Here is a 72,089-nt window from a genome sequence, read left to right as displayed (position 1 = left end):
ATGCTCATAACTTTTCCTTGAAACTTTTCTAAGTAGTCAAATAATCTCTCTTTTTTGTTTAGTTTGTCTCTATCATTAAAGGGACTTTTCCTCATATTGGTTATTTACTCCACATCGTTATCTTTTGGCAAATGTGTGTCCTGTGTTACTCTTTAATAGCTCTCTTAGCTCAAAACCTAATGATACATACATATGTATGTATATATGTTTTGATACAGAATTTGGTGTGACATGACACAAATTATTTATTTTTAATAAAATTATGCTATCACAATTCTATAATATTTCCCAGGATATTTAAAATCTAATATCTTAAATTTCTGTTTCCAGCATCTTATGTACCTGAAATCTGCCCCAAAAGGTTATTTTTCCTTTTATTTTAATATTTACTAATAAAGCTTTAGTAAACAGTAGAGAGTTCTGTCCCCAGCATATCTATATATGGATTTCTCTACATAACCAAAAAAAAAAATAACAAAAAACTGTGGTAAGCAGAGAAGTTCATACAGCACCATATTCTTATTTCCTTATCCAAGGAACCATGTGTCTTTATTCAAAATCTTTGACTATATACATTGCTGACTGTCTCATATTGCTTATTTCCCTCTGGTCTCTGGACAGATAATGGCCATATTTAAGATTCAAAACCATAGTGAGAAATGCTTAATTATGTGATGAGAGAAGAAGTTAAGTCCTTGCTCACTTTCTATTCTGTCACTAGTGACCATTTTCAGTAAACATTCCAATTTTTGTCACTAAACAGAGGATCCTGCTTGTAATTGCAAAACCTATAGCCAAAATACACACACACAAAGACATTGTTAGAAAGATTATATGACAGTCTTTTTTATTCAGATTATTTTCATTACTTATTCTTGATTCTTACTCTTTGTCTTTAGTTCCATCGAATAGTAATGTCACTTATAGAAATTCATACCTTATTTAAAAGTTATCACTGAAATATTGACTTTCCATGCATCATGTTACTGTAAGACACTTTGTTATGACTTTATTCATTTTGCCATGTAAGATTTGAGATGTAGAAAATGATTCATTTCTCATGTGTGATCTACGTAGTATCCATCTTTAATATGGCAGTGTGGGTTTTTAAAAAGGTAACTGTCCTGAGAAGTTAACACTGCAGAACTGAACCCAACAGTTTATCAACGATATGTGCTTTGGAGCAATCCCTATCTTCAGAACAGTGTCTCTCCAAATCCTTATATGCATTTTCCCTTGCCTGCTGATGTTACTGAAATCCCACTGCACGATACAGAGACTTTCTGAAGGCAAACTGAAGGACAGGAGACATCTGCCCACGATCATGGTTGCCAGTAATGCACATATAGCCCTCATTTTGCAGTGTGATAACCTTACGCTAACGAAAAGAGCCCTTGAATAATCAGAAAGCTGTAGATTATCGAGAGTTGGAATTTACCTAGCCTAGATATTTTTCACATAAAAAGACCATTAATAATAGCTGTATAGCCACAGTTCACTTCATAATTGGATACTTACAGATTTGGCCAAATCAGAAAATGTAAAAAACTGAAAATATTTTATTGATACGATTTCCTTCTTTCAAATCTGTGATAAAATTATGTAATAGATTTTATTATATAATATATATATTATATATAATATATATATAATTATATAATAGATAAAATTATGTAACAGTGGGGTACATTCCCATCTAACTACTCATGTGTAATTTCAAAGCCAAAATCATAGCTATCAGTGAGTAGCATGAACGAGTCAGGATGTACAGTTGGAGTGAAACAACCAACTTTAACCCTTACAACAACCCTATGAGGCAGATACGATTCCTCCTATAACAAGGAAATTAAGGCTTAAAATTTTTAAGCAAGTTCCCCAGCTAGGTAATGTTGGCTGGAATTCATTCTAAGTCTGTTGTCTTCACAGCTTACATCATTAAACACCACGCTTTCCTGGTGTCTGGAAATGAAATCAGCGTAAATATTTAAACCTCAGTATCTAAAAATACCTAACGAAGCTTACTGAGCTTTGCTCCTGTGTCTGTAAGCGGTGCCAAGTGTTAGAAAACAAGCTAACAGTGCGAACTAGACAAGTCTGGTATTCAAGGACACATATTTACAGTACGCAATAAATATCTGAAATATTGAGTAAAGTTATGCAGCAAACAGCAAATTTTATCCTTATCCCCAGACACAGGAGCACAGTGCACAGAGCCGTCCACCTAGTCCGACAACTCTTCTCTCAGCCCAGCCACTGAGCAGCTGGGTGGTCTTCGTCACAAAGCTTAAACATTTGCCTCCGTTTCCTCAGGAAATCATAAACCTATTTCCAATTTTGTAGTGAGGATTAAGTGACACAATGTACATAAAGTTGCTGAGACTCAGAAAGTCCTACGAGTGTTATTTCTTTAAAAATGACTTTCAGAAGTAAATGGGAAAATTTTATCCTAAAATGTAAACACTAAAAACATGCAAAGTGTTTTTTTGAAGCCATACGTGTTCTTTTTTTTTTTAACTCTTGCATGTATATATGAACTAAAGTTGGGTTAATCAGTTTTCTCATTATTTTTTTAAAAGATGGATTTATTTGTTTTAGAGAGAGAGAAAGAGCTTGCAAGGGGGAAGAGGGACAGAGGGAGAGAGTCTTCAAGCAGACTTCCTGCTGAGCATAGACCCAATGCGGGGCTCAGTCCCAGGACCATGAGATCATGACCTGAGCCAAAACCAAGAGCCAGTCATTCCGCCAACTGAGCCACCCAGGAACCCCTCATCACATGTACTTTATCAATATATGGCTACCGCCGTAACAGGCTACCTGTGTTACCACACTACAAAGGTAAAGCTTAATAAGGATATTTGAATATATTTTAATTTATACAGACAGGCATTATGGTAAAAGTTCCTGAAATACTATTCACTCAAATGGCTATATATTTATGGTAATTTGTTTCAAATATGTCTTACCTTAGAAAATAATTTTATGAATTGGGACACCCAAGTGGTTTGGTCAGTTAAGCATCAGACTCGACTTCCGCTCAGGTCATGATCTCATGGGTCATGAGATCGTGCCCCGAGTTGAGCTCCATGCTCAGCCCAGAGACTGCTTTCGACTCTTCTGTCCTCATCCTCTGTCCCTCCCCCAGTTGTGTGCATGCTGTCTCTCTCGCTCTCTCTCTCTAAAAATAAATAATCTAAAAAAAAATATTTTATGAAAACTTTTGATCTGCTTAAAAATGTATTCTGAACCACAAAATTTTCACCAATTCTTTTAAATTATAACCTCAGTTATAAACTAAAATTATTCCCCTACTCTTTTAGTCTATTCAAAGCATTTTTTTCTTTTTAAATGTTTATTCAAATTCTAGGTAGTTAACATACGGTGCGGTGCCGGTTTCAGGAGCAGTTCAGGGGTCCGTCACTCCTACAACTCCCAGTGCTCATCCGAACGAGGGCCCTCCTTCCACCCTAACCCTTCTAGCCCAGCCCCCACCCACACCCCCTGTCAGCCCTCAGTCATTAAGAGTGTTTTGTGGTTTATTTCCTTCCCTATTTCCCCTCCCACATGTTCATCTGTTTTGATTCTTTTTTTTTTTTTAAAGATTTTATTTATTTAACAGAGAGAAATCACAAGTAGACGGAGAGGCAGGCAGAGAGAGAGAGGGGGAAGCAGGCTCCCTGCTGAGCAGAGAGCCCGATGTGGGACTCGATCCCAGGACCCTGAGATCATGACCTGAGCCGAAGGCAGCGGCTTAACCCACTGAGCCACCCAGGCGCCCCATCTGTTTTGATTCTTAAATTCCACATGTGAGTAAAATCGTGTGGTATTCGTCCGTCTTTGGCTTCTTTCACTTACTGTAATGCTCTCTAGCTCCAGCCACATCCTTGCAAATGGCAAGATCTCATCCTTTTGATGACCGAGTAATATTCCTCTAGATAGATCAGGTAGATAGAGGTATATAGATAGAGATCTCTACACTTATAATGCTGCTATGAACACTGAGGTTCATGTACCCCTTTGAGTCTGTATTTTCGTATCCTTTGACTAAGTACCTAGTAATACAATTGCTGGATTGTACAGTAGTTCTGTTTTTCACTTTCTGAGGAGACTCCATACTGCACCAGTTTGCATTCCCACCTACAGTGCAAGAGGGATCCCTTTCTCCACATCCTCGCCAGCACCTGTTGTTTCTTGTGTTAATTTTAGCCGTTCTGACAGGTGTGACGTGGTACGTCATTATGGTTTTGAGTTGTATTTCTCCAGTGGTGAGTGATGTTGAGCATCTTTTCATGTGTCTGTCGCTCATCTGGATGTCTTCTTTGGAAAAATGTCTATTCATGGCTTCTGTCCATTTCTTAACTGGATTATTTGCTTTCTGGTCATTGAGTTTAGTAAGTTGTTTATAGATTTGGGATATTAACCTTTATCAGATAGGGCATTTGCAAATACTTCTCCCACTCCTTTGGCTGCTTTTAGTTCTATTGTTTCTTTCACTGCGCAGAAGCTTTTTATTTTGATGAAGTCCCAATAGTTCATTTTTGCTTTTGGCAATGTCTCTAGTAACAAGTTGCTGTGACTGAGGACTAAAAGGTTTCTGCCTCTGTTCTCCTCTAGGATTTTTGCCCATTTCCTGTCTCACATTTAGGTCTTTCATCCACTGTGAATTTATTTCTGTGTATGGTTTAGGAAAGTTGTCCAGTTTCATTCTTCTGCATGTTGCTGTCCAGTTTTCTAATACCACTTATTGAAGAGACTGTCTTTTTTCAGTGGATATTCTTTCCTGCTTTGTCCACAATTAGTTAAAAACATAGTTTTAGGTTCATTTCTGGGTTTTCTGTTCTGTTCCATTGATCTGTGCATCTATTTTTGTGCCAGTACCATGCTGTCTTGATCATTATAGTTTTGTAATAGAGCTTGAAGTCCGGAATTATGATGCCTCCAGCTTTGCTTTTCTTTTTCAAACTTGCTTTGGTATTTGGGATTTTTGTGGTTCTATACAAATTTTAGGATTGTTTGTTCCAGCTCTGTGAAAAATGCTGGTGGTATTTTGATAGGGATTGCATTAAATGTGCAGATTGCTCTGAGTAGTGTAGACATTTTTGTTGGGGACCGCCTGTGGCCAAGGAAGTTCCCACCATTGCAAGATGGTGCCTGGCCAGGTGCCAAAACAGACCTCCACGTAAACAAGTCAGTATCAGTGGCAGCCCATGTGGGGGAGGGAAAGCAGACCCTGGATAGACTACCTAGGGGAAGCCCAGCAGCAGGTCTGTGATTGGATGTCTTGAGAATATCTGTCTTCTGATAGGGTGCCCTACTGCATATAAGCAAGTGTGGTATGAGAATAAAAAAAAAAAAAAAAAAAGCAACATTAACAAGAGACCAGGCTACGTGTCGTTCTTGCGGATCGAGAGCGACAAATGGTGCCGAAACCCGGGAGATATTAAGAAAAATAGAAAAACCTTGCAAGGGAGAAGTCCACAGGTAAGCGGGGTAAAACCACGACAAAGATGGTAGGAAACTTGTACAAGTCCGCAATAAGAAGTGGGGCGGCCTTAGAGCCGGGATTTAGGGGCGAGTATATGCTGAACAACCATTAGGTTGGGATTCTAATTATGGGATCTGAACTGTCAAAGTCGAGGTTGGAGGGTGCCCTAAAGGACCTTCTAAAGGCCAATGGCACGCCGTTAAAAACGAGAACTGCTAGGATATTCTTGAATACAGTTGAGACCGTGGCGCCTTGGTTTCTGGACGAGGCCTTGCTAAATATCCCCCAATGGGACCATTTAGGCGAGGATTTTAAGAAGAGGGATAAGAACAAACCATTGCCGCCGGGAACGTTAGTTATATGGACTCTAGTCGGAGGGTGCCTGGGAGGACATAAGCCGAGATGTGACTCAGCTATTCAGGAGGGCGCTGAGGCACTCCAGGAGGTGAAAGAAGAACGCTCATTTCGTGCTTCGGAAAGGAGCAGTTCTAGCGAAGGGGAAGAAGAAATGTCGGGGGAGGAGCTAGAGCGGAAGTTCAAATTAAAACTAGGCCCTCCCTGTTCAGCAGTGACCCCTAATGCTCCGCCTCCCTACAATCCCCTGGCGGAGGAGATGACATGTAAATGTCGTCCCTCTGCCAATGAGGGTTGGAAGACCGCATGGAGGGGGGCCAATAGCAGTTCAATGTTCCCAGTTCTAGAGGACCAAAATCATCAAAGATGTCACCAGCCCTTGGAGTTTAAATTAGTTAAACAATTAAAGGAAGCGGTCATGCAGTATGGCCCTCAGGCAGCATTTACTATTTCTCTAGTGGAGTCCATAGCAGGCATGAATTTAATCCCCGAAGATTGGGGGAATTTAGCAAGGGCAGCCCTCTCTGGAGGGCAATATTTGGTCTGGAAGACAGCATGGCAAGAGTATTCCCAGGATGTTGCACGGCATAATGCCACGGCAGGCAATCCACAATGGAATCTGGATATGCTTATGGGCATGGGGCCATACGCTAGTAAACATAACCAACTGCCATACAACCCTGCCATATACATGCAGACTGCAGCTGCCGCTACTAAAGCATGGAAGACCCTCCAGGGCAGTGGGGACTTGCAGGGTTAACTATCTAAGGTGATACAAGGACCAAATGAAGCATATGCTGATTTTGTTGCAAGATTGATGCAAACAGCTGGGAGAATATTTGGGGATGTTGACACAGCCATGCCTTTAATTAAGCAACTGGCCTATGAGCAAGCCAATAAATGGTGTAAAGAGGCCATTAGGCCATGGAAAGCTAAAGATTTAAGCACATACATTAAGGTATGCAGGGATATTAATGACAGCATTATTCAAGGACAAGTACTTGCTTCAGCACTTACTCAAGGCCCGGATCCTGTATTAATCTGGAGCAGAGGCTCCGTTTGTGTTTTCCCACAGGACAAAGAAGTGCCGATTTGGATTCCAGAGAGATTGGTCCAGAAAGCCCCTGAGAACGAAGATGAGGACAGAGGAAGCCGTGATCCTCCTACTGTCGTGGGGGACTCTGATATTCCTAATTCCCCCGACGGCGACACGTGAATTATGGGCTATTCTGAAAGCTTGGCCCTATCCTTTACCCTTAACTAATTCTTCCTTTATTTTCCCCCCATTCTTTACCACCAATCAAACCCTAGGCTTAGCTGAAATACTGAGTGTTGGTTGTATTGTTCCTTTTTCTGCGCTCTGTGTTACCCCTGTAAAATTCTCTAGCCTTAGTCAGATTAGCAATTCCTCCCGACTGCTCTCCCGATATTTACAAGGCACCTGGTCTGAAGACTTTCAAAATTTTACACGGAGCCTTCTTGCTGAGATCACTAAGATTAATAGTACTTGTGTACGGCCCGCATCATTTCCAGACATACTAAATGCACTCGGCAATGTTTCTAACTTTACTAAACAATGGGCTGGAACGATTGGTCTGCTTGTCCTTCTCCTCATTGGCATGCTATTTCTCACTAAGAAAATATGTCAGTGGAGACGACAACATCAGGAGCAAAAGCGAGCCCTAGTACAAGCTCTGCTGGCGATCGAAGCTGGAACATCCCCCCAAATATAGTTAAGCATGCTGGATCGGTAGTCAAAGACGGGTAAGATCAGCAGAGACACATGCCAACCTAAGACAGGACAGAGATCTTCGATATCTTGTGTCTGATGACGGGTAAGGATGTTTTCTGCTACTGACAACCTAAAACAGGCACGATCCCTGCCATAAAACAAAAAAGGGGGAGATGTTGGGGACCGCCTGTGGCCAAGGAGGTCCCCGCCATTGCAAGATGGTGCCTGGCCAGGTGCCAAAACAGACCTCCACGTAAACAAGTCAATATCGGCAGCGGCCCATGTGGGGGAGGAAAAGCAGGCCCTGGATAGACTAACTAGGGGAAGCCTAGCAGCAGGTCTGTGATTGGATGTCTTGAGAACATCTGTCTTCTGATAGGGTGCCCTACTGCATATAAGCAAGTGTGGTATGAGAATAAAGCGGAAGCAACATTAACAAGAGACCAGGCTATGTGTCGTTCTTGCAGGTGGAGAGTGACACATTTTAACAATGTTTATTCTTCCAATCCATGAGCGTGGAATGTTTTTCTATTTCTTTGTTTCACTCCACTTTCTTTCATAATTGTTCTGTAGGTTTCAGAGTACAGATCTTTTACCTTTTTGGTTAAGTTTATTCCTTGGTATCTTAGGGTTTTTAGTGCAATTATAAATAGGATCAATTTCTTGCTTATGTTTTCTGTTGCTTCATTATTGGTGTACATAAATGCAACAGATTTCTGTACATTGATTTTATATCCTGCAACTTTGCTGAATTCATGTGTCAAGTCTAGCAACTTTTGGTGGAGTCTTTCAGGTTTTTTGCATAGAGTATCTTGTCATCTGCAAATAGTGAAAGTTTGACTTCTTCCTTGCTGATTTGGATGCCTTTCATTTCTTTCCATTGTCTGATTGCTCAGGCTAAGCCTTCCAGTGCTGTGTTAAAAAGGAATGGTGAGAGAGAACATCCCTGTTTTGTTCCTGACCTTAGAGGGAAACTCTCACTTTCCCCCACTGAGGATATTAGCTGTGGGTCTTCCCTCCAGGCCTTTTATGATATTGAAGTACATTCCACCTATACCTACTTTGTTAAGGGTTTTTATCAATAATAGATGTTGCATTTTGTTCAACGCTTTTTCTGCATCTATTGAGAGGATCATATGGTCCTTACCCTTTCTCTTAGTAATGTAGCACTCACCACATTTTTACAAAGAATGAAACATAAACCTAAAGTAAAGTGACTTGCTCAAGGTTGTATGTGTTTCTGATTTTTGTTCTAGGACCATTGTCATCAAATAAGTTCCCTCCTTATTTATTTGTTTATTTATTTATTAATCTCTACACCCAGCTTCAGGCTCAAACTCATGATCCTGAGATCAAGAGTCGCAAGCTCTTCCAACTGAGCCATGCAGGCACCCCAGGCTCCCTCCTTCCTTAAATGGCTTTTTAAAATCTTTTCATTTTAAATAATTGCACATTCAGATAAATTAGAGAAAATAGTGCATAGTCTAGTGTGCCCTTCACCCAGATTCCCCCAGTGGTGCCTTTGTGGAACTATAGACCAGTATCAAGACCAGGAAATTGACATTGGTATAACCCTAGACTAGACTACAGATGTTACTCGGTTTCACCGTCTTTTACATACATTCATCTCCATGTGTGTGCATGTGTGCAGTTCTGTGCAGTTTTATCCCACTGTAAAGATTTTGTTAATGCAGTTCATGGCCGGAAGCAGCTGGCTGACAGAAACAGAATGTCCGCACTGCTTGTTTTCTTACAAGTTTTCATGTCTCATAACTCTAATTCTTCTGGATTTGAAATAATTTTTCTTCCCTGATTGGCAAATAACTAAAGACTTTGAATGTCAAGTTTCCATTCCATGAATAAAGAAATTAAAGCAAATGAGCTGAGTTTAATAGTAGAAAATTGGTCCCATTATTTAAGGCTATCATCTATATTATGCAAAGGAAAGCAATTAGATGACGGCATTTTCACACATGCTTGTACCTCCAGAAAGAGGTCTGTGAGTCAGACTTTTGTGGAAAACACAGTGTACAAACTACAAATGACCAAAGATTAGCGTCTGTTTCGCACAGCCTAAGAGAATAGGTGGGTCTTAAGTGGCCTTGCATGTCGTACTTAATACATCTGATAGTTTCCCTTGTGTTTCTCTCTGCTAGATGTGTCATAAGAAGATTGAGTCCATCTATGTTTGGGTCTTGCTATAAATATCTAAGCTGATTTTATGAAGGCACATGTTGGTAATAAAATACGAACTGCTTCTTACAACACTAGAAAAAATTAGAGGATTATTTTGAGAAATGTATTTTTATAGATTTGATCAAATGTTTAAATGGCAATATGTTTTATTATTTGATAATTACTTACAGAAAGGGTTTCTTAGGTTTTCCTTTTCTAGACATATCTAGATTCTAGATAAATTAAAAGATATTTACAGTGTTGGTTACTATAATGAATTAACAACCCAACTGAAGATTATACATTTATATTATACATAAATATATACATATGTTGACATATTTTAATGTAAAAACCAGCCGGTTATTTTATGTCATCTCAAAGACTTAAGAACTACTTAAACACAGTGGATGGAGTCTAGGGAATTATGATGTTAAATTTCAAAGGCATTGACCTAAAACCACTTTTGAGAGTTTAATCTCATTGAAATATAATTTAACACAACTTTCCTATTACAACATAAGTTTTTATTATGTTTTTTTTTTTTAAAGATTTTATTTATTTATTTGACAGAGAGAAATCACAAGTAGATGGAGAGGCAGGCAGAGAGAGGAGGAAGCAGGCTCCCTGCTGAGCAGAGAGCCCGATGCGGGACTCGATCCCAGGTCCCTGAGATCATGACCTGGGCCGAAGGCAGCGGCTTAACCCACTGAGCCACCCAGGAGCCCTTTATTATGCTTTTGATAACAGTAACTTTTTATTAATATCTAATTGATAATAAATTAAGGAAATACATGCAAGAAAAACTTTACAGAAATCCATACCCTCAAACCAAGAGAAAAATCTGATAAATGTAGGTTTCTTTTTTCAAATAATTGTCATCAACTAATGATAACTTCAACAAATAAATCAAGAATTTAACATACTACTCAGTGGAGAAAATGTCTTTGCCATGAAAAGTATTTTCATCCCCATTTTGCAATTTAGAATGAAAAGCTATTATTACCAATTCTGATGTTTTTTAAAACTTCTACTTGTTCCTTTACACTTTCATTAATTTAACAAGTATTAATTTCATACCTACTATGAACCAGACATTGGGCTAATTCAGAGGAATACTGTCATAAACAAGAAGAGAGCCCTCCCTCCAGAAGTTGTATCAAGTAAGGCAAGAAGAAAACATGGACCCACAGTATAGTTTGACAGCATTATAAATATTTATTTCAAATTGGTCCTTTATCTGTTTTGAGATTCTTAATTACCCAATTTTTCAAATTTCTTGTAACTCCTATATCTTTAAGAGTATAGTGCTTTTAAACAGGTTTTCATTTTTTCTATGATCTTGCAATGGCTATGGAATTTTCTAGCAGTTATTTCTATCTGATATATGATTATCCAATATAATAATTGTTATATAAGAATTTTGAATATATTTACACATGTGCCAAAAATGGCTTTAAGAGTCACATGTTTCTTTGATTCTTATTTTCCAAGGACTTAATTTTCCCTGAACTTTTTTTGTTAACATTCTATCTTAAGAGGAGTAAGGAGGAAAATTCCTCTATAGGAAATTCCTATCCATTTTACTGCTTTCTCTTCCAAAACACTCATTTGAAAGCTTGGTCTATGTGTGGAGGGGATATAAACCCTTAGTAGAGGTAGTGAAATCTGAAGTCATGCATATTTAAAAATAATATCAAAATATCAAAAATAGTAAAATTTAAAAAAAATAGTAAAATTTAGTATCAAAAATATATAATAAATCAGAGCCATTAAATTCTTTAAATTGCTAGGATCTAAATTTGCTTAAGAGTCATGTTGTTAATATTATTTTTTTCTGAAGACGTGTCATTAATTGTGACTAATATTGACCTGCAAGTAAGACATTTTGGTTATTTTTATTTCTTCTGTACTTTGTTTTAGATCAGAACTTCCTCTGAGAGTACCTATAACTTCACATCAGATGGGGAAGGGTGATAAATGAAGTGATCAAGTCAAACCTCTAAACCCAGGAAAAGTTTTCCCATCTGACCTAACTCCTCTCTCTCGAGAATACTGAGCATCTGCTGGTCGTTCACCCTACTGGCAAGCGAATCCTTGCTTTCAGACATCATTCATAATGACAGAAGGAGGAAGAGACATGGTCCTTCCACCTAAAGGTGTTCTACGTTGAAATTTGTGCTCTGATAATACAGAGACAAGAGGGCTTAATGGTCTGATACACAGAAACCCCATAAGTGATCATGTTTCTTCTGACCTCAGAAATTCTAAAGCTGCCTTTATTCCTGTCTTTTAATGGTATCTTTAGCTTAATTGACAATAGCAACACTGTTTGCTACTTAATTTCTTGCTTTTGTCTCCTAACCAACCATGCAAGTATGGATTCTGATCTTGTTATTTCTGGAGTCATTTCTCTCTATCCATTTCACATTAAATATTAGATTCCATTTTAAACATGCCCTTTCTTATTTATGATACTTCGGATTCCATCTTGTGCCCAGAGATGTATATGTTTCCTGACTGGCTTCTTTCTTGTGTCTTCTCTTAACTGCCAAACTATAAATGGCATGCTCTAAGTCTGATCCAGGAAGATATTTCATGTTGTCATCTGTGAATTCACACAACACCAACAAACAGAATTCTACCATTAGCTAGCTGTTAAGACATATTTGAAGATAGGAAGGAATCATAAAAGAAAATGTACTTTAAAATACAATTTCTGGGGTGTCTGCGTGGCTCAGTCATTAAGCATCTGCCTTCGGCTCAGGTCATGATCCCAGGGTTCTGGCATCGAGCCTCACATCAGGCTCCCTGCTCAGTGGGAGGCCTGCTTCTCCCTTTCCTACTCCCCCTGCTTGTATTCTCTATCTCACTGTCTCTCTCTCTCTCTGTGTCAAATAAATAAATAAATAAATAAATAAAATCTTTTTAAAAAACAAAATTAATTATAATTTCTGATAACCTGTCAGTTCATCTGCAGGTCATAGTATTGAGCACATAACAAGGAAAAAGGGAATTTAGGATAAATCTAAATATTTGTATTAGCTTGGGGTTAAAGAAGGAAATGTAATAATAACTGAAAAAGACCAAATAAAACTCCTATTTATAGGCCATGAAAACTTATGCAGAGAAAGTTATGATGCTTTATCTGTTCAATGGGCTTTTCTCTGATATAAGCACAGTCCCTAGGATGGGCTTGGCATAGTATATACACTCAGTAAGTATTTGCTGAATGAACAAATAAATCATTAAAATGCTACATTTATATGTCAAGCATCCACTAATTAAAGTTTTGTTTGGGTAGTTTGAACTCTGCTTCCATCTTCTGAGAAGCTGTGTCTTATAATCTCTAGACACCATTGCCAAAGAGAGGGAAAGAAAAGAAGGAAATAATCTTTTAAAGAGTCAACAAAACCAAAAGATAACCAACAGAAAGGGAGAAGATACTCACAAATGACATATCAGAGAAAGGGCTAATATCAAAAATCTGTAAAGAACTTTTCAGACTCAATACCCAAGGACAAATAATCCAATCAAGAAATGGGCAGAGGACAAGAACAGACATTTCTGCAAAGAAGACATCCAGATGGCCAACAGACCCATGAAAACGTGTTCCACATCACTTGGCATCAGAGAAATACAAATCAAAACCACAGTGAGACACCACCTCACACCAGTCAGAATGGCTAAAATTAACAAGTCAGGAAATGACAGATGCTGACGAGGATGCGGAGAAAGGGGAACCCTCCTACACTGTTGGTGGGAATGCAAGCTGGTGCAACCACTCTGGAAAACAGCATGGAGGTTCCTCAAAAAGTTGAAAATAGAGCTATCCTATGACCCAGCAATCTCACTACTAGGTATTTATCCTAAAGATACAAATGTAGTGATCTGAAGGGGAATGTGCACCCGAATGTTTATAACAGCAACGTCCACAATGTCCACAGTAGTGTAACTATGGAAAGAACCTACATGTCCATCAACAGAAGAATGGATAAAGAAGATGTGATATGTATATACCATGGAATACTATGCAGCCAACAAAAGAAACGGAATTTTGCCATTTGCAACAGCATGGATGGAACTAGAGGGTATCATGCTAAGTGAAATAAGTCAATCTGAGAAAGGCAATTATCATGTGATTTCTCTGATCTGAGGAATTTGAGAGGCAGGTAAGGGGGTCATGGGGGGTAAGGAGGGAAAAAATGGAACAAGACGGGATCAAGAGGGAGACAAACCATAAGAGACTCTTAATCTCATGAAACAAACTGAGGGTTGCTGGGGGGAGGGGGGTAGGGAGAAGGGGAGTGAGGTTATGGACACTGGGGAGGCTATGGTGAGTGCTGTGAAGTGTGTAAGCCTGATGATTCACAGACCTGTACCCGTGGGGCAAATAATACATTCTATGTTAATAAAATAAAATCTCCTCAAACCAGGTCTTGTAACCGTTATTTTTGCTTAATATTTCTAGGTTAATTTGTTTAAGGTCCATGCTATTAACATTATTCTTTTCTGAAGAACTATCATTAATTGTGACTAATATTAACCTTTCAACATGGGACTTTGTAAATAAGACATTTTGGTAATTTTTATTTCTCGCTAGACTGGGTCATGTACCTTATGGTTTTCTCCAAGTTGGTCAGGATAAGAAACATAACCATTGATATTTTTCTTAAGCTTTTCAAATTTTTGTTCTGCAAAAGAAGACTTTGAAGCTTAAACTATTATTAATTTTCCAAGCTGCTAGGGAATAAAAACATTTAGCCACAATTTTTAGAAATCCACATATTCAGCATTAGAGAAAAAGGAGAGGGTGGGAGGCAGACAGAGAGATTTTGTACTCAAGTCAACGAATTAGAAGATTATAAGCTATCTGAATAACAATTGCCTCTAAAAATTAAACCGATAAAAATCAGTGATTGAGATGGTAATATTTGATATATTTTTAATGAAACCAATTTTTTCTTTACTATCTCCTTTCTTCTATATACTTTTTATCCCAGTGATACTCTTCTATTGTTCTTACTCTTTGTCCCTAACTACCATTAGCTTCCCTTCCTCCTTCCTCACAAAATCCAAAATGACAATTAAGTATAGAGACTGCAGTGGGGGAAACCATTTAAGATAATGTACCCCCACTTAAATATCTCATTCAGTTGAAGTATTCTTCTCAGCTTAATATATGATAAATATATAGATAAATATTAGATCAGTTTAACTCAAGTATTCCAACTGGAGGTATCCCCCTAGCCAGCCTACTAAGGAAAGAGAGCACAGTTTCCATCTATGCCTCACAGATTCTGGGACATTTGCTAAATTGTTAAGAAGTTAGAGAAGCCATGTAAAATATTTTACTTCATGCAAAGAAAAATAAAAGAATTGGATTTCAGTCAAACAAGGGGAGGTTTTCCTAGGCATGATACCAAGGCAGAAACCATAAAAGTAAACAAAGATAGATGAGATGTCACACATTTAACATTTCAGAGAAGAAAAAATGATTAGGTCAAAAGGGAAATACCCACTGCTCTGTCACATACTATTGATGGATATAGAAAGTTCTGATTTTTCTGAAGTACTATTCAATAGTATTGATGCAGTTTCAGATGCAGGTGCAGACTCAGAACAAGATACTGATGGATAATGGTGTAGACATAGGTACTCAGTTGGACGTGTCCTGTGCCCCCCAAATTGCACTTCCAAGAATTTGTCTTAAGGGTAGAAGACTAGCATGATAAAATTTATGTATTTTCATGGAAGAAAAATTTACATCAGGAAAATCAACCTAATATCCAACTAAGTCAGTAGTAAACCTGCCTTGGGCAGTCGTGCAACTACATTCACACGATGCCGTTCTTTCTTTTTATACACTTATATCAGTTTTCTTTGAAAAATTCTAGAGGATGTAAATTATAGCATTTCAGTTTTTTAAAAAAGACATTTATGTGTTTGTAAAAGTATGTGCATAATAAAAATATTTTGAAATAATAAATACCAAAATGCAAATGATAGTTATGTCTGATTTGAAGTTTGAGTGATTATTTTCTTTCTTATAAACTCTGATTTCTTCAAAGAAAAGGCACTGAAAGCTCATATTGAGTAAAAAAAATGCAAGCAAAATCAGTGCTTTAGAAATCAATGGTCTCATAATGGAATATATACCTAAGCTCCTTTCTAATATTTTTATTATTCTAAGATAATGTTCTAAAATATTTTACTACTCATTATCAAGAGTTGATTACAACATATCTCAATTTATTATTGCAATATCTAAAATTCATATTTATTAAAAAGTAAGCAAATATAAATAATTTAAAGTCCTTTTGATGTCTGAATTTCTTAATAATGACACAAGTTCTTCAAATCATATTCTATAAAGCATATCTAATCTTTTCTCCCCCTTGTTTGTCTTCTTCCTCCTCCTTCCCCTTCTTTTGTCTCTTTCTTGACTATTCTGCAACTCTCTATTCTGTAACTGGCCTATGATTTCATTAAGTCCTCAGTGGATCTCTAAATTTATGGTACACAGAGATTCCTGAAATTGTGGAATATTTATGCTAGCAAATTGAGAATAATAAAATACTTAATATCACTATTACCAGTTCTTAATTGACAAGTAGATTGCATTCATCCTCACATATAACCTTCTTCCCCACCTTAAAGATGAAGAGACTAAGGCTCAAAAGAGTTTTATAATTTGGGGCACCTGGGTGGCTCAGTGGGTTGAGCCGCTGCCTTCAGCTCAGGTCATGATCCCAGGGTTCTGGGATCGAGCCCCACATTGTGCTCTCTGCTCAGTGGGGAGCCTGCTTCCTCCTCTCTCTGCCTGTCTCTCTGCCTACTTGTGATCTCTCTGTCAAATAAATAAATAAAATCTTTAAAAAAAAAAGAGTTTTATAATTTGCCCAAATTGGATAGTTTAAAAAATTTTAAAAGTCACGTAATATTATTATGAGATTATTTTTGAGAGAAATATTTTAACTCAGGTGTCCATAATAAAAATTGTCAGATTCCCTTCAGGATTCTATTTGAGAATAAAAGGAAATGTCAAATGCTCAAATTTTATTTTTTAAAAATATTTTATTTATTCATTTGCTAGAGAGAGAGCAACAGAAAGAGAGAGGGAGAGCACAAGCAGGGGGAGCTCCCTGCTGAGCAAGGGGCCCAACGGGGTACCGATTCCAGAACCCTGGGATCATGACCTGAGCCGAAGGTAGATGCTTAACTCACTGAGCCAACAAGGCATCCCTCAAATGCTCAAATTTTAAAACTTTAAACAATGTAGTGCACAGTGGGAAGACCATTCTAAGCATCTTCTGCTCTCTATTTTTTAATAAAACCTTGACTGAAAGCAATCTTTATTCACAAAATAAGTTTGGGTAATTGTATGTCAATCCAACCCATATTTTAGAATAGGAACAAAAAGTCTGGAATGCGTTCCTTTTGTGCTGCCAAGGTGAGGAAAAAGTGTGGAGCTTCCTGGAAAGGCAAAGAGGAGTCAGCATCGCATATGAACTGTTATGCTTCAAAGCAAGGTCAATTTCACATATTTTAATTTCTTTGGAAAACTGTCCAAGTAGGACAGAACCCAGGGGCATAGGCCAACCACATGAGATTTGGAAAGATGCATGGAAAGGTTTTATACACAAAATCTCCCATGGACACCATCTATAAATTAGACTCATATTTGGCCTGGCAGTTTCCTCTTCTATAATAAAATATTTTCTTGGAAGAATAATTATACCAGTTATTCCCATATTAATTTCAATTTTTTAATGTATGGCTGAGATAAACAAATCTGGGAAATAGGAGTCTGATAAAACAGGGAAAGAGTGGTAATAATTGAGAAAGGATAATAAGAGATTACTAGTGATTAAAGTGGTAAATTAAAAAAAAAACAAACTAAAGGACTTGGCAATGAAGTATTGAGGGAAAGTTCTGGGAAGAAAAGGATAAGATCAATAACGCGTGTCCAGAAGGTAAGTGAAAGTTTACCAAATTTTTCCAACATGCAATCTTGCTGAAGGCCGTGGAGGCAGCTCTCTCAAGAAACCTCGAACTGTATGTCCAGTCATTTGTTCTCTAGGAATTTTTTCCAACTGTATCTCTTCCTCCTCTAAATAATATTTCCTATTAATTTTCATCATTCAAAATCTCACCATTTGATATTCCTGAACAAGTGGGAGCCATGGCCCTGGAATTTGAGGGTAGGAAAACCGGGGTGCTGGGAATGGTGAAGGAGGAGGGCTCACTCTGCTAAGAACCATAGAGCCCAAACCTCGATGATGGTGACTTAAGAGCAAAAGCCCCAGAAAGAAGCTGAGCAAAGGCCAAGGGGACTATCCAAAAGATCCTTAATCCTAATGTGATGAAGAGAAGAAGAAACTTCCTAAGTCCCTTGCACACACCCTCCCCCATGTCCATCACCCAGTCCCCCCATTGTCCCACCACCCTCCTCTCCAGCAGCCTCAGTTTGTTTCCTGAGATGAAGAGTCTCTTACTGTCTCCCTCTCTGGGTTTGTCTTGTTTCATTTTCCTCCCTTCCCCTACGGTCCCTGTCTTGTTTCTCAAATTCTTCATATCAGTGAGACCATATGGTAATTGTCTTTCTCTGATTGACATTTCTAAGTGGATGACTCTTGATTGCAGCTCAGGTCATGGTCTTGGGGTCCTCAGACCAAGCCCCGAGTCCTGTGTCGGGCTCTGTGCATGGAGCGGAGTCTGCTTGAGATTCTTTCTCTCCCTCTGCCCTTTCCCATTCTTGGGTGTGCTCTGTCTCTCTAAAATTATTAAATAAATCTTCAAAACACACACTTTGTCACTCAAAGCAGAGTGCGTACATAATGCAAATAGAAGACATTTTCTATAGAAATAGTGACAACATGGTGCACGTCTGTTACTGGTGCTGGTGCGGTAAGAGGAGCCGCGCGCACACACCACTTGGTGACTCCCTTTAATGCAACTCTTGCATGCAGGGGAAATTAAGGAGAAAAAGAGGGGCGTCTCATTACTTGAGATGACATAATTTCGTCCAGTTAGACGCATACTCTGTAGAGACAGCCCTAAAGTTGCACAAATAAAGGGGTCCAACTGGGGCCATTTCCGTGGAACGAGCTGTAAGAGCTAAGGTCTGCATGACCCTGCCTGTGGGGAAAGAGGAAGGGAAGGAACAGGTCTAACCGACCTGCCTCCCACCTCGGATGACCATCGTCTCTCTTGTGAATTCGTTTTTTGTCCCCATTATTCACCACTGCACCTTTTCCTTCTGAGGTGCCTGACGGGAGGGGAGCGTTGCAGCCCCGCAGGCTGCGGAAAGGCCGTGACTTCGCTCTTCCCAGTGCTGACTTGATCGCAGCCTTCCTCAAGGGACTGTCCAGTGCGTGCGTCTTCCCGGCAGGCGCTGAGGACAGCGGCAATGCTCGTCTTCTCTGGGACGACTGTCACCGTCCTTGACTGACGTTCGAGGAACAGTTGACGCCTCGGGTATGTGCAGACGCGTGCCAACAACAGGATAGTGAAATGCGGGGTTTGGGTCACCTCCTGAGCAGCTCAGAGATGCCGGGTCCCGGGGCACGACAGCTGCCCAGGGGAGGAACCAGGACCAGAAGACAGATAGTTGCCCCCAGCCCGACTCTGTGCCTGGCCCCTCCTGAGGTCACTCATAGCCGCCCAAATAGATGCTTCTCCTATGAACACTACACCACAGAAAACGCCAAGAAAATAAAAGGGAAATGGAATCATTTGTTAGGAAAACAAACGGCGTTTCTTTGCTCTTTTCCTGAATGATTTCTAGGACTTAATCAAGTTACTCAACTAGGTAGAATGATTTAAAACTTGCAGACTAGTGTCCAACCCCGAGCCATCCTATACCAAATGGGGGTCGGTGGAGTGCTTCCTTTCATTCGTGCTGTTTACCCGGCTTTCTCACCCTTAATTCAGGAAGAGCCAAAATGACTGAGGTCCAACCATCACAAAGTACTTTTGAAACTTTACAAAGCGCTCTGCCGAGTCACTTCACTCCCTCCTCTACAGCTGCTCCGAATGCAAATGCCACATTTATCTTAAGGATCCAGATATCTGAAAAATAGTAAGGGTCTGCTCAGCATTTCTTCCACTGTAGGAAACTGTAAAATTCCACAGCCACACCACACAATGCAGTTTTATTTAGAAAAGGAAGAAAAACCAAGGGCGTGAGACCATATATTATTTGTTTTTAGTGTTTCTTACACTCAAATTATTTGACTTCAGGCTGCAAGAAGCAAAGAGAGATAACCCTATATGAAGCTCCTCCTAAACTTCAAAACTCTGTGAAGGGTCTGAAGACAGATGTGGGATGTCTGCTGGCTCTGATAAGAAACTGTAAAAGAAAAGACAGAGCCTTGGGAAGTGGAAACAAACACATAGTGTATTCATTACCCAACTCAGGAAAATTATGATAAAGAACTGTTGCACTTTTTGTGTTCGCTGAAACTCTTAAATACAGATCATCTGTCTTTGCTATAGCAGTGGGCCAGGTTTTAGGAAGAGGGTGAGTAGGTAAGCTCTTTAAAAGGGGTTTTATCACATGAAAAAGCTATAAACCTTACTTCCAGTGATATTAGTGCTTAATCATTGACAGAACAAACTATGTGTGAGATGAGCTATAAAAAATTTTATTTGAGGCTTTCTTGTACTAAAAAATGACATTTTAGAAATAAACTCCTCACCCGGGATTCTGCTGAGCGTGCACTTCAGAGCCTGTTTCCTTCTCTTTGATGAGAGCCGGAGAGGACTCACAATCTAGTTGTCAAGGTTCTAGGATTCATTCCTAACCCGCTCATTAATTTACTAGAAATATTTGTTGAGTGACTACTATGAGCCTGGCACCGTGGTTGTTACATAAAGACCAAAAAACGGGTCTCTGCTGTAGTTCTGATTCCTGAAGCTCTCTGTCAGCGTCTGCTGGGGCTCTGAGCTCCGGCCACTCTCCGCTCTGCGTTGAGAAGCCCGTGGGGAGGAAAGCGGCAGCTTTAGCCATCCAGAGAGCCTGTGCAAAGTGCTGCAAGTTACAGCAGTTTTCTTTATTTTCTATTTTTTTCACATTTCCAACTTAAGACGACAGCTTAGAACAAAGTCAAGGTTTTGCTGTTCCCTGCATGTTTGACCTGCACAGACAATAAATAATTCTCACTTCTAAAATCAATTGAACTATATAACTTTGGGAATTTTCTACTTTACCTGATTGTTTATAATTGTGCATGATTCCTCTTTTTATTATGGAGTAATTAATTTTCTGCATTGGTTTCATATTTTGATGAGTTCTTTGAACTTTATTAAAATAAAATAAACATGAGATTTATCTGCTTTATTGCCTTAATGAGCAAAACAAATGCCAAACACGTCACTAAATATAGAGCTAAAATTTAAATTTAAATATAACTTTAGCGCATAGTTTTATGGTATAAAGTATAGCTCTTAAATTATATTAAACTTTTAAGAACAAGTTGTCTACACAGCTTAAGCTATTTGACTTTCCCAAATTTAACTGATTTTTTTTTTTTGCTTTATTTATTTATTTATTTACTTGACAGAGATCACAAGCAGGCAGAGAAGCAGGCACAGAGAGAGGAGGAAGCAGGCTCCCCGCTGAGCAGAGAGCCCGATGCGGGGCTCGATCCCAGGACCCTGAGATCATGACCTGAGCCGAAGGCAGAGGCTTTAACCCACTGAGCCACCCAGGTGCCCCTGCTTTAACTTAAATACTAAATCAGTGTCTACTAAAAATGGTATAAAATAACTTTCTGAATTGAACATCTTAAAACATTGACCTAGAAACCAAGTTAGTAATTCATTAACATGGAAATGTTTTAAGATTAATTATTCTAATCACATGTATCCAGTTTAAAAGTTTCAGTGTCATAAACTCACAAGAAAATTGGACTATGCTGAATGTTACAATTTAATTTTATTTTTGAGAAGTGTTTAATGGAAATATAGAAATAAACTTTCTAATAGAAAGAACCTTTGGAATTAGTGAGACTAGTTAAATATTTAAGTCTTACCGTTTTTACTCACATTTTTCTGACAGGGGTTCAGTTTTCAAAAAACTCTCCAAAGAAAAATATAGGATAGTTGGTTTGGAGAGCAAAGAGCAGAGTCCTCTGGAAGGGAAAGACCAGGCCCACGGCCCTAAATCTGGTTTCAGAAAGGCAAGAAAGACTCTTGTGATGAAGTGTTATGTGTGAGGAAGAATTCTTAGAGAGCAGTGGTGTGGAAGAGAGACTCTCTGGGTAGAGCCTGTCTTTTCCTAGGGAGCCAGAGTCTATTTACCCAGGCCTGTAAACTAGGCGGCTGGTTCGGGTCTGTCTCGTGGCAGGCGTTCCCAAAGAATTGAGGCCCCTCAGATGCGCGCAGAAGAGGCTTCAGTTATGGAGTCCGAGTTAGAGACGTGTCGATGATCTTTGATTTTTCTTGCATCGAAAAAAAAATCAGTTCCTAAAGGGATTGTCTATGATGATTCATATAAACCTACTTTGTGAGGAGTATGAACTGGCTCTCTCCTGCTGCGGACTACTTAGAATGGGGACAGAAGCCTGAGGCCAGGGGAATATCACATACGTAAATCAGACTGATGGACCAGCAGGCCAGCTGCCATGAACCTCCACTCTCTTTGTGCAGTTGATTGCATTAGTGACCACTTTAACTCATGTCAGTAGAAAACACTTCGAGGCTCAGCTCACGTAGCTCATGTACATACTTTCAGAGAGAAGTTAGTTTGGAACAGTAAAGAATAGGGAATAGAAAGGTAGCTTTGCACTAATTTTGTGGCAAAAGCTCAAAATTCTAATACAGTCTTTCCCTTGAAGCTGAGGTACATGAGAGAGGCACTTACCAATAAAGAAAAATTTTGTACATGGGGCGCCTGGGTGGCTCAGTAGGTTAAGCCTCTGCCTTCCGCTCAGGTCATGATCTCAGGGTCCTGGGATGGAGCCCCCACATCGGGCTTTCTGCTCAGCGGGGAGCCTGCTTCCCTGTCCCCCTCTGTCTGCCTTTCTGCCTACATGTGTGCATGCACGCGCTCTCTCTCTTTTAAATAAATTTTAAAATCTTTAAAAAAAAAGAAAATAAAAATTTTGTACAGAATTTTTCACAGAAATTTTGTTAATGTGTTTTGTTGTTCAAGTTATAAAAGCTAAAAGTTTCTCTTTGAGCCATCACTGCATTAGTCCCTAGATAAATAAAGAAAAATGCACCTGGCTAATATAATGCAAAGATAAAAGACACTAATGTTAAATCATGACTAAATAAGTACTATCTTAGAAATTGTAGCAAGAATATATCCCCAGCTTTTGTAACATTAACAGCATTATGCCTGCCAGGGTGAAGGATAGTGATGGGCAAATTACTTCCATACTGATACATCCCAGGTGCTTATGTTCCATCAGATCAATACAAAAAGTCTAATCCAAATAATCGTAAAGATTATTGCCAATGGCACGCAAGAGAGTCATACGAATAACTGAACCAGAATGAAAGACAAAATTTAATTCAAAGATGTGTTCAGTAGCTCATAGGACTTAAACTGCCTTCAAGATGCATTAAACCTAAAGTATCAAAATTTATTGAGTGACAGACTGGTAAATTAATATGTAACGTGCCTATTTATAGGATGTGAGGAAAGTCACCTTTTACTTTTTCGTATCTCAACTGTGGCCTTTCTACCATCCAGTTACATATGTAAACCATTTCACTTATTACTAGAGACATGATTAATTGATTTTGCAATTCCATAACTCATAATTTATTCCTTTTAATAGTTTTCTTATTTGGATTATATAATGTTCTGTTACATCCTAATGGTGCTTATTAATAACATAGACATACACAGAGATGTACAGAGATGTACAGAAATGTTTACATATTGTAAATATGAGAGGACAAATTACTGGAAGCTTTGTGTTCTTATTAAAAAGTGTAATTCATGAAATATTCCCAATGGACAAAGCAATAGGCAGAATGCTTCCCAGTCCACTACCATAGAGCTAAGATTTTACTTGGGTTCTTGGCAGTTGGACAGTGGCCAAAATCTGGCCAGTTGGTAAAAAATTGGTGAGACTGAATATTGGAGAAAAGGAGACTTGGAAAGGAACATGTGAATGAAAAAGGCCCAGACCATGGATATGCCTGTACTCCAAATGGATTCTAACATGCCCTCTTCCTCATAAAAGGACCTTAATCACCCAAATGTATAAGGAGAATACGGATGTGAGTCATTCTCCTTCCATGACTGACCCAGGGTTTTCAAACAAAGCATCATGGAGACAAGGATGGAGGTTGCATCTGAGCTCAGCCAGCTGATGTTACCACTGAATGTCTAAGTCAGCCATCGAGGAGGCCAAACATGATGCCTTGAAGGAACTAGCAGCTCTCTGGTACCTGCTCAGTGAAACTGTGGCCTTTCATTGCCAAGGAAGCAATCCCTAAAATATTGCCTTCAATCAAGGTACCAGCTTCAAGTTTTAAATTAGCAAGGTAATGTTCAAAAGCAATAATCCTTATGGAATAGGCAAACGCCTTATTAAAAATTTTCCCAAGAAAATGCAAATCTTAGTATAATGGGGAAGCAGTGAAGATGTCTTCTAAAATTAGATTTAATACTCTTCTTTATAAATTGTTGCTTTTTGAGCCCAAGAGTTTTTATATACATGTGTACATTGGTACATTGGAACATGATAACGGTTTCTCTGAATGGTTCTCTGAAATATTTCTCTGAAACAGAGGCTGCACCCTAATAATTTTGGTTTAATCTGTCATTAGGTAAAGACTTAAAAATTGCAGCTATGCTATTGTTTGGCATTGACTATCAAGAGAAGATGGGATTTCTACTCTACAGTGGGGCTAGGAAGAGCTCGGGTAGAACCTGAAGGAGTACTGTATGATAAAGAAAATCGGTTGTGGAAAGGACCACTGAATCCTACAAAAGATGAAGAATTGGATGACATCACTAAGAAAAAAGCACCCAGAAGCTCAGATTCTGTCTAAATGCAAGAGAAATATAGAATAGGTAGCGGAGGAGGGAAGTGAAAGTTACCAGATACACTGTCTGCAAAAATGGGATCTCTACCCCATACATATATTCCTCACTCTCTGAGTACGTACTTTGAAATGTGCGTGTGTGTATGTGAGGATTTGTGTAAGTGTGCACACATTTTCATCCTCTTTCCTTTCTTTTCTTTTACATGTTTATATGTATTATATGGAGAATACAATTGCAATAGTCGAAGGAACACTTATACCACAGGTCAAAAACCATTAATCTCTTCCCTTGGTTCTGTGAGTAATGCTTTATCCTTTAAAAAATCCCTTTTTAAGGTTAAGGTCATCAGTCAGTGTTAGCTACTTATAACTGAAGAACTCAAATAACAATTACATATATTAATTTCACCCATGGCTTTATGGCCCATGTAGACTAAAGACGAAGTCAGGATTGTTCAAAATTTTTTGCATATTAAAATTTTTTAAATCTAGCCCATTCTTTGCCAGCAAAATTTCATGGACTCTATTCCAATTTACTTTTGGCCTGAGGGAGAGGTATAAGATAATGTTATTAACTAACATGTACTGTGTATCTACCATGTATCAGGCTATGATATATTCCTTTAATACTCATGAGTTATATATTTTAATTAAACTAATATTGACAATGGGTAATTCATATTAAATTCCCCAAACATCACACAATTAGTAAGTAGCAGTGTGTTATGTACTTAACTATCATATTACCTCCTTAAAAAACAGTCTATTCAAGGTATTTGTGAAGCCTTGGCAAATGCCTTCTTAAAGAAGGACTTAAGATAATCTATGAGTAATAATAAAAAAAAACTCCCAACAAACAAAAGTCCAGGACCAGATGTCTTCACAGGTGAGTTCTTACCAAACATTTTTTTAAAAAGATTTTATTTATTTATTTGAAAGAGAGTGAAACACAGTGAGAGAGGGAATACAAGTAGGGGGAGTTGTAGAGGGAGAAGCAGGCTGCCTGATGAGCAGGGAGCCCAATGCAGGAATCAATCCCAGAACCCTGAGATCATGACCTGAGCCAAAGGCAGACACTTAATGACTGCTCCACCCAGGCGCCCTTCTACCAAACATTTAAAGACAAGTTAATACCTATTCTTGTCAAACTATTCCAAAAAATAGAAGAGGAAGGAAAGCTTCCAAATTCATTCTAAGGCCAGCATCACCCTGATACCAAAACCAGATAAAGAAACTACAAAAAAAGAACTACAGGTCAATCTCTCTGATGAATATAGATGCAAAAGTCCTCATCAAATATTAGCAAACCAAATCCAACAATACATTTAAAAAGTCATTCACGAAGATCAAGTGGAATTTAATTCTGGGATACAATGGTGGTTCAGTTTTCACAAATCAACATGACACACCATATTAATAAGAGACAGGATAAAAACCATATGATCATTTCAATAGATGCAATAAAGTACTTGACAAAGTATATCATCCATTCACAATAAAAATTCTCAGCAAAGTGGGTTTAGAAGGAATATACCTCTACATAATAAAGGCCATATAAAAAAAACATAGCTAACATCATACTCAATGCTGAAAAACTGAGTGTTTTTTCCCTAAGGGAACTAGACACAGATTCCACTCTCACCACATTTATTCGACAAAGTACCGGAAGTACTAGTCACAGCAACCAGACCAAAAAGACAAAAAAAAAAAAAAAAAGAAAGAAAGAAAGAAAGAAAATGTATCCAAATCAATAATGAAGAATTAAACTGTCACCTTTGCTAATGACATGATACTATATACAGAAAACCTGAAAGACCACTGAAAAACTACTAGAACTGATAAATGAATTCAGTAAAGCTGCAAGATACAAAATTGATGTGCAGAAATCTATTGCATTTCTATACACTAACAATGAAAGAGATTAAGAAAATTAATTAAGCAGAAATAAATTAAGAAAACAATCCCATTTACAATTGCACCAAAAACATTAAAATATCTAGGAATAAACTTAATCAAAGGGGTGAAAGACCTACACTCTGAAAACTGTAAATCTCTGATGAAATAAATTGAAGATGACACAAACAAATGGAAAGATATTCCATGCTCATGGGTTGGGAGAACTAATATTATTAAAATGACTGCATTACCCAAAGCAATCCTTATAAATACCAACAACATTTTTCACAGAACTGGAAACTAAGAATCCTAAAATTTGTATTGAACCACAAAAGACACTAAATAGCCAAAGCAATCTTGAAAAAGAAGAACAAAACTTGGGGGTATCCCAATCCCAGATTTCAAGATCTACTGCAGAGCTGTAGTATTTAAAACAGTGTGTTCCAAGCACAAAAATATACAAATAACTCAATGGAACAGAAAGAGAGCCCAGAAGCAAACCCACGATTATATGGCCAATTAGTCTTCAGCAAGAGAAGCAAGAATATGCAATGGGGAAAAGACGGTCTCTTCAACAAATGGTGCTGGGAAAACTGGACAGCTACACGCAAAGAATGAAACTAGACCACTCTCTTACACTACACACAAAAATAAACTCAGAATGGATTAGCGACCTAAATGTGAAACTTGAAACTACAAAAATCCTAGAAGTGAACACAGGGTATAATTTCTCTGACATCAGTTACAGCAGCGTTTTTCTAGATACATCTCCTGAGATAAGGGGGAAAAAAGCAAAAATAAACTATTAGGACCATACCAAAATTAAATGTTTCTGTACAGAAAAAACAAAAGAATCAACAAAACTTAAATAGAACCTATGGAATGGGAGAACATATTTGCAAATGACATATCTGATAAAGGGTTAGTATCCAAAATAAATAATGAACTTAAACAATTCAACACCAAAAAAATCCCAGACAATGAAATTTAAAAATGGGCATAGGGCATGAACAGACATTTCTCCAAAAGAGACTTACAGATGGCCAAGAGACAAATAAAAAGATGGTCAGCATCACTAATCACCAGGAAAATACAAATCAAAACCACAATTAGATATCACTTCACACCTGCCAGAATGGCTAAAATCAAAAACACAAGAAACAAGTTTTGGCAAGGATGTGGAGAAAAAAGGATCCATCTTGCCCTATTGGTGGGAATGCAAACTGGTGCAGCCACTATAGGTATCAATATAGAGGTTCCTCAAAAAAAATAAAAATAGAAGCACTCTACGATCTGGTAATCACAGTACTGGGTATTTAGCTAATAAATTCAAAAGCACCAATCCAGAGGGATACATGCACCCCTACGTTTATTGCAGCATCACCTATGATATCCAAACTACAGAACCATGTGTCCATGGGTAGATGAATGGATAAGGAAGAAGTGGTATATATATAAATGGAATATTATCCAGCCGTAAGAAGAGCACAATGTTCCACTTGCAATGACATGGACAGGACTGTAAGGCTCAGTGAACAAGTGCGTCAGAGAAAGAAAATTAACTGTATGATTTCACCATATGCCAAATTTAAGAAAAAAACCAAATGAGCAAAGAAAAAAAACAAAACAAAACAAAACAAAACAGAGAGACCAACCAAGACAGAAACTCCTAACTATAGAGAACAGACTGATGGTTACCGGAGGAGAGGTGGGTAGGAAGGCGGGTGTTGGAGATTTAAGAGTACACTTACCGTGATAATTTTTAAAAAAATTACCAAAAACATCTAAAAAGCTAAAAATATTTAATAGTTTAATTTTTGTAAGATTTATTTGTTTTAGAGAGAGTGTATGAACATGTGCACCGGTGAGCTGGGGGCAGGGGGAGCAAAGGGAGAGAATCTTCAAGCCGACTCCCCACTGTGTATGGAGCCCAATGTGGGACTCAATCCCACGACCCATGAGATCATGACCTGAGCAGAAACCAAGAGTCAGACCTTCAACCCACTGAGCCACCCAGGTGCCCCTAAAAGCACTGGGTGTGGTGAAAAAATAATGAATACTGTTTTTCTGAAAATAAATAAATTGGAAAAAAAAACAACTTATTATTTTTTTTAATCACTAGCCAATTTAGAAAGTCAAAGCCAAAAACAAGAGTACTCTCCCAAAATGTGGAGATTACAACAACAGTAAGAATAAAATGTACAGAATAGTACTTGGAGATGAGTATTTTATATCCTCAGAAAAATATGAAACAATACTGCTTTCATAAAAAAAAGTATCATCTGAAGAGCTTAGATACTAAAAAGTTATTATTCAACAAAACAATTTCACAGAGAAAAACCTAGTGAACACTACCCTTGGCCAGGTAATCATAGTGATAAGTCATGACGATAGTCAGTACCTTCTAATATGATGATGATAAGGGCACTTCAACTCTGTCTACAAAAAATTATAATTCTAATAATGAGGGGGGAAAAATCATACAAACATAGGACATTCTATAAAATCCCTAGCCATCCTGAAAGTTGTCAGGAAAAAAGTCTGAGAAACTATCACAGACCTAAGGAGGCTAGAGAAGCATGACAGCTAGCCAGTGTGGTATTCTGGAGGGGGGGCTGGGACAGAAAAAGAGTACTCGTAGAAAAAATGGTGAAATCTGAATAGAGAGAGCATGGAGCTTAGTTAACAATAATGCTCCTATGCTGGTTTCTTAGTTTTTCGAATGAACCGTGCTTATATAAGATGTTGGTAATAGAGGGAATTATATGAAGGGTAGACAAGAATTCTCTTTTAATATTGAAACTTTTCTGTTAACCTAAAATTATTCCAAAATAAAAGTTTTGTTTTTGGGGCACTGGGTGGCTGAGTGGGTAAGCGTCTGTCTTCAGCTCAGGTCATGATCTCAGGGTCCTGGGATCGAGCCCCGCATCGGGCTCTCTGCTCAGCGGGGAGCCTGCTTCCTCCTCTCTCTCTGCCTGCCTCTCTGCCCACTGTGATCTCTCTCTCTGTCAAATAAATAAAATCTAAAAAAAAATTTGTTTTTAAACACTTCCTCAAGTCAAGTAGCAGGGTTTTAAGCCACAGGAAAAGAATGGTTTAATATTCTGATTTCGGCAGTATAAGACTACAAATTCTAAAAAGCCTTCTACTATAAAACATTCAGATGTTGGATGAATTACTATAAATATACTTATAATAAACTCTTATGAGTTCAAAAAAATTAAGAGAAATCTTCCTGAGGGCAAAAATAGACATAAATATTTTAAAACCTCAAATATTAAGCTAAAACCAGGTAGCAATCTTTAGTACTCAATATTGCCCTGGGTGATTAAAAACTAAAGAAAGAAAAACACAGTCCTTTGTGAGAATTTGTAGCAACTTTCATGTGAGTTTCTGATCTGAACGTATATTACCACCCCAGTCAAGGAATCCCCAGACAGGAGTAGATAAATTCCTCACAGACTGATAACAACCGGGTTTTAAAAGTAAAACACAATCCTGCCTTGAAAAATGGATTTTTAATCAAGCACATTTCCACAGATTAATTCTAGGCAAATATGAGTTCATGTCTGAAAAAAAAAAAAAAAAACTAACATCACCATCATCATCCAATAACACCGTGAAACGAACTACCATCATCCAGAGTGAGTAAGAACAGGTTAGCATTCATGATTCATCATAGGTAACAGTCCAAAACTTCAGATACAGGAATGATCAAATATAGATTATAACATAATCATGTGTGAAACATTGAAAGAAAAGTAGGGATAAATAAAAGCATGAAACAAAAGATTCTCAGAAATGATCAAAAAAGATTTGACAGTAATGAAATATAATTTATCAATCTAAAAGCATGATTTTTTAAAATTATGAAGCATGAGAGACTATGGACTCTGAAAAACAACCTGAGGGGTTTGAAGGGGGGGGTGGGAGGTTGGGGAACCAGGTGGTGGGTATTGGAGAGGGCACGGATTGCATGGAGCACTGGGTGTGGTGCAAAAATAATGAATACTGTTTTTCTGAAAATAAATTAAAAAAAATTAAAGACTCAACAGAAGAGAGCCTGGCTGTCTCAGTCAGTAGAGTTTGTGACTTGATCACAGGGATGTGAGTTCAAGCCCCACATTGGGCTTGGAGCTTACTTTAAAAAAAAAAAAAATTAAACTCAATGGATAGGTTAAACAGCAAATTGAAGAAAAATGGAAGAAAGATGAAAAACTAAAATAACTACAGATGTATTTGAAGATATTACTCAAAATATAAAGGATAAGGAGATAGAAAATGTGAAGGAGAAGTTAAATTCATTGAAGGATAGACTCAAAAGCCTAACGTGTCTAACTGGAATTTGAAATAAGTTTCAGAAAAAACTCCGAGGCTACAAACTACACATCTTAGAATAATAGAAAATATTATATTTTAATAGTTAAGAGTTTTCTAAGACTATACACACATATGACTCCATAGTTCAAAGAAAATACTACATCAAAAAAAATCCTTAAAAATGAAATACAGGAAAGTGTTTTTCAGAAGCCCATTCTCACTGTTGTGGTTTTTGAGTAGACGAAAGTGCTCAGAATAAACAATAGACCAAATTATATGTTGTGTTTCTCTGGCCTGGACATTTTCTTGCATGCAGTTTGGGCCACAAAGCCACAATTGTGTTGGGTTTAGGAGAGACCATCTGTGTAGTTGCTCTTCACCAAGCAAGTCGTATGACAGAATGTCTGGAATGAGTATGCAATTTACTGCTCTGCAGGAAGGAAAAATGGCATGCTTATGACACCCTAATGTGGTCACTTGTCTACATGGAGGGAGACTGCAGCGTATGCTGCATGCGTTCCTGAACCAAAACCATTGCGTGCCTGGTTACGTCAGCTTTAGCAACAACATGAATCATAAACTCCAAGTCATACACCAAGGATTGATATAAATGATATATTACGTCTGCATTGCACCTTCCTCTTCTCTGTTAAAAAAAAAAAGTGACTAAGAACAGTTTTTTTCATGATTTAGGAAAGAAGCTGCTTCTCCCACTCAAAGCAGAGAGAGACGGAATTAATTGCCTTTCCATTTGAATGTGTTCTTCTGGCTAAAACATTTCCAGTTACATCGACCTTTTCTTCCTTCCTTCCCTTTCCTTCCTTCCTTTCTTTTTTTTTTTTTCCCAATTTATTTATTTTCAGAAAAACAGTATTCATTATTTTTTCACCACACCCAGTGCTCCATGCAAGCTGTGCCCTCTATAATACCCACCACCTGGTACCCCAACCTCCCACCCCCCCCGTCACTTCAAACCCCTCAGACTGTTTTTCAGAGTCCATAGTCTCTCATGGTTCACCTCCCCTTCCAATTTACCCAAATTCCCTACTAACCCTTCCTTTCTTTTGATTTAATTTACTTCTTTGAGAGACTGAGAGAGAGAGACAAAGAGCACACAAGTGGGGTGAGGGAAAAGGGAGAAGCAGACTCCCCACTGAGCAGGGAGCCTGACGTGGCCATGGGGGGGGCTTGATTCTAGGACTCGAGGATCATGACCTGAGCCAAAGGCAGACGCCCAATGGCCTGGGCCACCCAGGCACCCCTACATTGACATTTTCAAGTATATGACTCTAAGATCAAAGTGATGATATATCTTCTTTTTTCAATTCATTTATTTTCAGAAAAACAGTAATGATATATCTTATTGAGTACCCTGAATAAAGTCTTAAAATCCGATTACACAAAGTAAAGCTCTCAATCAGGAAAACACAATTTTGTTCAATTAAACGTAAAGACGATCTGCTGGCAAGTGTCAGGTGAGTACCTGAAATCGTAAGAATGATGAGTCAATCACTCTGGTAACTAGTTATCATCATATCTCTAACCCTAAAAACAACTGAAAACTGCATGGAAAATTCTTTGAAGACCACAAAAATCTCACGTGAAAGCCCAAGTTAACAGCCACATGCTGCACAAGACAAGCTAAAGAAGAAAAATTCATTTCGATTCATTTCTGTCTTCATTTTAGACCTTTTCTTAACCCAAACTTTAACTTTTGTCTCACTTTCATTTGTCCTCCCTGTGGCCCTAACATACAATATTGGACCAATCATTGCAATAACAACACTTTCATATTTAATAATATTTATTATTAAGCTCTTAACAACATCCAGAAGTTTTTGAATTTTCTTTAGATAAGCATCTGGGGTGTGAAAACAGTAGGAATTCCCAATATTCCCAATTCCACATGTGAAGAGAGATTTGGAGACAGCTGGGCCTTACCAAAGGATGTTAAATGGGTGACTCGTTCAACGTTGTTCCTAGAAAGAAGGTAGTGGCACAGCAGTAAACTTTCTGAATCGCAACTATATTTTCTGTTCAAAAAGAACTTGCTGTGTTGTCAGATTTAATAATTCCTTTAAAAGTATCTTATCTATCTCACTCTAATATAATTTAATTATAGCATAGTACTTTATAAGCTGAATAAAAAGTATTTTAATACATTTAAAAATATTTTCTCATTAAAAAGTTATTTGAATTTACAATACTAATGAACTATGAAGCCCTCTTTCAGATTTTGTCATTATTAAAATCAAATCTAAAAATATGGATCTGAAATATGAAGTCTATTCATATTGTACTTTAACAAAAATAAAAATAAAAAGTCAAAAAATAACATTATCTATGCAGGAAGAGTTTCTGAACAGAAAAGTGGAGATCTATTGTTTACTTAACTTATAACTCCTAGAAATTCACGACACTCACCCAAACAATAAATCCCTAAAGCTACAAAATGGTGTGTGTGTGTGTGTGTGTGTGTGTGTTTTAACATAACTTATTTGGATACAAACCATATTTAACAACCTCTTCTATCACTAGATACAGAACAAACATATGATTTAGTTTAATAAATTTCTAAAAGAATTATAATAAATTCCTAATAGAATTAGAACTCAAATATCATAACTTTTAAAATATAAAATCATCTTGACCTTTCAACAGAATCTAATCTCAGATGATTCAATTTATTTCATCCTTGCCAAGATGTAACACTCTACCAGAGGAAAAGATTTTCCAGAGGAAGGAACAAGCTTCTAAAGGTTATAAAGCAACAGAATAATTTCCCTAAACTTATTTCTGAGATGTTTAATTAAATCAAAACACAGCTTTAATTGTCCTCATGTGATATCTATGGTTCAATGGTTATGGAAATGTTCTATGAACAAAAATAAGTTACCCAGTGAAAACTCTATAAATCAAAATTCAAATAGTTCTGTTATCCTGAAAGCAAACATAAATGCCCACCATATAATGTAAATTAAAGATTATAATAGATTGGTGAATGATCATAAAAAAAACACTCACAAAAATATTGATACCCAACATCCATAAAGAATATACAGCTCATGACCAAAAAAATTTTTATGACTAAAATTTTTATCATTTAGTATAAAAGTGAATGTTACCTGGAATTTAAATAAAATTTTTTAAAAATATAAATATATTTATATCATACTATTATATATAAAGATAAAAAAATAATGCCTCAAAAAGAATTATTATTTTCCAAATGAATTAAATATGCACTGTGATTTTCACCAATTTATGCATCTACTCATAAGCCAACACGTGTGAAAAACAAGTTAGCAAAAACAAGAAAAAAAGATTGCTACTAACTTTACATAATGAACAAATTTTAGCACTTTTATATGGTATCAATCTATAAAGAATTAATTTGGTTTCCTTAAAACCGCCACACATTTGGTCTTATAATTTGCTTTATTCTCAGTTTAAACATCCATTCATCTTAAAGCATCCTCAGAAATGATTTTCTTGGCCACATAATCTAAACCAACTTCTCCCTCCCTCCCTCCCTCTCTTTTTTCCTTCCTGGTCTTATGCCAGGTGTGTTTGTTTATTTGTTTTGTTACTAATAGGTTCTAGAATCATTTAATCCTCTCTCTGTGGGAAGGGACCAGGTCTTTCTTGTTTGCTGCATGTTCTCAGCTTAGTATTTTTGGAAAAGTCATTATTTGTTGTTAAACTCTTCAAATATAATTACAGAAAGATGTATGCACTAAGTCAACCCAAAGCAAGCGACATTTGCTGTCATTATTCTGGTGCTGAAATAGCTGTCTTTACAAAATGAACCCCATGAAGCTCATTTTACACATAATTCTTACATTTTTATTCCCAAATTTAATATTAGAGCAATCACTTAACAGTTCAAAAATTAAGTTATAAGCCTTGACCAGATTTTCATGATGTATATAAAACATTGCAGTAGATGTTTGATTTCTTTGTTTCTCTCTTCTTCCTAAGAAAAATGCATCAATTTATCAGAAGAATGATAATTATATTTTCCTTATTGACAGAAAATTACCTGATGTCCAATATACTGTCTAGTAAATATATGCAATTAAATAATAAGTAAGAACAATTTAGAATGACACCAAGAATGTCATCAATATAGTGATAAATATAAATGAGGAAATGAAAATAAAGAAACTAAAAGATACTGTAAAAGAGTTTCAAATTCCTATGAAAGAAGATTAAGCAGGGAAAATGCAGTAAATTTCAAAAGTGTTTCAGTTTTGGACAAGTTAATTAGAGATGTCTAAGCGCCAAGTAAAGATGTCAAATAGGCAGTTGCATACATGTTTAGAGCTTAGGAAATGCTCTGGAAGAGAGATAAACATGGCATAGTCATCAGCATATGTAGTGGTTCAAGCAATGAGAGAAGATAACGTCCTCCAGGAAAAGAAAGGACAGATACCAAGGAGCCCAAGCTTGAGCCATGAGCCTCTTCAGTATCTAAATGTCCCAGAGAAGAAGAAGAACCTATATAGAAACTGAAATGGAACAGCCAGTGATGCTGGAGAAAATCCAGGGAAGTGTGATGTGATAGAAGCTGAGAAGAGCAAATGCTTCCAGAAAGAGGGAGTGGTCAGTTCTGTCCCATGCCACGCAGAGCAGGGCTCTCTGCTAGAGGAGGGCAGAGAAGTGGATTGCTTGCTGGTAATCTTGACCAAGGGTAGTTTCAGGGAGTCGTGAGGAAGGGAGGTGGTTACAGCATTAAGCAACATGTACGGGGTGACGAGTGTAGACAGTTAAGGGAACTGTTGTTTTGAGATGATTTTGATGTGAGAAAGCCGTACAAAAATTGTGTGAGCATCTGGAGAGGAATATAGAAATAGGAGACCAAGGGAGGGTTTCTTTTTAAGATGGGAATTATTAGCGCACGTGTGTATTCTGGGGAGACGATTCAAAAGGAAGAGTGAGATGGATCGTGGAAAAATGGATACTGAAGGGAAAAGAAAATGATATAAATTATCTGCTGAAATCTTCTTTGAAATATGGAGTTTCTTTTTGGCACATTTAGCTCCTGTTTATTTATTCTGCCTATAAGTAGAATATATCATGGATTGGAATTTGTTTTCAAAGACAATTATATCCAATAAATTGTTCTAAAAAGTAGTGAGATACCAATGAATAAGGTTCTTACCCCAAGAAACTTACCTTCAAGACAAAACAAACAAACAAACAAATAGGTAATTACTGAGTATGAGGTCCATTAAAAAATAATCAGGAATATGTAAAGTGAAAATAAAATGTAGGAGAGAAAAGAAGAAGACATCACTGAGACAAAAATGTGACAATTCTGTGGACCAAAGGCAGGTAGTGGCAGTTCAGAGCTGGGCTGGAGCAGGATGAGAGGTACTAAAATGTCCTTTGTAAGATACTGACAGGCTCCCTAAAGGTAAGGGCTTGATTGTGGATTTCCTGCCCATTAATGAAAGGAGGCTGAAAAATAGGGGAGACTGTGGTTCTGCTACTGGGGCAGAAAATGGGACAAAGACTTAGTAATGCAAACAAAAACTGAGCTGAAGCCGTCTAGTCCTTCTGTGTGTGGATCCGTGGTGTCTCCAACATCACTGAAGAGCAGGAGCCCAAAGTGCCACTCTGTGATCCCAGCCGGGGCTGAAAGCCTGGAGGGTGAGTGGAAACAACCACAAAACCAGTGAGAAGGGGGTAAGGAGGGGTGGGAGGGGAGGAAAGAGAGAAGGGAGAGAGCGATAAAATGGCAAAAAGAAAGCTGCCACAAAAAATAGCTGAAAATCTTAAATTTCTCCCCCCCTAAAAAACCCTAAAAGTTAATGCTAAGAAAGAATTCAAAAAACAGAAAAATTATAACAAATTCACTCTAGATGATTTTAATTTTAGGGAGCAGACTCATAAAATCTTTAAAACAACTATGTTTTTGGTGCTCAAACAGGCAAATTAAAGAATACAGCCACTTGAGTGCTAACCCTTTTCAAGATCCTGATTTCAATTATTTTAGGTAAATATCCAGGAGTGAGATTCATGATTATATGGGAGTTCTATTTTTATGTTTGAGGAAATATCATACTAAATTCCATAGTGGCTTTATCATTTTGTATTTCCACCAACAATGTACAAGGGTTACAATTTCTCCACATCCTCCAAAAATATTTATTGTCATTTATTTTTTTCTTAATAGCCACCCTGATCTGTATGAAGTAATATCTTATTATTTTTTAAATATTTTTTATTTTTTAATAAACATATAATGTATTTTTATCCCTAGGGGTCTTATTATGATTTTGATTTGCATTTCACTGACAACTTTGAGCATCCTGTCATGTGTCTGTTGGTAATTTATCCGTCTTCTTCGGAGAAATGTCTGTTCAATCACCTCCATTTATTTATCAGTGTATTAGGCGTTTTTGTGCTGTTGAATTGTAGGAGTTCCTTTTATATGTTGGAGATAAAGCCCTCCTCAGATATTGCTTTGCAAATGTTTTCTCCTCTTTCATAGGTTGCCTTTTAGCACTGCTGTGTTCAAAGCAGCTCTATGCACAATAGCCACAATGTGGAAAAAACCTATATGTCCACTGACACAAGAATGGATAAAAGAAAGTGTGGTATATACGTACAGTAGAGCACTATTTACCCTTTGCAAAAGAATTTCTGCAATATATAATAATATGGATGAACTTTCAGCACAGTGTGCTAAGAGAAATAAGCCATTCACAGAAAGACAAATACCAATCATTAAAAAATCCAGTCACAGAACCAAAGACTGGATTGATGGTTGCCAACAGTTTGGAGGACAAAAAGGGAAGTTCTTAATCAATGGGCATAAAGTTTCAGTTTAAAAACATGAATTTCTAGATACCTGCTGTACAACATTGTGCCTGTACACAATAATATACACCTAAAAATTTGCTAAGGGAGTAGATCTTATATTAAGTATTGACTGTAATAAAATAGTTTTTTGAAAATAATACAGCCACTTAAAACACAAGAAACTTTTTTTGTTATTTTTTCTTTCTCTCTTTTCTTCTTTTTTTAAACTGGTATGTAGTTAACATACAGTGTTACATCAGTTTTAGGTATGCGGTTATCGTGATTCAACAGTTCTACGCATTACTCGGTGCTCATCAAGATAAGCATACCCTTGAGCTCATTTACCTATTTCCCCCATCCCTCCACCAACCTCCGTTCCAGCAACTACCAGTTTCTCTCTGGATTTAACAGTCTGCTTTTTTGTTTGTCTCTTTATTTCTTTGTTTTGTTTCTTAAATTCCACCTATCCGTGCGATTGTATGGTATTTGTCTTTATCTAACTGACTTATTTCACTTAGTATTATACCCATTAGGTCCATCATGCTGCTGCAAATGGCAAGATCCCATTTTTTATGTCTGAATATTTCATTTTATGTATATTTATTATGTACAAATCATCATATACGTATTTATTTCATATATATGTATATGAGATTATATATATATGTGTGTGTGTGTGTGTGTGTATATATATATATATAGACTTCTTTATCCATTCATCTAAGATTTACATTTGGGCTGCCCATAGCTTAGCTATTGTAAATAATGCAACAATAAATGTGAGGGTTAATATATCTTTTTCAAAATAGTGTTTTTATTTCCTCTGGGTAAACACCTAGTAGTGGAATGATTGGATCATATGGTATTTCTATTTTTAACTTTTGTGGAACTTCAGTATGGTTTTCCACAGTGGCTGTACAATATACATTCCAACCAATATTGTAGGAGGGCTCCTTTTTCTTCACATCCTTGCCAGAACTTGTTATTTATTGTCTTTTTTATTTTAACCAAACATTTAAAGAAAAGTTAATACCTGTTCTTCTCAAACTATTCCAAAAAATAGAAGAGGAAGGAAACTTCCAAATTAATTCCACAAAACAAGCATTACTCTGATACCAAAACCAGATTAAACATTACAAAAAAAGAGAAGGACAGGCTAATTTCTCTGATAAACATTGATGCAAAAATCCTCAACAAAGTATTAGCAAACCAAATCCAACAATACATTAAAAAAAATTCACCCTAATCAAGTGGGATTTTTCCCAGGGATCCAAGAATGGTTTGATATTCACAAATTAATCAACATGATACATCACATTAAAAAGATAAAGGATAAAAACCATATGATTATCTCCATAGATGCAGAAAAAGCATATGGCAAGTATAGCATCCATTTATGATAAAAACTCCCAAAAAGTAGGCTCATAGGGAACATTTTTCTACATAATAAAGGCCATATATAAAAAACCCACAACTAACAGCATATTCAATGGTGAAAAACAGCTTTTCTGCTAAGATCAGCAAGGATGTGCATTTTTTCTATTTTTTTCCATCAAAATACTGGAAGTCCTAGCCACAACAATCAGCTAAGAAAAAAAATAAATAAATAGCATCCAAATTGGTAGGGAAGAAGTAAAACTTTCACTATTTGTAGATGACATGATACTATACACAGAAAACCTAAAAGACTCCACCAAAAAACTACTAGAACTGATAAATGAATTCAGTAATGCTGCAAGATACAAAATATACAGAAATATGTTGCGTTTCTGTACACTAATAATGAAGTAGCAGAAAGAAAAATTAAAAATACAATCACATTTACAATTACACCAAAAAGAATACAATTCCTAGGAATAAAATTAAGCAAGGAAGTGAAAGACTCATACTCTGAAAAGTATAAAACCCTGATGAAAAAAATTGAAGATGGTGCAAACAAATGGAAAGATGTTCTATACTCATGGATTGGAAGAGCGGATATTATTAAAATGTCCACAATACCTAAAACAATCTACAAATTTCATGCAATCTCTAAAAAAACCCCAACATTTTCACATAACTAGAAGAAAAATAAAATTTTAGTATGCTACTGGCACAAAAACAGAACCATAGATCAGTGGAACAGAATCGAGAGCCCAGAAATAAGCCCACACGTATATGATCAATTAATCTATGCAAAAAATGCAGGCATATACAATGGGGGAAAGAACAGTCTCTTCAACAAATGGTGCTAGGAGAACTGTACAGCTATAGGCAAAAGAATAAAATTGGACCACTATCTTATACCACACACACACAAAACTCAAAATGGATTAAAGACCTATTCAAGAGACCTGAATTCATAAAGCCCCAGAAGAAAAGAGAGAGTAACTTTTTTTATATCTGCGGTAGAAACGTTTTTCTAGATATTTCTCCTAATGCAAGGGAAACAAAAGCAAAATTAATAACTGGGACTACACAAAATAAAAAAGCTTTTGCACAGCAAAGGAAACCATCAACAGAACTAAAAGGCAACCTATTGAATGGGAGAAGATATTTGCAAATGTTCTATCCAATAAGGGGTTAATATCCAGAATATATAAAGAACTTATACAACTCCACACCAAACAAACAAACAAACAAACAAGACAACTGATTTTAAAAAAATTGGCAGAGGAAATGAATAAACATTTTTCCAAAGAAGACATACAGATGGCCAACAGATACATGAAAAGATGCCTTGAATCACTACCAAATCACTAATTATCAGGGGAAAACACTTTTGTTTGTTGATTTTTGATTACTGATTCAGTTTCATTGCTAATAATTTGTTCTAATTTTCTATTTGTTCAAAATTTGTTCAAATTTTCTTTTTCTTATTGGAAATAGATTCAGTTTTGGAAGGTGATATGTTTCTAGGAATTCATCCATTCTTCTATGTTGTCCAATTTGTCCAAATGTATGCCTATACATTTTTTTCATAATACTCTCTTATGATCCTTTGTATTTCTGTGGTGTTGATTGTTATTTCTCTCCTCTGTTTTCATTGTTACTTATTTGAGTCCTCTCTCTTAATCTTGATGAGTCTGGATAAAGTTTTATCAATTTTATTGATCTCTCAAAGAACGAGCTCTTGGTTTCATCTCTCTGTTCTATGAGGTTTTTTTTTTTTTCTTTAGTCTATAATTCATTATTGTTTCTTTAATCTTTATTACTTCCTACCTTCTACTGGCTTTGGGCTTTGTTTGTTCTTCTTTTCTTGTCCCATTACATGTGAGATTAGGTTGTTTATTTGAGATTTTGCTTGCTTTATTTGAGATTTTGCTTGCTTGCCTGTAATGCAATAAACTTCCCTCATTAATCAAATTTTGTAGTATTATAAAGATTTTAGACCATTATGTATTTATTTGCATTTGTCTCCCTGTATTTTTTGACTCGCTGTTTGATTTCTTGGTTAACCCATTCATTGTTCAGTAAGCATTTTACTTAGCCTCCATGTATTCACGTTCTTTCCTCTTTTTTGTAATTGATTTCTAGTTTCATGGAAACTTGTGGTAGAAAAGAAGAATTATGTAATTTCAATCTTCTTAAATGTATTGAGATTTGTTTTGTGACCTAACATGTGATCTACCTTGTAGAATGTTCCATTTGCACTAGAAAAGTATATTCCACTGATTTTGGATGGACTGTTCTGAATATATCTGTTAAGTCCATCTGGTCTAGTGTGCCATTCAAAACCTCTGTTCCTAGTTGATTTTCTGTCTGGATGATCTATACGTTGATATAAGTGGAATGTCTTTGATTGCTATTATTGTATTACTGTCAATTTCCTCCTTTATGTCTGTTTATAGTTCCTTGATGTATTCAGATGTTCCCGTGCTGAATGCATAGGTATTTACAATTGTTACACCCACTTGTTGGATGGTTCCTTTTATCATGATGTAGTGTCCTTCTTTGTGTTTCGTTACAGTCTTTGTTTTAAAGTCTGTTTTGATATGTGTTGCTACCCTAGCTTTCATTTCCACTTAGATCCTAAGTCATTGTTCATCTCTTCACTTTTAATCTGCATATAGTCTATAGGTTTGAAAATAAGTCTCTTAAAGACAGTATATAGACGGGTCTTGGTTTTTTTATTGATTCAGTCACCCTGCATCTTTTGATTGAAGTATTTAATTCATTTCCATTTAAAGTAATTGTTAATATATATGTGCTTAGTGCTATTTTGTTACTATTGTTACTATATTGTTCATCTCTGTTTCATGTTTCTTCTTTTTCTGTCTTCCCTTGTGGTTTGATGGCTTTCTGGTATGTTTAGGTATCTCTCTCTTTATTTTTTGTTTATCTATTTTAGGTCTTTGGTTTGTGATTACCAGTATGTTTGTATATATCTTACGAGTGTAGTAGTCTATGTTAAGTTGAGATTCTCTTGAGTTTCAACCTTTCTTAAAACACTAAATTTTTACTCCTTTGTATATTTTATGGATATGATGTCTTAATTTATGTCCTTTTATTTTGTGAATCCCTTGACTAATTTTTGTAGATATGATTGCTTTTACTGCTTCTGTGCTTTAACTTCCATATCATATGTTTGCATTTACCTGTAAAATTTTTACCTTTCATAATTTTCTACTCCTGATGATGGCCTTTTCTTTACACCTAAAGAAGTCTCATTAATGTTTCTTGTAAGGCTAGTTTAGTAATGATGAACTCCTTTACCTTTTGTTTGTCTGGGAAACGCTTAGCTTTATGGGGTTTCTCCTGTATATAACCGTTTTCTTTTCTCTTGCTGCTTTTAAAATTTCTCTTTCTCAGTACTTTTTGTCATTTTATTTATTATGTGTATTGGTGTGGACCTCATTGGGTTAATTTTGTTGGGGGCTTTCTGAATCTGGATGTCTGTTTCCTTCCCCAGATTAGGGACATTTTCAACTATTACTTTTTTAAACAAATTTTCTGCCTCCTTCTCTCAATATTCTTCTGGGATCCCTATAATGCAAATGTTATTACAGTTGTAATGGCATTGAATTTCCTTAACCTATTCTCTCTCTCTCTCTCTTTTTTTAACTATTCTTTTTGTTTTTTGCTATTTGGCTTGGTTGCTTTCCATAGCCCTCTCTTCCAGGTTGCTGATCCATTTTTCCACCTCTTCTAATCTGGTATTGATTCCCTCTAGTGTTTTGGTTTTGCTTGTTTGTTTGTTTTTGGTTTTTGTCGTTGTTGCTGTTGTTTTTCCCCAGTTACTAAGTTCTTCATCTCGATGTTTTTTTTGTGTGTGTTTTTTTTTCATATTTTCTATCTCTTTTAAAAGTCCCATTGAGGTTCCCCACTCTTTTCTCAAGTCCAGTCAGTATCTTTATGAGCACTACTTTGATTTCTTTATCGAGTATATTGCTTATCCACTTTATTTAGCTCTTTTCAGTGGTTTTACCCTGTTCTTTCATTTGGAACATATTCCTCTGTTTCCCTATTTTGTCTCTCTGTGTTTTTTATTCTACATATTAGAAAAGTCAGCTGTATCTCATTATCTTGAAAGTAGTAGCTTTGTGAAGAAGAGGTCCTGTGGAGCCCCACAGCACAATGCCCCTAGTTCATCAGCACCAGGTGCTTCAGAAGTGTCTCCCATATGGGTTGAATGCACCCTACTGTTATGGCTAAGCCACATTTGCCTTCAATCCAGTCAGCTGCAATGGCCCACTTTGCCTGTTCTGGGCAAAAATTTGGTTTCTGTGCTGATAAGGGGCCAGTCTGGGACCACCACAGGCTTGTAGTTGAGTGGGGCTGCCTGTCAGAGCAGGTGTCTGTGCCCCAACATTCTTTGGAGCTACAGTCACACTGATCAGCAGGACACTCTCTCTACCTACTAGTTATAAGGTTCAGGTGCTGAGAATGTAAGCATACTAGTGTGTGTGGGGTTAGCTTCTCGTCTTTCCAGGGCAAGAGTTACTTTGGAATGGCATTAGTCCCTGCTGAGGTTGCTTGCAGGATGTGTCAAGGCAGAAACATCTTTGAAAGGACACCTGATTAGTGGGGCAAATTAGATGGTGCAGATCTGCAGGAGAACCTAGTGCTAGCAAGTTAGGTGGAGACTATTCATACTGGTTCCCTCATGTGTCCTGCTATCTAGGCAGGAGGGGTGAAGAGAAAAGGCAACCACCAGCACTTGTGTTCTCATGAAGTCCTCTAAAGATTCCTTCCCCTTCAGTGTATGTTCTGAGATTAGTAAATATACCTCCTTCACGTATACCCAGGTGCTTTTCAAATTGCTGTTTCTATGCTGCATCTTAGTTGGGTTATTGTTAGGTGGCTCTTTAAGTGTGGGGATTCAGTTTCTTATTCCTCCTGTGCTCCCAGAGCTAAACCAGCTATAAGTACCTGGAATTAAGTCCCACGGATTATAGAAACTCACAGAATTGGGGCGCCTGGGTGGCTCAGTGGGTTAAGCCTCTGCCTTCAGCTTGGGTCATGGTCCAAGGGCCCTAGGGTCGAGCCCTGTATCAGGCTCTCTGCTTGGTGGGGAGCCTGTTTCCTCCTCTCTCTCTGCCTGCCTCTCTGCCTACTTGTGATCTCTGTTCATCTGTCAAACAAACAAACAAAAACAAAAACAAAAACAAAAAAAGCCTCACAGAATTAAGCCCCACTGGTTTTCAAAGCCAAAGGTTAGAGTTTCTCATCTTCCCTGTACAGGTCCCTGTGCCTGGGATTTGTGGTGTCTCACTTCTCCATGTTTATGCTGTCATTCCTGGCTGAAGTTAGTCTTGCTGTGGCTTTGGCTCCTGACATTGTCTCTGCCCTTCCTACCCTTTTAGATGTGGCTTCCTCTCTATAATTAACTGTGGAAATTCTGTCCTGCAGTCTTCGGGTCATTTTCGGAGTTAGTTGCACTGATAAGGTTGCTATTTCAGTGTGTCTGTGGGAAAAAGGTGAGCTCAGGATCCTCCTACTTTGCCAACTTTCCCAGGATTCCAAAACAAGCAATAAAAGTTAAATGAAAAATAGAAATAAAATAAGTCCAAGTGGACATGAAAAAAACAACCAAATAGAAAAAAAAAGTGGATATTAGAAATGAAGTCACTCTAAAAGTTCCAAGGACAGAAGAAACTCTAGATTGGACTCAGAGAGACCATCAGTAGACTATATTTATATCCAATTCTTCATATGAAAACTGAATAGCATTATATATGAAGAAATTTATTCCAATAAATTAAATATGCCAACTTCTTGTTACCCTGGACTTATCCCCAATAAGAAATCATGGTGACTTGTAACCAAATAATGAAATAAAAGTAAGGGGGAAATTGAGTTGAAGAGGAGGATTTGACTTGACATAAAAAGGGAATTTATTTTATGAAGATGTGCAATCTCCTTGGTTCCTGTACTGAATTATTGGTGTATTAAAGATAGTAACCACACAGAAGATTTTTAGGCCAGTGAAAATGCCCTTTGTGATATTGTAATGATGAATATATGTCATTATACTTTTTTTTCCAAATACATAGAATATACAACATCAAGAGTGAACCCTAAGGTAAATTATGAAGTGTTAATGTAGGTTCATCCCTGATTTAAAAAACAAAGAAAAAGACCCCCATTCTGTCGAGTGATGTTGATAATGAGGAGGCTCTGTATGTTTATGTGACAGGCATAGTCTCAAGTTCATTTATGAACAAGGAAAGTCATCAAATTTTGTTACAAAGCTGAATAGTAAAAACGAATAGACAGAAGCTGTGTGTTATTTTTTTGTGTTCCATAATTCCTAACACTGGCACAAAATAAAATCTGTTTGATTAAACAAACAATTTACCTGGGGATTTCTTCCACATTATGTCACAGGTTTGGTTTGTAAAAGTTGCCTTTGCAGAATCTATTCCTACTACTTCATAATTCTCATCACAGTAAAAACCTGACATAACTGCATAGCATACAAACCCTTCTGACCTGGCACTAGCTGGCCTATCCGACTCTATCTCCTGCCACTTCCCATACTCCACATCCTTCCCGAGAACACACTCCACTCTCCACCAAATCTAAACGATTCGAAGGATGTTCGCCAACAGCCAACCTCTCCTCACATTCCTCACTTCACATGTGTTCTTCCATCTGTCAGAGTCCTCTCTTCATTTGCTCCCCTGACAACTCCCTACTCGTCTTTCAAATCCCACTGAAATGGTGTGACTTCCCATGGGGCACTAAGCAGCACGGGCTGCGTTTCCCCTTTGCTCCCCCTGAACACGGAACACAGTCCCCATTGTGTAAATAACTGTGCTGAATTACCATAATTCCTTGATCCTTGTCTCTCCCACTGAACCCTAAGATCCTAGAAGGCAAAGGATTTACTTTTGTTTCTTTGTGTTCCCAAGACCCCACTGACTACTTCACCCATCAAGGGCACACAAAAATGTCTATTGCAACCAGGCAAAGAAAAGTTACGCCAGCTCTCAACGGGAAAACGCCCGTCTAATCTGCTCTCTCGCCCTGCTGCGTCTCGATTTCGTACTTCTAGGAGCTCTGAAACGTTGCCGGTGCTCTATCATGGCACGCCTGGTAGTCACCCACACGGCCCGGGAGCTCCAGAGCTCAGCTTTCCTATTGTAATGCCGACTTTCGTAAGAAATAAAATCTGAAGAGGCATCTAAACTAACCAGTCAGTGAAATAGTGAGAATAATAATAGGCAATACTCACTGAACAGGACCTGTGCTGGAAGCACTGTTCACATAATAACTCATTCAATCCTCCCCAAATCCTGTGGGGTATCATTTACCCTCATTCAGGGATAAGAAAACTAAACGCAGAAAGGTTAGGTCACTTGATCAAAGTCACAGAGCTCATCAGTGGTTGAGTCAGAATTCAAATCAAGCAGCCTGCCTCCAGAGTCCATCATTTAATTATGACCCGCAAGTGCCTCCACCATAATATTGCCGCCCGTGAGGGGTGGAGGGTACGATGTAGATACATTGCTTCACACACAGGAAAACTCATGCGGACGGTAGTTATATCTATTGTCATAATAACCAGTCACTGAGCTTCTTAGTTCTGATGCCAGGTACTGGTAATTCTGCATTTTCATTTAATGATAAAAATGATAAATTAGAAATTGTTTATTTTAAAGTTACTTTTAAAGGCTTAATATTCACGCATGCACAGAGTTAGACCCATGTTCAATTAGTATAGTTCAAATAATCTTAATAATTTAAATCAAAAATAAAGCATAACTGGTTCTGTTAGACTTCTTTTCCTTTCTACAAGGTAGCAAGATCAAAAAGTAGTTTCTCATAATATTGATAACAATTTAAAATTGACTTTTAGAAGTCTTTCAACTGATTGGCAGCATTGAAACTGCAATTTCCTCTCTAAAATCATTACTGTAAAGTTTTTCCAGAGTTGATTTAAATGATGGGTCGGAAGGAGAGGGTCAGAGGGGAGAGAATTACCCAGGACGGCGCACAGAGAAGCAAGTGCAGCTGGAGTGCAGCGAGGAAGCACTGAAGCTACATCACCGGGTCCTTAGAGAAATCAGGCCACCCAACAGCCCCATCTGATGTAACTGCAGCACTGGAATCTCTGCCCAGAAGAGTTTTATTCCCACACTTCAGGGTGTGCCCTCTTGGAACAGAAAAGATGAGAGCAAATGGTAGAAATAGAATCAGGAATCCCTTTCACGAAAGCTTTAGTGGTAGGAAGGCAGAACTGCTATTACACACTCAGATTTAAACCCCGGTGTATGAAGAATTGCAACCAAATTATCAGTAATATTTCAGAGATTAAAAACAAAACATTTCAAAATATTTTATGTAATAGAGAATACACAGAGTAATTATTTACTACATGAGCATTGTATAAATAATTCTCATGCGAAAACAAATTAACTATGGATAAAAAGAATAAGCTGTATAAAGGTTTTGAGTATTTATGGACTAGCGCCATTAAAAACAGGATTGAACTTTTGAACAGTTTCATGTGATTTACCAAAACCTAACAGCCAACCTTTTTTGAGCATTTACAAATGCCAGCTTGGTTATATAGCTTAAATAAAATGATATAAAACAAGTGGAGGCATGCAGTTTCTAAATTTGCAAGGCAAGACATTTTATTGGAAAGAACAGTGAAGCAAAAGCCACTTAGATTCTGATGCCAGCTCTGTCACTAGAACGTCTACATCCCAGCGTGCCTGGGCGCTCCGCTGGGTGACGATCTGACGGGAGCTCGGGTCGTGATCTTGGGGTCCTGGGACTGAGCTCCACGTCGAGCTGCCCACTGAGCAGGGAGTCTGCTTGAAGATTCTCTTGCTGATAACTTTTGAAATGTCTGTATACAAACATACTTATGAATATACAACAGTGACAGGCTTAGAAATCACGGGCCTCATTGGGTATTTTCATATGTATGTAACAGAATATATAATTTTCCAGTAAATCTAAATTTTTTTTCCAATTTATTTATTTTCAGAAAAACAGTATTCATTATTTTTTCACCACACCCAGTGCTCCATGCAAGCTGTGCCCTCTATAATACCCACCACCTGGTACCCCAACCTCCCACACCCCCGCCACTTCAAACCCCTCAGATTGTTTTTCAGAGTCCATAGTCTCTCATGGTTCATCTCCCCTTCCAATTTACCCAAAAGCACATACCCTCCCCAATGTCCTTTATCTGATATGTCGTTTGCAAATATCTTCTCCCATTCTGTCAGTTGTCTTTTGATTTTGTTAACTGTTTCCTTTGCTGTGCAAAAGCTTTTGATCTTGATGAAATCCCAGAAGTTCATTTTTGCCTTTGTTTCCCTTGCCTTTGGCGATGTTCCTAGGAAGATGTTGCTGCAGCTGAGGTCGAAGAGATTGCTGCCTGTGTTCTCCTCAAGGAGTTTGATGGATTCCTTTATCACATTGAGGTCCTTAATCCATTTTGAATCTATTTTTGTGTGTGGTGTAAGGAAATGGTCCAATTTCATTTTTCTGCACGTGGCTGTCCAATTTTCCCAACACCATTTATTGAAGAGGCTGTCTTTTTTCCATTGGACATTCTTTCCTGCTTTGTCGAAGATTAGTTGACCATAGAGTTGAGGGTCTATTTCTGGGCTCTCTATTCTGTTCCATTGGTCTATGTGTCTGTTTTTGTGCCAGTAAATCTAAATTTAATATGAATTTCTTTCATAAGTAATCACCAAACATAATATTAGTAAGGGCATTTTACTATAAACAGCATGGAGATTCCTCAAAATGTTGAAAATAGAACTGCCCTATGACCCAGCAATTGCACTACTGGGAATTTACCCTAAAGATACAAACCTAGTGATCCAAAGGGGCACGTGCACCCGAATGTTTATAGCAGCAATGTCCACAATAGCCAAACTATGGAAAGAACCTAGATGTCCATCAACAGATGAATGGATCAAGAAGATGTGGTATATATACACAATGGAATACTATGCAGCCATCAAAAGAAACGAAATCTTGCCATTTGCGACAACATGGATGGAACTAGAGCGTATCATGCTTAGTGAAATAAGTCAAGCGGAGAAAGACAACTATCATATGATCTCCCTGATATGAGGGAGTGGTGATGCAACATGGGGGCTTAAGTGGGTAGGAGAAGAATCCATGAAACAAGATGGGATAGGGAAGGAGACAAACCATAAGCGACTCTTAATCTCATGAAACAAACTGTGGGTTGCTGGGGGGAGGGGGGTTGGGAGAAGGGGGGAAGGTTATGGACATTGGGGAGGGTATGTGCTTTTGGGTAAATTGGAAGGGGAGATGAACCATGAGAGACTATGGACTCTGAAAAACAATCTGAGGGGTTTGAAGTGGCGGGGGGTGTGGGAGGTTGGGGTACCAGGTGGTGGGTATTATAGAGGGCACAGCTTGCATGGAGCACTGGGTGTGGTGAAAAAATAATGAATACTGTTTTTCTGAAAATAAATAAATTGGAAAAAAAAAAGAAAAAGAGAAAAAAAAAACTATATACTTAATAGAAATATTTTTGCAATAGAAAATTCAAGAGCATGAGTACCATTTTGATATATTTTTCAACATGCCAGCTAAGAGGAACGTTAAGGGAACATTGCATTGTTTAAGCTGCTGAAATCATTTATCCAGTGCTTTTTACAAGTGTTTTTGAACACATGTTAAATACAGGGCACTGGAGTAGATCCTTGAAATAAAACAAAGATTATTTTTTTTAATGATTTCAGAGGGGCGTCTAAGTGGCTCAGTCATGTAAGCATCCTTCATTTAGAAGGATTTAGTTTCATTTAGAAACTAAACTCTTCATTTAGTTTCAGGTCAGACCTCAGGGTCATGAGATTGAGCCCTGAGTGGGACTCTGAGCTGGGCAGAGTCTGCCTGTCCCTCTCCCTCTGCTCCTCCCCCACCCCCCGCCCCGCTCACTCGGCTCTCTCTTGCTCTCAAATAAATAAATAAATAAATAAAATATTTTAAACATAAAAATACAAATAATAAAAATGTTTAGACTTTATAAAGATATTGTTCGTGGTCCGATCATATGAAGAACTGAAGAGAGAACAAGGAGTTTCAAGTTTATTTTGTAACAAACTTTAAATCACAAATTATTTGTGAGCTTTAATCCAATGACTATTTAGAAGCAATATAGAGAAGAGCTGGAAGGGAACAAGACCATCCAGGAAATACTGCATTAGTTTAACAATAAAGCGATGAGGTCCTGTGGCTTTGGAATTAAATGTTAATCATGGGGAGACTACGACCCTTTTTGTATCATTGTATGTTATTGAATAAGAACAAAAATGTTTTAATTTCTCACTGTAGGCTTTTTCCTGGTAAGATTTTTGCACCTGCAATACTTTGACTTAACCTGTATCACAAACTTACTATGTTGTATATTAATTCTGTATTTATGTGCCTCTTTAGCTAAATTGCAATTCCTTTGAGAGCATGATCTCTGTCAAAATAATTTTTATTAACCTTTTATTTTAATTCCAACATATTAACATATAGTGTTCTATTAGTTTCAGGTGTACAATACAATGATTCACTCAGTGCTCAGCATGGCAAGCGTGCCCGTTACTCCCATCACCTCCTTCCCCCACCCCCACCCCCTCTGCTGACCACCAGTTTGTTCTCTGCAGTTAGGAGTCCATTCCTTGATTTGTCTTCTCTCTCTTTTTCCTTCCTCTGCTCGTTTGTTTTATTTCTTAAATTCAACATATGAGTGAAATCACATGGCATGAGCCTTTCTCTGACTGACTTGCTTCGCTTAGCCTCATACTCTGTAGCTCCATCCATGTCATTGCAAATGGCAACATTTCAGTCTTTTCATGGCTGAGTCATATTCCATAGTGCGTATAGATACCTACATACATATCTATACACACCACCTCTTATTATCCATTCATCTATTGATGGACACTTGGGCTAAATAATTGTAAATAATTATAAATAATGCTGCAATAAATGTAGGGGTGCATGTATCCCTTTGAATAAGTGTTTTTGTATTTTTTGAGTCGATACCTAGTAATGTGATTACTGCGTCATAGGATAGTTCTATTTTTGTTAAAATCATTTTTGAATCCCAGTGCTTAACACGTGACTGTAAGAAAGCAGTAACTCACTGTAAAAATGTTATTGAGGCTATTATTTTTTAATTTACTTATAACTTGAGCCAAAATCAAGAGTTGGACACTTAACTGGTCGACTGAACCTTGCAGGCACCCTAAGGCTGTTATTTACTAAATCACACAGCGTTGTCCCTAAGAGAACCCAAAGAAGAAATACAGTTTGCTCTCACTATCATAAATAGTTGTGCTTTTCTGAGAAATTATTTTTATCTTACAAGATATAAAGTTTCTGTGCTTCCTTCTTTCCCAATAGCTGTTGAAAACAAACAAACAAACAAACAAACAAACAAAACAATTTATATGCTCCAATAGCAAGTGCATAGAATGTCAGGGCACTTACTTTGTATAAAATACTCAATTCCTCTTTCTATCTCATATTTGCTTCATTATTTTTACTTTTTTCATCTCTTCTAATAATTTCAAACCAGTCTCTCTTCCTCAATTATTTATATTTATGTAAATAACTCTAAAGCCACTTCAAAATAAACTGGATACAATGATAAAGCAAATAGCAGATATTCAACAAGTATCTTTTCAATAATTAAAAAATGGACTACTATGTTGAATTTAAAATTAAATTGACATTACATGTATACCTTTTTAAATTCTCTTGCTTTACATTAGGTAAATTCTTGGGTATTTTTTAACTTTCTATCATCAATACAAGGTCAATAACAAAAGCTACAGATACAACAAAGATGAAGTGTTAAAACTACTCTGTATAAGTATTCTGGTCTACATTTGTAACATGGTACATGTAATGAAACTTTTTCCAGAAGATAATTTTAATTTAGTAATTCACTAAATAATGAGACTTTAGATTTGTGTTATTAAAGTAAAAGTATAGCTTGTATTTTCCCATGTAAAATAAGCATGATCTAACTGCTTTGTGGTTATGTTTTTAAAGTCACTCCTTTGGGATTTTTCTTACAAATGACCCTTAGTATTCATACTTTCATAATTTTAAGCCACGTGAGGGGGAAACAAAAAAAGCTGTGGGAAACTTTAGGAGTAGAGGGTGGAGTGGGGAAGCTCTGTGTTTCTTCAGGATTCCCAGAAGTTTGCATGGAGTTAGCTAGCACTTGTAATAGCTAAGGCATTAAAAACAATAACAAGTGCTTCTTTTGCAATTCATAAAGTTTAAAGATGAAAAGTAGGCAGCAAAATTCTTCAGACGGATTTAAGTAGAAGTGACTTGTAGCCAAACCCCACATTTTTATTGAATAGTTTCCATGGGTATTTCAAAGAACAAAATGTCTAGGCCATTTAATATCCATATATTTAACCAAATATAAAAAGGATTAATATATTAAGCTACATATTTCTTTTTTTTTTAAAGATTTTATTTATTCATTTGACAGAGAGAGATCACAGTAGGCAGAGAGGCAGGCAGAGAGAGGGGAAGGGAAGCAGGCCCCTGCTGAGCAGAGAGCCCGATGCGGGACTCGATCCCAGGACCCTGAGATCATGACCTGAGCCGAAGGCAGCGGCTTAACCCACTGAGCCACCCAGGCGCCCATATTAAGCTACATATTTCATCTTAGTACGTATCTTGCTTCCCACATGTTATCCTTATGAAACTTTCAAATTGAGGGGAAAATCTGTAGCTTATATTAAGCCTGAAAAAACTATTTCGTGTCATCAGTTTGTCGTCATGTCTGTCCTGTATTCATGAAGCAAAGCATATACAGGACCCTGATTCAATACTAAGTTTGGGGAGTTCCTTCCTTAAATAGCCAGCAGGAACTTGGGTACTTTTATATCAAAGTGGTAAGAAGCAGTCATCAGGGGAAATTATATTCATTCTGTCAAAGAACATAAGATAAGCTTCCATGTGATCTCTGGGAGACCTAAACTCTGAAGAGAAAATTGTACAAATTTTTATTAAGGACATTTTCAAAGGTCCACAGTGTTGCACTTTCAACAGAAGATATCTTGAACTTTATCACATAGCTTTTTAAAGGAAATGATAAAATCAGAAAAGAAAACAGCAAATTGTCATAAGTTACAGACATTCTGGGAAAGGAATCTCAGATTTTCCTCTAAAAGATCTACTTTTGCAACATATTTCATCATCGTGTTATGTCATTATCAATAAACAGAGCTTTGTTTACACTCACTTCAATGTTGAAAACATGATAGCTGACTCAGACATATCAGTCAGTATTAAAAAAGTACATCCAGACCTTTTCAGACTGTTCAAAAATGATCCTTTATTAGACATAAAAATTCTAATATTTTTATGAATTTAGATTTTATCATTTAAATACAATGTATCAGTTCAAAATTAAGAGCTGATAAAATTCTTAGACCAACTAGGGAAAAGAGAAATCATTTCATCCTTAAAACTCAAGGAAATTCTTTTCATACAACTTATCTTGAAAAGTATTTGAAAATATGTAATTTTTAGCAGTGTTCTTACTCCCTCTTGTGACCAGTAAATGAAATGTAAACGCTGCATTAAAGCTTCAACAGAGCTTTTGATAAAATTCTCCCAAACCTGATTAGATTATAAATATTCTTTAGAATTTAGGGGCAGCTGGGTGGCTCAGTCAGCTAAGGTTCTGCCTTCGGCTCAGGTCATGATCCCAAATTCCTGGGATCGAGCCACACATCGGAGCAGGAAGCCTGCTTCTCCCTCTCTCACTCCCCTTGCTTGTGTTCCCTTTCTCTCTGTATCTCTCTCTGTCAAATAAATAAATAAAATATTTTAAAAAGAAGAAGTCACTCACCTGAGGTTATGTTGTTAATACTGGATCCAAGTTTCACACCAGATTTGTCTAGCTCCGAAGTCTGTGTTACTTGCTTTTAACAAATAATGATGTATTTTTGGACCCAAAGTTTTTTTCAGGTGATTTTCAGGCCTTAAATAAGGTTGTTGTCTTCTCCATCTTTGAGTGATCTTCTGGTGAGTTGCGAATCATGCTCAGTGCATCAAATACAGAAAGAGTTCTCGAAACTAAACATATGATTATGAGATCACTAAACTCATTTTCACTGAAGTCCCAGGATTTTCATTATTATTATTTATAGTCCTCTATGGGGTATTTTATTGCATTATGAAATTCTGTGGAGTCCTGGTTGAATTTTATTATACATCATTAAAAGCATTTGAACATCCACTTAAATTTATGTTCCAATGACTTATTGAAATTCTAATCAAAACGCATTACATATTGTATTATGTTATATAAAACCTATGCTAATGATGAAGACGATTGTCATGGACTCTGCATTGTATTTTAGTGGAGAATACATATAAGAAAAAAAGAAACTTTCAAAGCAATGGGAAGGAGGTAGAAGAACAAAGATGAGTGAAACAAAGAAGGGGGGCAATAGTCCCAGACAATTAGAGAACAGCTTCCCGGAGAAGATGATGCCAGACGAAGCCAATGAAAGGGAGGACGCAGTGTCTCACGCAGGGAACAGCACTGAAAAGTAGGCAAATATTTAAGACATGTGAACAACAGATTTCTGTGAGATCTTTAATCTAAAGATTTGCTTTAATATAAAGCAAGAGAGAAAGCTGGAGGACAGATTGTAGAAGACCTTTAAATTCAGGAACTGGGGCTATCCGCAGGGCAACACTGCTGACCCGATAAAGGAGAGACACGGTCTGCACGGCCCTGAGGCAGAATCACTCTACAGGACTGCTGGGACAGAGGCCAGAGTGGAGGGAGGCCTGCTGGAGACCATTTCAGCAATCAAGAAGAGTCAGTGGTTGCTTGATCTGAGCTCATAACTGCAGCAGTACTGAAAAGCAGACCAATTTATACAATACAGAAGTCACAGAATTCTTGATGTATTTGATATAAGGATGGAGAAAAAAAAGGAGGACGGAGAGGAGATATTCAATGGACTGAAAATACCATTTGTGAGCTGCAAAACAATAAAGAAAAAAGTTTATATAAAGGATGGGGAAAATGAGAACATTTGAGATTCAGGAGAAAGGAAGTTAGTCTGAATTCTTAAATTCTCCGTTTGTAGTTTGCGAAAAATGAAGCTTATTTTGAGTAAGTGTTGTAGAGCATGGGAACATGAAATGACTAGCAAAATAAGGCTGGCTGGCCTGGCATCCTGGAGAACCCAGCTGCAGCTGACAAGAAAAACAGTGCTGGTAACATCTTCACCTATAATGCGATTTTCACCACCGGGGCGCAGCTGTCTCCCTGCTGAGGGACAGAGGGGACCCTTGGGTTGGTGCAGTTTGATGCCAAGCTAGGGAATGACACAAAGTAATGGAGTATGAAACAATGTAACAAAGGAAGGGGGAATGTGGATGGGAGACAGCGGAGAGGTCAATGTTTCAAAAACAGGTGTGGTAGAGTAACTGAGTGGAAAAGTTAAAACTGTGGTTCTCAATCTTTGTGGCATATTGGTATCACCTGGGAGTTTTAAGATCTAGTGATTCTTGAATCACACTTCTAGAGATTATAGCAATTCCGATTTAATTAATCCAAGATGGGGCCTAGTCTGGCATCAGGATTTAAGAAAAACTCTCCAGCTGGCTCTGATGTGTAGCCAAAGCTGAGAACTATTGAGTTTTAAGGATTTAAGATTAGGGACAGGTTTTGTTTTGTTTTTACTTTAACATGTGAAAGGGAAAGAAGTAATGAGTGATAAAAAGGTCCAGGATATGGCTGAGGGAATGGCTGCCTGAACAATGTGGAAATCAAGGACCTGGGCAGAGAGCCAGATGGGTCAAGCACATGGACCCTGACATTATTCAAGGAGATGGCCAAACTTGGATCAGTAAAGATTGTGAGTCAATTGCTTCATTTAAGTTATTTTCAGATTTATAAGACAAGTATAAAGCAGCTGTTGATCATTCATATTATAAATTCTATAACATAACTCCTGAAATGAACCTAAAAGTTACCTTATATGTATTTATAAAATATTTTCATTGTTTACATTTTATGCATAATATAACTTAATTCATAACATGAAACCTGTGGTATTAATGAAATAAATTCAGATGACTTCACTGACTTTTCCAGGAGGGGAAAAGACATCTGTATTTACATGAGTATATTATATCAGTTATCTATAAAACATAGTATATAGAAAACAGCTTTCAGTGTAAGCAAATGCCCTTCTATGAATATGAATTTTAACATGAATCAGTATGCCTACCGTTTTTTTCAGTGCTTATATTCACTTAATAAGAAACTATTCTTCCTGAAGTTTACCTACCTCAAGTGACTTGTTAAGGTTAGCAGTGGGAAGGCAGATAATTCTAGCAATTTAACCTGGCTCTAAAATATATCCTAGTTCCTACTAGTTGGTCCAAAGGAAAAAAATGTATATGACACTAGATATTACTTGACAGTGTTACAACAGGAACTTCTTGAGGTTAGGTTAGACTATAACTGCAGTTCTTCACAAAACCATCCCATTCAGCAAGGCGATCGTAATGAGATCTTCTAGGCATTTCAGTAATTCCTTTGATTGTGATTCAAGACTGATTCACATTACACCAATAATTCATGTAGTTGACATAATTTGGAAATTTTATCTTTAAATTTTAATTAATGTACCTTTTAGAAATACAGTAGATATGTGATGTCTGCTTTGTTTTCTAAATTATACATATTTGTTTTCTGACCTAACATGAAAGTTTTTTCCCTTCCTTTCAGAATTTTTTTGGCATTTTGTCAACTCTAATATATTTATATGTTCACTGATAGCCTGCAGACTTGACTGACTAGGGACATATTTCTGACAATTGAAGAATCTAATTTCCCAACCATTTTTTCACTGTATAAATTAGTTGTTAAGAACTAAATCAATACAAATCTTCCTCTGTAATGGTCAAATGCAACTTTTATTCTTATATTCACTATTAGTTGCAATATCATTTAAAGAAGTTCCAAAAACACTTGATTGTAACTGGAGCAAAAGTATTTTGAAAAATATAAATAAAACAATGTTAAATCATGAGGAGTATATCAGCAATATGAAAACCAGAAAGACAAACGCCAGCGCTGGCCCATCTAAGCTGTATTGAGTAGAACTTATTTCTATTGTAGAAATACTTCTAAATTCTCAGATCAAATATGTCACTTATTCTGATTTTATGTGTACCAAGTTTACTTCTGGTTACTTTCTGGAAAAAAACAGTCTGGCTAGAGAACCAGGAGTGTTGGGTTATATTGACTATTATATTTCTTATTGTCAAATAACACACTGGCTTTCTGATTTATATATTTCAGTCTCTTGTGTGTTTAGTCAGTGTGAGTCATCCAACACATCTGATTAATTGTAGGGTATTGACAAGATTGAGTCTTTGAATCTCTTAAGCTGGATCAGAGTGAAATCACCAATGTTGTAATTCTACTTTGTATGACTTTTTGGCGTCTTGAAATTTGACCGGCTGTTTTCTCCAACCTCAACATTTCCAAACCTCCATAATGGAGTTCTTTGTTCATAAAAAGAGATTAGCTACAACACAAATAATAGACTCTCATTCTGTCAGTCAGGGTTTCTCAATGTGATCAATATATGAACATTATAACTGAACATTTACATCAAGTCTTCTTCCTTCCATGATTCATTTACACAAAATCAAAAGAAATTACCATAATTACAGATTGATTTCTTTATTGTAGCGATACGTTTACAATAAACAAATCCTGTGCTTTCTAAAAATGAAAGCATTTCAATCATGATGAAGAAAAGGGGAGAAAATATACTTTATTTAAATCGAAATTTTTAAGATATTTTAATGGTGCCAGCACATATTTCCAGGAACGGATGAAGTCTGCACTGCCCAGCAGCCTTCCTCCCATGGCTGGAAGGCAGAGGGACAGGGAAATCAATGCAAGGACCAAGAGGAGAATGAGAATCCAAACGTACCTCACTAATAGCAGAGAAAGTATGGGATCGCTCAGTGCTGTGTTCTGCTGGGAAAATCAGGAATGAGACGGATGAGAAGGCACAGACAATCTACCTTTCCTTACCACTATCTTTATCTTCCAGCTCCTCCACTCACACAAATAAACCTGAATATAAATTTGGGATCTTAACCACTTTCTGGATAGCTGTATGGATAAAGAAGGTTGAGAAAAGGAGGAATTTCCCCTGGATGCAATCACTACATGATTTTCCGAAGTGGAAAACAAGAGAGAACAGAGTCTAGGCAAGTGTCTTTTAAGGTACAAAGACCCAATCGATCATGGCCAAATAAAGTGTGAAAGTGAAGCTTGGTGGAAGGGCTGTGTGGCAAGGGCTGACGCAGAGCTAAAAATTCCCCAAGGTTACAGCATGAAGGGAAGAACTACAGACTTTGGAAACACATAAACCTGAGCTAATTATCAGCTCATCCCTAATTAGATTTATGGCTTCCATATGATCTCCAGTTTCTAATTTGTGAAATGTGGATAGTAATTTTTATAGGGATATTAGGAAGATTAAACTAATGACTAAAAATAGTTACTGGCACAGAGTAGGTACTCAATAAATGATGGCTATCATTACGAAGCATTATAGAAAATTTGTTTGTAGACTACACACACTTTCTTTGAAAGAGAGATTATCTGGGGCGCCTGGGTGGCATAGTCAGCTGAGCCTCTGCCTTCAGTTTGGGTCATGGCCCCAGGGTCCTGGGATGCAGCCTTGCCTCGGGCTCCCTGCTCAGCTGGTAGTTGCCTCTGCCTGTGCCTCTGCATCTCCATCTGCCTCTCCCCTTCTATCTGCCTCTCCCCGGGCTCAGGTGCTCTATCCGAACAGCACACTCTTGAGCATAGTCTCTCAAAGAAACTTTTATTTTTAAGATTTTATCTAAAAGATAAAGAGGCATGTCCCTGTAATTTGTTTTGTTTTCATGTGGTAATCATTTATTTAGCATTTTCATCTATAACAAAAACAACTTTAAAATATTTCACTGGAGAATAATTTTATTTCTCGGGTGTCTGGGTGGATCAGTCAGTTAAGCAGCTGCCTTTGGCTCAGGTCTTGATCTCAGTCAGGGTCCTGGGGTTGAACCCCATATCAGGCTCCCTGCTCAGCGGGGAGCCCGCTTCTCCTTCTGCCTCTGCCTGGCACTCCACTTGCTTCTACGCTCTCTCTCTTTGTCAAATAAATAAATAAAACTTAAAAAAAAAGAATAATTTTATTTCTATGACCTAGTATCAAAATTATCTAAACTAATAAGAACCTCATTTCTAGTTATCTAAGGACTGAATTGTTTGCTCACATACATCCGTTTCTATCAATACAGAGAGTTTCTAAGAACATTTGTTTCGAATCAACCTAGACATACTAAATATATGTTCAATGTACGTTCGTTTAGGTAAATATTCTTAGTCACTAGATCATTTATTTCCTTGTTAGGGAAATATATATCTAGCTTTTTTTCATTTTCTTGAAAATTAACTTTATTCAATATCTTTGTCCCCTGGGATTTGGAGTCATGCCAAAGGTTCCACAGCATCGGGTTATTTCATCATGGAATTGTGAAATGAAAAATCATTCTGCCAGAGGTCCTTGGTAGACAGTAACTGTTGAAATTCAAAATGCTCTTACTAATGTATGTCCTTAGCAGCTTATTTTTAATACCACACTACCAAAGTTTACTATGTAATTAAACTTGAGTAAACATTAATTCACATTAGATTTTACCTTTCATTCTTCTTTTCTTCAAATTTATTATATTGGAATATAATTGACATATAACATTGTGTGAGTGAAAGGTGTATAACATACTAACTTGGTACATTTGTGTATTACAGTAGGGTTACCACCATAACCTTAGCTAACACCGCTATCGCATCACATCACATGCATATCATTTCTTTTTGTGGTGAGAATAATTAAGATCGAGTCTCTCAACAACTTAAAATTTATAATATTGTTTTCTATAATCACTGTGTCTTTCATTAGGTCTCTAGGACTTATTTACCTACCAGTTGAAAGGTTTTACCCTTAAACAACATTTACCAATTTCCCCACTCCCCGCCCTGGTAATCACTATTCCACTGAGTTTGGCTTTTAAAAATTCCATGTTTAGGGGCACCTGGGTGGTTCAGTGGGCTGAGCCTCTGCCTTCAGCTCAGGTCATGATCCCTGGACCCTGGGATCGAGCCCCACATCGGGCTTTCTGCTCAGCGGGGAGCCTGCTTCCTCCTCTCTCTCTCTGCCTGCCTCTCTGCCTGCTTGTGATCTCTGTCTAATAAATAAATAAATAAAAATAACATCTTTTAAAAATTCCATGTTTAAATAACATCGTAAAATGTGTGTCTTTCTCTGTCTGACTTACTTCACTTAGCACAACGTCCTGAAGACCCAACCATGTTGTCACAAATTCTTCTTTCTTGTGATTGAATAATATTCCACGGGGGATACACACTGCATCGTTATCCTTCTGTCTATTGACAGACATAGGTTGCTTCCATATCTTGGCCTTTCTAAAACAAAATGCTGCAATGAATGTGGAAGTATGTATATCTCTCAAATATTCTATTTCCTTTGGATATATACCCAAAACTAGCATTGCTGGATAATATAGTGGTTCTAATTTCAATTTTTTTGAGGAACCTCCACAGTGTTTCCCAGTGTTTCATGTACCAGTTCAGATGTACATGAATAGTTTACAAGTGTTCTTTTTTCCATGTCCTCACCAACATTTGTTAACTCTTAACTTCTCCATAGTAGCCATTCTAAAAGGTGTGAAGTAATATCTCACTGTGATTTTTTTAAATTTATTTTTAATTTATTTTCAGCATAACAGTATTCATTATTTTTTCACCACACCCAGTGCTCCATGCAAGCTGTGCCCTCTATAATACCCACCACCTGGTACCCCCAACCTCCCACCCCCCCGCCCCTTCAAACCCCTCAGATTGTTTTTCAGAGTCCATAGTCTCTCATGGTTCACCTCCCCTTCCAATTTACCCAAATTCCCTACTCCTCTCTAACGCCCCTTGTCCTCCATGCTATTTGTTATGTTCCATAAATAAGTGAAACCATATGATAATTGTGATTTTGGTTTGAATTTCCCTAACAATTGGAATGTTGAATATCTTTTCACATAGCTCTTGACCATTTGGGTAAGTTCTATGAGTTCTTCATATTTTTTAAAAGATTTTATTTATTTATTTGACAGAGAGAGAGAGGGCACAAGCAGAGGGAGCAGCAGGCAGAGGGAGAGGGAGAAGCAGGCTCCCAGCTGAGCAAGGAGCCTGATGCAGGACTCGATCCCAGGACCCTGGGATCATGACCTGAGTTGAAAGCAACGGCTTAACTGAGTGAGCCACCCAGGGGTTCTGTTCTTCATATATTTTAGATATTAACCCCTTCTCCAAGATACAGTTTACAAATATTTTCTCCCATTCCATAAGCTGTATTTTTACCTTGATGATGAATCTTTTTCTCTGTTTTTTTTTTTTTTTAGTTTAATGTAATCTCATTTGGAGATCTTTGCTCTTGTTACTAATGTTTTTGGTGTGATATGTATAAACTCATTGTCCAGGCCAACATCAAGGAGCTTCTTCCATATGTTTTCTTCTAAGAGTTATTGCTATTATAGAGACTTTTTAGTGATTGGTGCAAAACAGGATCCATTTCATTCTTCCTCACGTGGCTGTCCGGTTTTCCCAATGCCATTTGTAGAACAGACTTTCTTTTCCCCAGTGAGTTTTCTTGGCTCCCTTATTAAATATTAGTGGTGGTTTATTTCTGGGTTTTCTATTTTCCATTAGTCTATGTCTTTATTTTTATACCAATACCATACCGCTTTAATTACTGGGGCTTTATAGTATAATTTAAAATCAAGAAGTGTGATGCCTCCAACTTTGTTATTCTTACTCATGATTTCCTTGGCTATTCAGAGTATTTTGGGGTTTTGCTCTATTTCTGTGAAAAAATGCCATTGAAATTTTGGTAAAGATTGTCTTGAATCTGTAGATGGCTTTGCATATTATGAACATTTTTGTAGTATTAATTCTTCCAATCCATAAACATGGAATATATTTCAATTTATTTGTATCTTCTTCAGTTTCTTTCATCAGGTCTTATAGTTTTCATTGTACAAATCTTTCACTTCCTTGGTTAAATTTATTCCTAATGATGTCTCTCTTTAAATGAGATATAATTGACATATGAAATTGCATCAGGTTTAGATGTCTGACTTAATGATTTAATATATGTATATATTGCAGAATGATTACTACCGTAAGTTACCCTCCATCCCCATGCTGTAATTTTTTTTCTTGTGATGAGAACATTAAGATTTACTTTGCTATCAAGTTTCAAATATATAATACAGGATTGTTGACTACAGTTACTATGTTGTACATGACATCCCAGGACTTACTAACTTTATTACTGGACGGCTGCAGCTTCTGTTCATCTTCACCCATTCTGCCCATCCCATGCCCTGCTTCTAGAAACCACCAATCTGTTCTCTGTATCTATGGCTCTATATTTTTTTAAAGATTCTAGTTATTTATTTATTTATTTGACAGACAGATCACAAGTAGGCAGAGAGGCAGGAAGAGAGAGAGAGGGAAGCAGGCTCCCCGCTGAGCAGAGACTCTGATGCGGGGCTCGATCCCAGGACCCTGAGATCATGACCTGAGCCGAAGGCAGAGGCTTAACCCACTGACCCATCCAGGCGCCCCTATGGCTCTATTTTTAATTATTTTTCCTTTCAAAAATTTTTTATTGAGGTATAGTTGACACACAATGTTACATTAGTTTGGGGTGTACAATACGGGTACTTCAACAATTCTGTGTTTTACGCTTATGATCATCACAGGTGTAGCAGCTGTCACCAAACAACCTGTTCCTGTACTACCGACTGTATTTCCTGTGCTACACCTTTATCCCCAGGATAAACTCATTCCATGAGTAGAAGCTTGTATCTCCTATTCCCCTTCATGAATTTCCCATCTTCCCAGCCCCCTCCCTTTGGCAACTATCTGTTTGTTCTCTGTATTTATGAGTCTGTTTCTGCTTTTTGTTTGTTCATTTGTTTTGTTTTTCTAGATTCCACATATAATTGAAATGATATGGTACTTTTCTTTCTCAGACTTACTTCACTTAGCACAATTCCCTCTAAGTTCATCCATGTTGTTGCAAATGGCAAGAGCTCGTTCTCTTTATGGCCAAGTAATATTCCATTCTCTATTCTTTTTACCCATTCATCTATTGATAAATACATGGTTTGCTTCCATATCTTGGCTATTGTGAATAGTGCTGCAGTAAACATAGAGATGATATAAATTTTCAAATTAGTGTTGTCATTTTCTTTGGGTAAATTTCCAGGGATGGAATTACTGAATCATATGGTATTTCTATTAAAAAAAATTTTTTTTCATTTCTTTTGATGGCTGCATAGTATTCCATTGGAACTAGAGCGTATCATGCTTAGTCAAATAAGTCAAGTGGAGAAAAACAACTATCATATGATCTCCCTGATATGAGGAAGTGGAGTTGCAACATGGGGGCTTAAGTGGGTAGGAAAATAAGAAATGAAACAAGATGGGATTGGGAGGGAGACAAACCATGAGAGACTCTTAATCTCACAAAAAAAAACTGAGGGTTGCTGGGGGAGGGGGTTGGGAGAAGGGGGGTGGGGTTATGGACATTGGGGAGGGTATGTGTTTTGGTGAGTGCTGTGAAGTGTGTAAATAAAAATATATTATATGTTTATTAAAAAAATATTCTGAAAAAAAATTTTTTTTTTGAGAAACCTGCATACTCTTTTCCACAATAGCTGTACCAAATTGCGTTTGCTACCAACAGTGAAGGAGAGTTCCTTTTTCTCCACGTCCTCTCCAACATGTGTTAGTTATCTTTTTGACTCTAGCCATTCTGACAGGTATAAGGTGAGATATCTTTGTGGTTCTGATTTGCGTTTCTCTGATGATTATTAATGTTAAGCAGTTTTTTGTTTTGTTTTGTTTTGTTTAGTTTCAGGGATAGAATTCAGTGATTCATCAGTTGTATACAACGCCCAGTGCTCATTCCATCCAGTGCCTCCTGAATGCCCCTCCCCCAGATACCCCATCCCCCCACTCCCCTCCAAGAACCCCCAGTTTGTTTCTCATAGTTTAGAATTTCATGATTTGCCTCCCTCTCTGTTTTGATTTTATTTTATTTTTCCTTCCCTTCTCCTATACTCATCTGTTTTGTTTCTTAAATTCCACATACAAGTGAAGTCATTCAGTATGTGTCTTCCGCTGACTGACTTATTTTGCTTCACATAATATCCTCTAGTTCCATCCACTTTTTGATAGACTTGTTGGCCATTTGCATGTCTTTGGGAAAATGTTGATTCAGACTGTCCACCTGTTTTTTAATTGGATTTTTTCCCTATTGCATTATATAAAGATTTAGCATTTTTTGGATATTAACTCTTTATCTGGTTAAGATTTGCAAATATTTTCTCTCCTTCAGTAGGTTGCCTGTTCCTTTTGCTGATGGTTTCCTTTGCTGTGCAGAAGCTTTTCAGTTTGACACACTCCTACTTGTCGATTTTGTTTTTGTGTTAAATCCAACTACTGAACTGTAAAGGAGTTCCCTCTAGTTTTTCTTCTAGGAGTTTCATGGTTTCGGGTCTCTTGTGTAAGTCTTTACTCCATTAAGTGTATTTGTGTGCATGATGTAAGAGAGTGGTTCAGTTTCACTATTTTACATGTACTGGGCCAGTTTTCCCCATGTCATTACTAAGGAAACTCCTTCTCCCGTTACATATTCTTGGCTCCTTTGTCCATCAATTGACCATATATGTGTGAATTTAGTTCTGGGCTTTCTATTCTGTTCCAATAATTTGTTCTTATACCAGTACAATACTATTTTGAATACCAGAGCTTTGAAATACAGTGTGAAATCAGGATATGTGATGCCTCTGGCTTTTTTTTCTGCCTGAAGATTGCTTTAGCTATTCAGGGTTTGTTGTTCCATACAAATTCCAGGATTTTTTATTCTGTATTTGTAGAAAATGCCATTGAAATTTTGATAGGGATGGCATTGAATCTGTAGATTGCTTTGGGTAGTAGATATTTAATAATATTCTTTCAATCCGTGAACACAGGATATCTTTCCATTTATTTGTGTCATCTTCACTTTTTTTCATCAATGTGTTATGGTTCTCAGTATACAGGTCTTTACCTCCTTGGTTAATTTATTCCAATCTAGTCTATTCTTTTTACTGTGAATGGACTTTATTCTTAATTTCTCTTTCTGATTAGATCATTTTTCTGTACAAAAATGCAAAATATTTTTGTGTATTGATTTTGTGTCCTGCAACTTAACTAAATTTATTAGTTCAAATTTTTTGGTGGAATCTTCAGGGTTTTCTAATGTAACATCATGTCATTTGTAAAAGTGAAGTTTTATTTCTTCCAATTTGATGTTTTTTTTTTTAACCTAATTGCTATAGCTAAGACTTCCAATACAATTTTGAATGAAAAAGTGGTGGATAAAAGACCTCAACGTGAGACAGGAATCCATCAGAATCCTAGAGGAGAGCATAGGCAGTAATCTCTTTGATATCAGCCACAGCAACTTCTTTCAAGATATGTCTCCAAAGGCAAAGGAAACAAAAGCAAAAATAAACTTCTGGGACTTCATCAAAATCAAAAGCTTCTGCACAGCAAAGGAAACAGTCAACAAAAGAAAGAGGCAACCCACGGAATGGGAGAAGATATTTGCAAATGACAGTACAGACAAAAGGTTGATATCCAGGATCTATAATGAACTCCTCAAACTCAACCCACATGAAACAGGCAAACACATCAAAAAATGGGCAGAAGATATGGACAGACACTTCTCCAATCAAGACATACAAATGGCTATCAGACACATGAAAAAATGTTCATCATCATTAGCCCTCAGGGAGATTCAAATTAAAACCACATTGAGATACCACCTTACACCAGTTAGAATGGCCAAAATTAGCAAGACAGGAAACAACATGTGTTGGAGAGGATGTGGAGAAAGGGGAACCCTCTTACGCTGTTGATGGGAATGCAAGTTGGTGCAGCCTCTTTGGAGAACAGTGTGGAGATTCCTCAAAAAATTAAAAATAGAGCTTCCCTATGACCCTGCAATTGCACTCCTGGGTATTTACCCCAAAGATACAGATGTCGTGAAAAGAAGGGCCATCTGTACCCCAATGTTTATAGCAGCAATGGCCACAGTCGCCAAACTATGGAAAGAACCAAGATGCCCTTCAACGGATGAATGGATAAGGAAGATGTGGTCCATATACACTATGGAGTATTATGCCTCCATCAGAAAGGATGAATACCCAACTTTTGTAGCAACATGGACGGGACTGGAAGAGATTATGCTGAGTGAAATAAGTCAAGCAGAGAGAGTCAATTATCATATGGTTTCACTTATTTGTGGAGCATAACAAATAGCATGGGGGACAAGGGGGCGTTAGAGAGGAGTAGGGAATTTGGGTAAATTGGAAGGGGAGGTGAACCATGAGAGACTATGGACTCTGAAAAACAATCTGAGGGGTTTGAAGTGGCAGGGGGGGGTGGGAGGTTGGGGTACCAGGTGGTGGGTATTATAGAGGGCACAGTTTGCATGGAGCACTGGGTGTGGTGAAAAAAAATAATGAATAATGTTTTTCTGAAAATAAATAAATTTTTAAAAAAAGTGGTGAGAGAGGAATATCCTTGTCTTATCCTTGATCTTGGGGAAAATGCTTTTATCTTGTCACCATTTAGTACAATGTCAGCTGTGGGAGTTGTCACATATGGCCCTCATTATAATGAGGTATGTTTCTCCTCTTTCCACTTTTTTGAGAGTTTTATCATAATAGATATTGAATTTTATCAAATGATATTTCTGTCTCTATTGAGATGATTATACCCTTCATTTTATTTATCTGGTATATCACATTGACTGATTTGATGATATTGAAGCATCTTTGGAATTTATCCTGGTTAACCAAGGTATATGATTCTGTGATGAGAAAAGAGTTATTCTGAGTTACTGCCGAGGCATATTACATTCTGATCTACTTACACCCAGAGTCTGAACATTTGGATAAAGACCTATGCTTAGGATTCCGGTCACAAGCTTCTATTTCACTGTACCCAGGGCACTTAAAAAAAAAAAAAAAAGATTTATTTTTTTGAGAAAGAGGGGAGCCTGGGGAGTAGAGGTAGAGAGAGAGGGAGAGAGAAACTTTAGCAGAAGAGAGAGAATCTCAAGCAGACTCCATGCTCAGCATGGAGCCTGACCCAGAGCTCGATCTGATAACCTTAAGATCATGACCTGAGCTAAAATCAAGTCACATGCTTAACTGACTGAGCCCCCAGGTACCCTTCTGTGGTATCATTTAGAAGGCTTCCTCTTTGATTTCTGATTCTCTTTCAGTTCAGTTCAGTCCTCTCCTTTCCTGGATGATTCTGGTTAAACCTTTGTCTACTTCTTGGTCTTTTCAAGCACTAGCTCTTATGTTCATTGATATTTTCTTTTTTTTTTAAGATTTTATTTATTTATTTGAGAGAGAGATCAGCAGATGGAGAGCAGCAGAGGGAGTGGGAGAAGCAGAGTCCTCACTGAGCAGGGAGCCAGATATGGAACCTGATCTCAGGACCCCTGGCCCATGACCTGAGCTGAAGGCGGTCATTTAACTGTCTATTGCTTTTGCATTTGAAGTATCAAACACCCCCTTAAATCTTTACTAATCGCCTTCAAATTAGATACACTGTCCATTGACGCTGTTCTGTCTGGGTATTTCTCTTTTCGGTTTTCCAGGTTGCACTATTGCTTATGTTAGTGGTTTCTCCATTACCCACAGATCTTATTCTTTTTTCTAACTGCACTCCATTTACTGGACTTGATTCTGTCACTGCACTCAGGCAAACACAGGAAGCCAGCCATAGAGCATAGCATTTTTCCTTCTTTCTTTACTACTGTCTTTTCTTTTCTTTCAGTAAGAATAACTTTCTTACCTACTTTATAGCTACTTTTAGCATATGAAGAACTTGGCCAATTTATGAAAAACCTTAATTAAAAAGCTTTTTGCTAATATCTACCCATTTTTATTCACTTCCAACTCTAATATCAATCTTTTTTACAGAGAGTATTTATATACCTCAAATGGCTGTGAGAACGAGGTGAGGACCTCCAAAATACTATGAGCTCTTTGAAGCATCTTCGTGTCTGGCATTATTAAGTGATAAATAGATATTTGTTTAAAAATGCTATTAAAAACTAAATGAACAAATGAAAGTAAATGTACTTGGTAAATGTTATTATCCAAATATACACAAATACTCATTAATTATTTAAAAGTCAAAAAGTAATCAATTTGAGTGACTCTCCCTCCCTTATCTGTTTCCCTTTTGGTTTGACTTGAATAAGTAAGTTCATAGAAAATGAAAAGTTATCTTAAAATTTCACTTACAAGTGAAAAGACCTATCACTTAAGAAATAAATCTTTTAAGTACCACTCTGAAAACACAATTGTGCTTTTCCATTTATCAGTGACAAGAATATTTAAACAGAACATGAATTGCTAGAAAAATACCTAGCCCTTGCCTGTGAGTTAATCCCCCTGCCTGTGCACAGCACCGGGACCCTCAACACCCGCTCTGGGGGTGATCAGCTCCGTCCTCCGGCCTCTCTGCTTGATTGCTGCTGGGCCACACAGCTTCCACTTGTTTTCACCAGCCCTTCTGGTCTGAAGGGGCCCCCGGAGCCACAGTGGGTGAGGCTCTCTCAGCTTCCTTGCTTGGGCAGGAAGGGGAGGGGTGACTATAGGCTACTCTCAACTTCCCAAATAATCTCTCTAATTGGGGAAGCCTGGGAGCTGCCCTCAACCTTTGCTCTGAAGTAATCCCCTGCCTATGCCTAGCAGGGTAACTCTTCCTGCCTAGGACTACCCTCACTTTGGGCGCACTCAGCTTTTTCCACCCATCTCTCAGCTCAGATGTGCTGAGATAAACATCTTGCCAGTGTTCCCACCAGCCCCTCTGGCCAGACGGGGTCTACAGGCCTCTCTGCAGCAGGTGCTTGTGAGGCAGCTCTTTGCCTGGGTACAGGCAAATCAAGCTGCAGAGTCAACAGGATGTTTCATGTGAGAACCCAGGGAAGCGGATCTAAATCCCCTGATCAGTGTGTCCCCCAGGCTGGTTCTGCTGACGAGCAAAACCGTGGTTTGGAATCAGTCCTTGGGCAACGTAGGTATGAACTTGGTCCGCCAAGATGCATGCGCTGGTTGCAAACCCCTCGCCCTTCTCCATCATAGCCAGAGTCCCGCAATCCCTCTGGTTTATCAGAGTAGGGACTCCCCTAAAGCGACCCCAATGCTGAGGGATGCTGGTAATCCCCACTGGGTTCTCTCTTCCACTGTAGGAATGGAGGCTCAGGGAAGACCTCTCTGGGGGTGCTATGCTGCCGGGCGGGGGCGTGTGGTCAATGTGTGTGTCTCTTACCTTCGAATGCAATCTGTCTTGGTGTCTGTGTGCAGTGGGTGCTTCAGCCTCTCCTTCATTTTCTAGGATTCTCTCAGTGGTGTTGTGTTCTTGAGTACTTATTAGTCGTTCTTGTGAGAGGAAGCAAAGTCAGGAATGACCTATGTCACCAACTTGGTGAAATCACACTCCTAAAGCTTGACTCATAGTGATAAAATTAGAATTCTATGAGATTAAATCATATGCACCACAATAGATTCATAAATGTCATTGATGTTCCTGTTAAGTTTTTGATTATTCTTATTGCTATAGCCCACCCTTCCTGGCGAAAGACATTAGAAACTAAATAACATCATTGCATGTGAAAATTTTCATCTAATTATCAAGTCTCTTCCTTTACTGGGAGGCAGAGGAGGAGAAGGAAGGAGAGGAAAAGAAGATGGCTAGTAGACTCAAGGATAATGAAATCACTCTAATGTCTTTGGATCCAGAAGGGCACAGAATAACATTCTTGGGGACCATGATAGCTACTCTCTAACAAACTGTGCTTTGAACTTGCAAGGTTAACCTTGTCCTAAGAACCAGGTCCTTTAAGTATGACTAAACAACTACTCCATAATTCAAAGAAAGTAGGGCAAGGATTATTAGAAGTACTTCAAAATGTGTTTTTTAGGGGTACTTGGGTGGCTCAGTGGTTTAAGCCTCTGCCTTCGGCTCGGGTCATGATCTCAGTCAGGGTCCTGGGATCGAGCCCCACATCAGGCCCTCTGCTCAGTGGGGAGCCTGCTTCCCTCTCACTCTCTGCCTGCCTCTCTGCCTACTTGTGATCTCTCTGTCTCTGTCAAATAAAGAAATAAAATCTTTAAAAAAATGTGTTTTTTTACCAGGGAAAATATGGGGATTTTTTTTTACAAATACAATAATCAGCATTCTAATAAAGTGTAAAACTGAATTTAAGAATTAAAATTGCAGAAATGGTGACTTATTTGACAATTAAATGGGAGATTCTTCTCTGATTGAAAACTATTGATATAACATTTCTCATTAGATTTCTAAAAACAAATGAAACATTTGCAAACTTGCTAATAGATACAAACTACACATGCATAAAACCAAGAGAAGGTTTTAACATTTGGGTTGATCAGGTTACCAACTACTAACCTCAAGGAATTACTGCCGAAGTTTCTCCGGGTGGGGGCGGGGAAGAAATAGTGCACCACTGACTGTGCACCTCAGACCTCAGAGCCCTGAGTACAAGCACTCCACCCACACACAGCTGCATGGCCCAGTTTAAGCATGTGATCTTCACAGGGAAAAGCTGGAAAAAAACAGAGTCCGAGATTGCACAATTCAGGAGATTTTTGCCAAAGTGCTGCCTAGTTTGCCTGAGACACCCTGGATCTGCTCTTAGACATGTTGAAAGGGCTTTCCTTGGTCTCCGCAAAGCCAGAAGTAGGGCCTCTGTAGCAGCCAACTGATTCTCCTGGGTCAGTTAAACCCAAGTTCAACAGTCTTGTAACATCTGGGCCGCAGCAGGGAAAGACTCTTCTCTGTTGTTGTGTCCAGCATCAGCCGAGCACAAAACTAACTAATGTTGTCTGTCTTTTGATATTTCCATGTGAGATTTTCCTAACTAAAAATAAGGTAGAGTTTGTTTTTTAATCAAGCTGTGTTAATCGGCGTATTACAGTTTTTAAAGAACAGCCCCTTGTGGAGAAACATGAAAGATACTTATTCACTGATAAACTACTTGAAATCATGGCCATAAATAAGAAAAGTGGAATTTTTCAATGGTGAAGTCCTAATAAAGTCAAAAGAAAGTTAAAGATGTAATTATTTGAAAAATCATTATTCTCATGAAGGTAAAAATAACCCATTATTCTATGATATACACTCTAAGGCAAAAGATATTCGACTGCTTCAGTGTATTTGATTTCTGAAAAATCTGGTTGTCAAGTTCATCCCCTTAAATAAAAAGAATAGGGAGGGGAAAACAAAAAGAAACAAAAAAATTAGGGAAAAATAAAGGTATAAAGCAATAATAAATTTTCCATTCTTTAGTATCAAGGCCATACAGTAACATTTTTGAGGATGATAAGAAACACCCCCTGATAAAGTGTGGTGTGTATTCGGACGTTTGTATTTGGTTCTTCATAAGCAATAGCCAGAGAAGACAATCAATGTGTGATTACTAGTATATTCCTGGGTTCCTAAAAGCAAGATCACCAAGCAGCATAGTTTTTCAACACAGATAAATATATAGAGATCACATATGGACCTACTGTGGTTTGTAACACATCCAGACAAAAAACATACTTTAAAATACTTTTCAGGGGACTATTTTTACTTATTAA

General features: G+C 37.5%; 1 long non-coding RNA gene across 2 annotated transcripts; it reads right to left on the bottom strand.

Annotated features, from left to right (window-relative positions):
* Positions 1-47,941: 47,941 nt before the first annotated feature.
* Positions 47,942-69,820, bottom strand: LOC122901699. 2 transcript variants are annotated; one of them, XR_006383656.1, is made up of 3 exons: positions 69,757-69,820; positions 54,082-54,308; positions 47,942-48,063 (listed from the first exon to the last, which is right to left on the bottom strand). It is a non-coding gene; the product is annotated as an uncharacterized LOC122901699 (long non-coding RNA). The 2 variants fall into 2 exon arrangements; XR_006383655.1 differs by lacking the exon at positions 47,942-48,063 and adding an exon at positions 48,866-48,883.
* Positions 69,821-72,089: the final 2,269 nt, after the last annotated feature.

This window comes from Neovison vison, chromosome 3 (genome assembly GCF_020171115.1).
Source record: "Neovison vison isolate M4711 chromosome 3, ASM_NN_V1, whole genome shotgun sequence".
Lineage (NCBI taxonomy): Eukaryota > Metazoa > Chordata > Mammalia > Carnivora > Mustelidae > Neogale > Neogale vison.
Note: the sequence above shows the minus strand (reverse complement) of the source record. Positions and strands in the feature narration are given on the sequence as shown.